The 68,433-nt window shown below is 39.3% G+C and overlaps 1 protein-coding gene across 4 annotated transcripts; it reads left to right on the top strand.

The window, feature by feature from the left end:
• The first annotated feature begins 8,651 nt into the window (after positions 1-8,651).
• LOC121520098 (NACHT, LRR and PYD domains-containing protein 12-like) lies at positions 8,652-62,101 on the top strand. 4 transcript variants are annotated; one of them, XM_041803369.1, is made up of 11 exons: positions 22,702-22,829; positions 36,823-36,933; positions 39,357-39,467; positions 53,387-53,462; positions 53,584-53,800; positions 54,028-55,807; positions 55,890-56,057; positions 56,148-56,315; positions 59,686-59,853; positions 60,278-60,324; positions 60,684-62,101. In XM_041803369.1, exons 2-11 carry the CDS (start codon positions 36,830-36,832, stop codon positions 61,208-61,210), a joined length of 3,366 nt encoding a protein of 1,121 aa, XP_041659303.1. In that variant the 5' UTR covers positions 22,702-22,829; positions 36,823-36,829; the 3' UTR covers positions 61,211-62,101. The 4 variants fall into 4 exon arrangements, with proteins under 4 accessions (XP_041659306.1, XP_041659303.1, XP_041659304.1 ...); XM_041803372.1 differs by lacking the exons at positions 22,702-22,829; positions 36,823-36,933; positions 39,357-39,467 and adding an exon at positions 8,652-8,669 and having other exon boundaries at positions 60,684-62,100; XM_041803370.1 differs by lacking the exons at positions 22,702-22,829; positions 39,357-39,467 and having other exon boundaries at positions 60,684-62,100.
• The last annotated feature ends 6,332 nt before the right edge of the window (positions 62,102-68,433 follow it).

The following is a 68,433-nucleotide window of genomic DNA, read 5'->3' as shown; positions in this document are numbered from 1 at the left end:
AGCACTTTATTTCTCCCAAAAACCCCCTCTGTTTCAGGCACTAACTTACGATGCAGCTTTCGCCATTTTGTATCCTTCCGCCTCCGCTCACTGTTTACTTCACACATCCGCCGGTCAGCTGTGTGGGTCTGCGGACTTCTTCAGGAATAATAACACCCCGTCAAGCTAAAACAAAGATAACGAGCGATTTCGGCATGAGTGATGATGATGTGCCGTTTACTGTGGATATGAGAGGATATTTGTATGAACCGGATTACACTGAAGAAGAACTTACACAGATGGATACAGACCAGACTTATACGGCGGGCTGAAAGAGAGACCAGAGAACCTTCATTTGAAATTTTACAGCAGGAGAGATCCCGAGTTACCTGGTGGTGTAGGTGTGGAAAATGTGAATCCATGCCAACCCACTCGGAGAGCTGCTGTTGTCATGAATGCGACTTAGTTGTGACACTTCTTCAGGACATAACTGAAATAGAGGATAGCGGCTCACAGACGCCTGCAGTCTGCATCACGCTCCATCTAGAATTCCCTGCCTAATCGCTGGTGTTTTGCGGACCTTCTTCAATTTTCTGAAGATAAATTGGAAAAACAGACCCCGACTTGAAGGGCTGAATGGAAATTTGTCATCCAGGTAAGCTTATGACTGTCGCCTTTTCCTCTAATGGCTGATATGTATGGTGTCCAGGAGTTGTGGTTGTCTAAACAGTCTGGATAAATGCACATACAAGGCATCTTCTGAATCTAAAGAAAACAGATTAAAAAAACCAAAAATGCGTTGTAGTAACCGATGCTTGACCCCGCTACACTGCAATCCACACAGATGACCAGCGGATGTGTGAAGTAAACAGTGAGCGGAGGCGGAAGGATACAAGATGGCGAAAGCTGCATCGTAAGTTAGTGCCTGAAACAGAGGGGGTTTTTGGGAGAAATAAAGTGCTGTGTACGTTTTCGACACAGCGCACAGGCGAGCCAACATATTTCCTTGGCCCTTTTTTTCGTAAAACTTGTTAATTTACGTGGACAACATGTTCCCATCTACAGCCGCTATGCGCCGGCTCTCTCCGAGCTCGTAATAACAACAGGATCAAATTACACGGAAATCCCTGGAGGCTAATGCTACCACTATAGCCAAGCACCTCATATAACCCAACTTCAAAAATCCTGAAATATCCCTTTAATAAGTCATCAAACTGTGTCTGACATCTAAATCCTTTCAACTGTATTTGTAATAAGATGACAGTTCAGAAATGTTTCAGTGAGCAGATCTTACCTGGATGAAGTCTCTTCACTGATGTCTGATGTTTCTCTGCATCCAAACTGTCTTTGGTGTTTATGGTGAGTGATCACATCACTCATTATATAGCACTGCTCTTCCAAGGAAGTCAGAAAAAAATAAGTCATACATGATTATGCATCAACTCGAAAGGCAGAACCTAACATCACCACAAACTGTGTTAGATAAGAGAAGCAGAGACCTGCCATAAATATACCTGATTTCATTGTGGTTTCCTGTTTTCTTCTCTGTAGACTGTTTCTGTGCGTTCAGAACACACATAAAAAAATATCCCTGCGGCCTGATAGCATGACTTTCAGCATGAATATAATTGCCTTCTCAACTTCAGTAGGGCAGCATTTTATTCTTATCTAATTTTATTCAATCATTCTAATCTCAGAGTTTTATTTAAGGTGTTAGAGTCCATCACCAACCTTCCACTTCCCATTTTACTGATGCTTATCATGATTTATGTGAGAAGTTTTTAGTTTCTTTCAACAACATCAAGGACATCAGGGAAAATATCACGCACCCCAACCCGTATTTTAATCCCAGGGAAAGAGATTTTTAATTATTTTAGTAGTATGGAGCCGATGTCCATGTCCTTTTTTGCTGAAATTTTAGCCCAGATGAAAACAGCTAAGTGCAGTCTTGATGTTATTCCCACCAAATTTCTCAGAGGTTTTTAGCACGGTTGGACCCAGTATTTTATCAATAATAGTTCTGAAACAGACGGTGTTGGTCCCTCTGTTTTTAAACACGCTGTGGTCCAGCCTCTTTTAAAGAAATCAAACCTTGACCCCTCTGGCTTTATAGTCAGGGATCCACATGCTCAAAAGCTCAATAAAAAAGGGTTGAACCTGACATGGCCTGCCATACTTTTTGTTTGTGTTTTTTCTATTTACTTGGACTCTAAGATCCAATAAATGAAGGGTCTGCTCTGCCGGAAGTTATGACATCAGTCAATATGCCATTCTTTTCACCAAACAGTATACTTAATCCACAGAAAGAATTAATAAAAATCCATCCAAAATCATTGGTTCTGTGATGATTCACTACTAGTTGAGGATCAACAGGCTCAGAAGCGCAATAGGATTTTAGGCTACTCTCAAAAATCTGAAAGACGGATATTTAGCAGAAAAGAGAGAAGCAGAAAGAGGAGTGAATTGAACAGTAGAGGATAATCAATCAATCAGTTTATTCACAAATCATTAAAATACAATCACGATACAATAAAATCCATCACGATACTTTATTAAAAAACTCATTTGTGAAAAGGGACTCCCGAGAAGCAATGTAGAGCTTTTAAATGGGGCCCAGACATAGTTATACATTTATATAACATTCAAAACACATACTATACACAATTACAGATTGAAACGCAATTCCTAGCATTAACTCAGAACTCTAAAATACCCTAAAATTTACTCTAAAGATCCTAAATATGACACTGATACAATACATATAGACAATTACGCTTTGAAAATAGCAGTATAAATCAATCAATTTGAGTATGTTTTCATATGGGAAGCTGTTAAAAAAGATCAGAAACCCTTTGAGGTTTAGGAATGATCATATTTCAGTAGCAGCTGTTTCAGGCTCTTCTTGAAGATAGACAAAGATGATGACATTTTTACAGTGGTTTCAAGCTTATTTCAGATTTGTGAACCTCTACATGTCACACTAAAACTTGTACTCTTCAGCTTTCGCTTCTTGCCCGTTAGGAGTTGTTTGTTCCTTGTATTATGTGCACAAGAGGGAGTGTAAATTGGAATAAGATCACATAATCTATCATTGAGTCTATATACTACATTAAACATTGTACAAGCATTTTGAAAAATATTACATTCAGTAAACGTAAGTGGGGAAGAAAAGAGGAGAGAGAAGAGGAGAGAACAGGAGAGAAAGTGGCCCAGTACCAACTACAGTGCATCCAGAGTATTCACATGGCTTCACTTTTTTTTTTCCACATTTTGTTATGTCACAGCCTCATTCCAAAATGGAATAAATTCATTTTTTTCCTCAAAATTCTACACACAACACCCCATAATGACAATGTGGAAAAAGTTTTTTTTAAATTTATTAAAAATGAAAAAGTAAGACATCACATGTACATAAGCATTCACAACCTTTGCTCCATACTTTGTTTATACACCTTTGGCAGCAATTACAGCCTCAGGTCTTTTTGAGTATGACACCACAAGCTTGGCACACCTATCTTTGGGCAGTTTAACCCATTCCTCTTTGCAGCACCTCTCAAGCTCCATCAGGTTGGATGGGGAGCGTCGGTGCACAGCCATTTTCAGATCTCTCCAGAAATGTTCGATTGGATTCAAGTCTGGGCTCTGGCTGGGCCACTCAAGGACATTCACAGAGTTGTCCTGAAGACACTCCTCTGTGTGCTTAGGGTCGTTGTCCTGCTGAAAGATGAACCGTCACCCCAGTCTGAGGTCAACAGCGCTCTGGAGCAGGTTTTCATCCATGATGTCTCTGTACATTGCTGTATTCATCTTTCCCACAATCCTGACTAGTCTCCCAGTTCCTGCTGCTGAAAAACATCCCCACAGCATGATGCTGCCACCACCATGCGTCACTGTAGGGATGGTATTGGCCAGGTGATGAGCGGTGCCTGGTTTCCTCTAAACATGACACCTGGCATTCACGCCAAATAGTTCAATCTTTGTCTCATCAGACCAGAGAATCTTCTTTCTCATGGTCTGAGAGTCCTTCAGGTGCCTTTTGGCAAACTCCAGGCAGGCTGCCATGTGCCTTTTACTAAGGAGTGGCTTCCATCTGGCCACTCTACCATACAGGCCTGATTGGTGGATTGCTGCAGAGATGGTTGACCTTCTGGAAAGTTCTCCTCTCTCCACAGAGGACTGCTGGAACTCTGACAGAGTGACTATTGGGTTCTTGGTCACCTCCCTGACTAAGGCCCTTCTCCCCCGATCACTCAGTTCAGATGGGAGTCCAGCTCTAGGAAGAGTCCTGGTGGTTCTGAACTTCTTCCATTTACAGATGATGGAGGCCACTGTGCTCACTGGGACCTTCAAAGCAGCAGAAACTTTTCTGTACCCTTCCCCAGATTTGTGCCTTGAGACAATCCTGTTTCAGAGGTCTACAGACAGTTCCTTTGACTTCATGCTTGGTTTGTGCTCTGACATTCACTGTCACCTGTGGGACCTTATACAGACAGGTGTGTGCCTCTCCAAATCATGCCCATTCAACTGCATTTACCACAGGTGGACTCTAAATAAGCTGTAGGAACATCTCAAGGATGATCAGTGGAAACAGGAAGAACCAGAGCTCAAGCTTGAGCTTTGTGGCAAAGGCTGTGAATGCTTATGTACATATGATGTCTTACTTTTTCATTTTTGATAAAAAATTTCAATAAAACTTTTATCACGTTGTCATTATGGGGTGTTGTGTGTAGAATTTTGAGGGAAAAAATGAATTTATTCCATTTTGGAATGAGGCTGTAACATAACAAAATGTGGAAAAAGTGAAGCGCTGGGGGTACTTTCCGGATGCACTGTAAACTGCTTGCTTAATATGTCAGAAAGCAGGTCCTAACGCTGGTCCTCTACAGAAACTGACACATCAAGGCTATCCTTCCCTCCTATATGCTGTAACTAGCAGAAAGGACAATATCTCTTTCAGACTTGAGAAAGAGCTGCAACCTCAAGGTGACTTTCACGACAAAATGTCGAGCAAAGTACACAAATGGTAAAACTGTTGACGAGAGGAAGAAAAATGTTGAAAAGCAAGAAGGCACTTGATTTGGGGTTAAGGGTGAAGGTCTGTCCCCAGAGCAGTATCTGCAGTGTGCATCCCACCTCACAGGGACCTGCACCTTGTTAATTAAGTTATGTTAAATTATTTTGTTCTGTTAAAGTTGTAATAGTTGTCATCTGATGCAATAAAATAATAAAAATCATTTTGCTGTGTTATATTTCTTGTGTTGCACAATTCCATTGGGAAAACAGGGTTGTGTTAAAATTAAAAAGATGCCTTGGCCATGATGTTTAATAATGAGAACATTAAAAATCATGTTAAATATCCAGTATGTCATTAGGAATTTTGAGAGTAACCCAAACTTCTATTGAGTTTCTGAGCCTGTTGATCCTCTACTAGCAGTGAAATCATCACAGAACCAATGATTTTGAATGGATTTTTATTAATTCTTTCTGTGGATTAAGTATACTGTTTGGTGAAAAGAATGGCATATTGACTGATGTCATAACTTCCGGCAGAGCAGACCCTTCATTTATTGGATCTTAGAGTCCAAGTAAATAGAAAAAACACAAACAAAAAGTATGGCAGACCATGTCAGGTTCAACCCTTTTTGAGCCTGTGGATCCCTGACTATTAGTAATTTTAGACCTATTTTAAAGCTTTCATTTTATTTAAAGTTTTAGAAAAGGTGGTTTCTACACAGCTTTTATCTTTAATGACTCACAACAACCTCTTTGAGAAATTCCCGTCTGGTTTTAGAGCAGGTCACAACACTGAGACGGCCCTCCTCAGGATGACTAATGATTTATTTTTAGTAGCTAATAGAGGGGAGGGAGCCATTTTAGTTCTTTTAGATCTCAGTGCAGCTTTTGATACCGTTGATCACAACATTTTAATAGATCTTCTTAGAGACTGCAGTCTTGGGCTAAGCCCCTGATGTTGGCGACTCCTAGCTCTGCCCCTGACCTAAACTACACACAGATAACAGCAATCTCTGTGTGCAGCTTGGATGAAAGGTTACAGACATTTTCCTGCATTCTTGCAGTTGGCAACATTTCATCTAAGTCACACGACATTTCACCATCTAAACTCTACAAACATGATTAGTTTGAACTGATCCTCCCCAGCTGACAGCTTTGAACTCAAAGAAAAGTTGGGACACATCAGACATTTCCGTGAGGGAATCTCTAATGTCCGACTACCAGTGAATGCAGCACCAGGTGAGTGCAGCACTCACCTCCCCCACTCTGAAGTTGGTTTTGCATTCATGCAGAAATGTCTGAAAGTGAGTGAGCAGTCATCAGGTCTACTCAGAAAAGTCAGGTCTAAAGGAAACCAGACTAATCCGGATCAACGACAACACTTCTTCATGTGTGTGGGATGGTAGCTCAGTCTGACGGAGCTCTGGGGGACAGAGGAAGACCAGGTATGGATTTCAAGTCTGACTTTAGTTTTCCTAAAGGGAGGTTAGTCCAAGCTGAGACAGAGGAGTTATTTATTTATTTTAGTGATCCAGAGAGAGAGCTAGGCTCCATTCACACTGACTCAGACACTAAAACTAACATTCTTTTATCAGACCATCAATACCAGGAAAAACTGCGTCATCTGAGTCCTAGCTCACATACCACGGGATAAAAACAGCATTTCCTCAGACACACAGCCGCCCATAAGGGGATAAAGGAGAGAGCTTTCTGCTGCCCTGACTAATAGGGGGCCATGGAGGCCAGCAGAATAATCTATGTACACAGCAGGAATCACATTTTCAATCAATGATTGTATTGTTTGGTGGAAAGGTTTATTTATTATTATGTTTACTAAATAAATAAATGATGAGAGAGAAAATGTTAAATCTGTGTACATGGATAAATACCTCAAGCAGTCCAGGCTTATTTATTCATATTCATTTATTTTCCTCCTAATATTAATATAGTCCATTAAATCACCAGTACTTTTACCACTGACATTTTTAATACTTTGTTTCCAGCACATTGTCCTGTTATTATACTGTAAAAATCAGTGAATGGATATGTAGGCTAAAATTATGACATGAGGGCTTTTATTTTGAAATGTTCACCTTTCCTATTGGGTCACATGATTTTCTTTTTCTCAAGTATTTCATTAAAGCAAGAAAACAAAATTATGGAATTGATTTATTCCATTTTCATGACTGAAACAGGACGACAGCAAGTTTTTCCATCTTTTTTTCATTTTCTGTCAAAAATGAAAAATCAGAATAACTGGAGTTTGAGGCCAATTTCTGAGGCTGGTTTCAAACAGAAATAGAACTGCTATAAAATACACTGACTGGATAGGCACATTGAACTTAATGATTAGGAAAGTAATGTAAGACTTCATGGCTAGGACATAATGTGCACAAATGTCAGAATGTATGAAGTAGAAGAAACTGAGACAGCTTGGGTAAAAATGGGGGGAAAGTGGCAAAAATGGGTTAAGACACTCAAAATGGTGGCTTAAATGGTAAAATAATGGCAAAAGAATGTTGAAGAAATGGGAAAAAAGTGGCTAAAACAGGTTAAGAGTGGCAACAATGGGGCGAGGTGGCAAAAATATGTGTATATAGAGACATAAACTGGCATAAAGTTGCATAAATGAGAAAAACAAGTGTCAAAAACTGGGAGTAAAGTGTTCTGGTCTGAGTGTTTAGTTGGACCCAGAAAGCAGGAGACTACTAGACATTTCATAAAAGGATGGTTCATTGTCCCAGACACAGACACAGGCTGGGGCTGCTGGAGGTTGGCTGACCACCGTACTGGAGACCAGAGCAGGATGAGGCAGCGAGGCACCAACCTGAAAAAAAGCACATAAGAAAATATGATCAGAATGGATGGCGTGCTAACAAACACTGGAAGAAACTTTCACCTAGAAAGCTTGACTCTGGCTCTACAGAATGAGACGTAGTTATCTGGCAGAGTAGTGGAGACTGAACCAGTCTTTCTGGAGAGGTGAGTGACATCAGGTTGTTATCTATATGTAAACATATCTTGTTGTTTTTCCGTATCAGGATGGAGAAGCAGAGCCCAGACTCTCCTGAACCCAGCTGTGTGTCCATGAGGAGTGACCAGTTTTTTTTTTTTTTTTTTTTTTTTTTTAATTTATTTATTTTGAACATGTATAAAAGTGAAAATAAAAATAATTTAAAAAGTAAAACAAACAAACAAACAAACAAACAACAAAGAACAATCTGAAATTGTGACCATAACAAATACAGTCACCCATGCTTTTGTGAAAAAAAGGGAAAAAACAAGAAGACTGTTGACAATATCTTGCATTTGACGCATGTTTACATGTTCAAAAAGGAGTAGGCAGAAGTATAAACTTATTTAATCCTACCCCTTTATTACCAGTTACTACAATCAAGATTTTATTTATTCTATTTTATTTTATTTTTTTTCCATAACTATAATATTTACAACACTTAAAATCTATTCAGAAACAAATGGTTCCTATAGTGTATTGACTATAATTTAAGCTACATACAAGCAGATATACAGATAAATTTTCACCTATCTGTAATACATAAGTTCTGTACATATGGAACTCTATACACACACACAGCAAAAAGACATTAAAGAACTGGACAATAAATCCATGTTTCATTTGATCATGGTATTAACTTCAAACGATCTGCAGATGGAAGGTAAGAAATGATGAAATAAACTGACATTCACATTGACATGTTATCAGTGTGGTGAGTCCCAGGGGCCGACGGGCAGTGAACTTAGAGGGTCTTATGAAAACCAGTGGATCCCAAATAATTCTTGTGTTCTTGAAAAATTAATGATCTTAACCTTTGTTTATGTATCAAAATAGGACTATTTTCCTCTTTTTCAACAACCTGCACAGTTCTGGTACACAGAGAAAAAAATCACTGCACACAGGGTTTGTCAGGAGCCCATACTGAAAATAGACTCCTACTAATCCTGCGTTTGACTGGTTAGGGGCTATTCTAGGGAGTGGCTTAGCAAAGGGTCACTTATGATCCACTGCTGATCAAATAGGGTATTCCTCCTCAATCGTCATCGTCATCATCATCATCATCATCATCACTGTTTCATATCAGCTTAACTACTGAACAACAGCTAACATCAACTTATCATCACTATATAAACATATTATCTATATGTAAACATATCTTGTTGTTTTTCAGTATCAGGATGGAGGAGCAGAGTCCAGACTCTCCTGAACCCAGCTGTGTGTCCATGAAGAGTGACGGGTCTGTTCAGCGCTTTATTGACTTGAAACAATCTGCAGGTGGAAGGTAAGAGATTCTAAAATAAACTGACAGTTATGTTGACATGTTATCAGTGTGGTGAGTCCCAGGGGCCCAGTGAGGTTGTCAGGCGCCCATTCTTCAAGTTTGTCAGGGGTCCATTTGCTGGGTTTAGCAGCCCATTCTCTGGGTTCATCAAGGACCCATTCTCTTGGTTTATCAGGGGCCCATTTTCTGGGTTTTTAGGGGGCCCGTTCTCAGGGTTCATCAGGGGCCCATTCTCTTGGTTTATCAGGGGCCCGTTTTCTGGGTTTATCAAGGGCCCATTCCTGGGTTTATCAGGGGCCCATTCTCTGGGTTTATCAAAGGCCCGTTCCTGGGTTTATCAGGGGCCCATTCTCTGGGTTTATCAAGGGCCCGTTCCTGGGTTTATCAGGGGTCCATTCTCAGGGTTCATCAGGGGCCCATTCTCTTGCTTTATAAGGGCTCCGTTCTCAGGGTTCATCAGGGGCCCATTCTCTTGCTTTCTCAGGGGTCTTCTTCTCTTCTTGGCCAACAAAAATCTGGCACACTCACCAGCACAAAGTCAGAGGTAGAAGAATTCCTTTTGGAAGCTCTCAGCGACCCCAATAGGAATCAGGGTCTGGGAGCCAACCGCAACATCTCTAGGCCTGGGAAACCATCAACTGAGCTGAATGTGAAGGAACCCACCTGGCAGGAAGTTCAGAACATCGTCCGCAAAGCCAAATCATCAGCTGCCCCTGGCCCAAGTGGTATACCATATAAGGTGTACAAGAAATGCCCTAAACTTCTCTGGAGGTTATGGAAGATTATGAGGGAGATCTGGGCCAAGGGTTCAATCCCACCAAGCTGGAGATTGGCAGAGGGATGTTTTGTTCCGAAAGAGGAAGGGTCCTCCACAATCTCCCAGTTCAGGACAATCTCCCTTCTGAGTGTTGAGTGTTGAGTGCACGATCTTCTCTGTGCTGGCAAGAAGGATCACCTCTTACATGATACAAAACCACTACATCAATACAATACAAGAACTTTATTCATCCCCGAAGGGAAATTCACTCGTCTGGGAGTCTCATCTGTTTACTGTAGAATTATACAGTCTAATAGTTGATGGTATGAAAGATTTTCTTAATCTTTCCGTCCTGCAGCGCAGGGATAGGAACCGTCCATCACCGTTGTTTCTTTGCTCACTGAGGGAGATATGAAGTGGATGATCCATGTTCCTCAGAATGGCCTCCACCTTGCTCAGTGCACGTCTCTCCACCTCATCCTCCAATGAGTTCAATTTGATTCCAATCACAGAGCCAGCTTTTTAAACCAGTTTGTTCAGACACCTTGCATCCTTGTGTTTCACACTGCCTCCCCAGCAGACTGCAGCATAAAACAGAACACTTGCCACCACAGACTGATAAAACATCTGCAGCATCTTACTGCAGATGTCTATTGATCGGAGTCTTCTGAGGCAAAAGAGGCGGCTCTGCCCCTTTTTGGAGATGTAGTCTATATTTTTAGACCAGTCCAACTTACTATCCAGGTGTACACCTAAATATTTGTATGATGTCACCACCTTGATGTCCATGCCACAAGTGTTCACTGGCTGAAGAGGGGGTTTGGATCTGTGGAAATCTATGATCATTTCCTTAGTCTTTGAGGTGTTGAGTAGGAGGCAGTTTTTGTGACTCCAGTCACTGAAGGCACTTATCAGATCCCTGTATTCGGCTTCTTGTCCATTTCTGATACATGCCATGATAGCAGTGTCATCCGAGTATTTCTGGATGTGGCAGGACTCAGTGCTGTATTTGAAGTCTGATGTATACAGTGTGAACAGGAATGGAGCCAGCACTGTTCCTTGTGGAGCCCCTGTACTGCTCATTAATGTCCCAGAAATACAGTTCCCCAGCCTGACAAACTGTGGCCTTCCTGTCAGGTAATCTGTGATCCAAGAAACACAGGAAGGACCCACTCCCATCTCCGTGAGCTTGTGTTTGAGTATGGTGGGTTGGATGGAGTTGAATGCATTTGAAAATCAAAGAACATGATTGTCACATAAACTCCAGGTTCCTCTAGATGAGACAGGGAACGGTGAAGCATGAAGAGGATGGCATCATCCACTCCAGTGTGTTCTTTGTATGCAAACTGCAGGGAATCCAGTTTGTCAGTTTTCCACAGAGCAGGTACCTGCCCCGGCTGTAGACTCAGGTTGAAGATCCTGTGGAGAGGTTGACACAGTTGTGCTGCATAGTCTTTAAGCAGCCTTGGACACACACCATCTGGGCCAGCTGCCTTCCCAGAGCAAAGTCTCCCAAGCTCCAACCTCACCCCTGTCTCTGTGACAAAGAAGGTTACAGGTAAAGGTAGAAATTAAAAAAAATCAGAGATTGTTAGTCTCCATTGAAAAAATGTGTTCAGATTTTAAAATCTTGATGTTTATGGTGGCTTTATCTGGGGTTGGCTCACAGTGGCAGCAGGCTGATCCATTCCTCACATTTTCAGTTCCTCCTTGGGGATCCTGAGGTGTTCTCAGACCAGATGGGATATATAATCCCTCCAGAGAGTTCTGGGCTTGCCCTGAGGTTTTTCTATCTAATGTCTGTGTTGTTGAATGTTGTCTTCTGGCTGCAGCATGGGTGAAAAGCCCCAGAGTCATATCTCACTCTGTGGGACAGTAAAGTTGATCTGATCTGATCTCCCAGTTGGATGGGCCTTGAAGACCTCCACAGGGAGGAGATCAGGAGGATCCTGATCAGCTGACCCCTTTAGATGTGAAGATCAGCAGCTCTACTCTGACCTCCTCCCTCTCTCTAAGGCTAATCCCAGACTCCCTCCTGAAGAATCTCATTTCAGACACTTCTATCTCATCCTGTTGATCATTGTCCATATACAGCACCATCATGTGTGCTACTGAGTATTGGTGGATGGAATATAACACCACACAGTGGACACAAGAGGTGAAATGACACACATGAATCTAAAGTCAAAGCCATAGAAATGTCTGAACTTTGAATTGTTTGGTGTCTGTCTGTGATTGTGGAGCTGCAGCTCACTGTGGTCTGTTCACATTCAAATAGAAACAGGAAGTAGAATTTCAGGGCAGATAAACAGGATTCAGGGCTGAATATGAAATGTTAGTTTGACTCTGTCAGTAACCTTGTTTAGGAATGATCAGATGATAACAGTCAGCTGTGTTCAGCCATATCCTGATTATCCAGACAGATTTGACTGTCATCAGCTGCTGTGTCGGACTGGTCTGACTGGTCGCTGTTACTGGGAGGTCAAGTGGAGAGGAGGAGTTGATGTATCAGTGAGTTACAGAGGAATCAGATGGAGAAGAGACATGAAAGAATGTGGATTTGGATGTAATGATCAGTCCTGGACTCTGGTCTGCTCTGCTATTGGTTACTATGCCTGTCACAATAAGAGATTAACATCTCCTCCTCCTCCTCTTCATCCTCTGGTAGAGTAGGGGTGTATCTGGACCATCCTGCTGGCTCTCTGTCCTTCTACAGAGTCTCCTCTGACAGACTGATCCACCTCCACACCTTCAACACCACATTCACTGAACCGCTCTATCCTGGGTTTAGGTTAGGTCCAGGTTCCTCAGTGTCTCTGTGTTCTCTGTAGCTCAAACTCTGCTGTCTGAATCCAAAGCTTAGTCAGACTACACACTAGATGATTTATCAGCTCTGATTAACCTGATTGATTTGATTCAAAGCTTGTCAGTAATTCTTTTCACTAGTTGAACTTGCATTGGTGTATATGTCACTGTTGAACTGCTCAGCAGTCATTTTGATATGATCAAGTCCATTTTAGTCTTGTTTCAGTTTCCATACTTTTTGTTTGGTCTAACCAAGCCCACAGACACAAACAGCTGATCAGATACTCTGAGGTGGAAGAGCACGTAGCCTGTAGCCTAAGCTCACATTGTAAAATAGTGCCACACACAGTGGCTTTCTCTGTGAACAATAACACGTTTCAAAAATGTTTCAAACAGTGTACAATTGAGCCAACATTGTTGTAGGAGCCACATTTGAGTTTTTTATTGACATGCTTTCATTTGACATTGTTGACTTTTCTTTCATTTTGTTGGCGCCCTCCGCAGGTGGTGAGGGCGCTGGCCTATTAGAATGAGCGGCTGACGCACAGCCAGGAAGATGGGTCACAGCACAAACTGTCATTGAGCGCAGGCTTAGATAGCTGTGAATGATTTGTATTCAGAAACCCTATCAAATGAACTTTTGTTTTTCATTGATCTTTTTATTTTGGTCATAAACAAAAGCAATTTTGAAGCAGCTCTCTAAGGATTGATTTTTGGAAGTCTGCATGTGTGATGATGAAGCTGTGATGATGTTCCCGTTCTACCTTTGGTAAAAACATGAATGCTGGAAAAGGTTCAAAGGTGTTGCTCAGAGAGAGAAAGAGGAGAATTTTTGTAGCTATATAAATTTTAGTTACCAGTAACAATAAAGAGCTTTCCCAGATGAATGTCAAATATATTCATGCATGGATATGAGTGGATCTGGTGTGTCAGGTTAGCTGTTTCCTGCTGACAGAGCTTTATGTTTGAAACTTTAGGATCCTTCAGTTCTCAACCCACAGACATTAGGGACAGCACAATTACACCCCAACAAATAATCACTCTGCCAGAACACACAATTCAGTCAGGCATTTCAACAGACATCCCAGATAGGAGCGGTCAGCCAGATACTAGGTTTTAACCTTGTCTTGTTGTTTTCCTCTTTTTTGTCTCATGTTTAATAGACAGGCTGAACCAACTATCACTGATAGTTCTAAATAACACTAGACTGAACAAAGTATTGATGGATTGATTCAAATGTTTATTTTGAACATCTAAGTAAAGTATAAGCTGCACTGACATTAGTAAAAGAAATAACTAGAAAAGCACTCAGAGAGCACAGACCACCATTAGCCCGATCTCCTAATAGTGAAGAATCCTTTAAAAAAAATTCCTGGATCCCTCCCAGCATTGTGAGTATTCTCGTCACAATTTGCTGTCTTTCTCTCTGTTACGCTTCGACTCGTCTCCTCGACCAGGTGTGCGTCTTTCAAACTCTATAACCTCCAAAACTTTGAATAGAAACACACCCACAAATGCTGCTGGGACTGAAGTTACTCATGTCCGTCATCTCCTTGTGTAAAGTGGTAACAGCGCGGAGCTCCGCCATTAGCCCTATCTCCTGATAGTACAGAATCCTTAAAAAATTCCTGGTGATCCGGATCACTCCCAAAATCTAATCACTTTTTCTTTATGCCATTTCTGACATTTCCTCAAAAATTTCATCAAAATCTGTCCACAATTTTATGAGTTATGTTGCTACCTAACAAATGAACAAACCCACCTGATGACATAACCTCCTTGGTGGAGGAAATTATAATGCTACGGACATCTAGAATCATGAATCTGGATCTTTCTTTTTTAATCTATGAACTTCATCTGACCTCGGTGAACTGTTACACCCCTAAATGTCAACCATGTTCTAGCATTGGAGAAATGTAGACCTACCTTTGGTGTAAGGGAGGGCAATCCTAATAGCCTCCCACTTCCTCTGCTCCTATTCTGTCCTCCTCTCCTTTTGCCCCGTGGTGCTAATAGCACAAGCTAATATAACTAGCCACGCTAGCTTTTATCAGTGAACTCACTAAGACGCTGCTAAAAGCTTTACTGTTCCTGGTGAAAGACTCCGTGGCTTTCTCTCTTCTCCAGCTGTTGTCTGACTGTTCTGTAGACTGTTTTCAATCACCTTTTTCTTCATTTACAGACTAATATCTCTGCTATGAACGGCACTCGGCTGCTCCTATTGTTTTCCTTCTCTGCACTCAGCCAACTTTTCCCGGCAAGGGCGGGACTTAATTTCAGTAGCTAATCAGGAGTCTGTATTTACTTTCTCAGCCAATGGTAGCTGAAGCTGAGTGTTGCTAACCTGATTGACAGGTGATGAGACAAATAGTCAATAAAACATGAGATAAATGACACATCAGTGCTATTTTCTACAGGGTTACATTTAACATGAAATTTTAGACAGAATTTTCATATTTAGATAAAAAATAAATATTTGTATTTATCAGTAAACATTTAAAATTACAATTAAATATTTAGATTTATTATTATATAGTTATGTAGCTGAACGGAGCTGCCCACTCCAGCTACGCTGCGTTGTGTTCAGGTGCTCAAAGGAGACAAGAACACAGGCTGGTCTCATCAAACTCCATTTTAATCTGAATGAATTCAGAGAGAGCAAAGCGCTGCCAACATGGGTTCTATCTTCACAACACGCCTAACATGACAAAAAGAAATGCTCAAAACGTGTCTCATAGAAGATGTGATGGCTGCGACAGCCCACACGCACACACAAGCACACATAGCTAACACGTGTTAAGCTAGCTCTCTCTAACTCTGATTTACAGACTAAATACACAAGAAAAAGTCACTCATTCATCTCCTGTACAGATATTTACAACAACCAAACTGTTTTTAGCAGTTCAATCAGACGGAGAACTTTTATATTTGCACTTTATGAATGAGCTACAGTGAATACATACCTCTCACAGTGGAGCTCTAAGCAGACTGACGAAAGGGCGGAAATGATGTAATATACCCCCTTGCCACTAATACAGTACCTCAGGATAAAGACTTAAAATACATGATAAAACAGAGGATTCTGGTGAAATTAACCCTCAATACACCAACAAAAATTTACTGAATACTTAAAAATAAATATAAAATAAGAAGACAATATTCTCATGCAGTATAATTTCAACAGACATCCCAGATAGAAATAAACACTAATATTATCAATAAACATTTTAATTCACATTAAACTTTTTTATCTATTATTAAATATTTAGAAAAAATATTAACATTTATATTATTGATAAAGATTTATAATTCACATTAAACATTTTTTACATTTTTAGATATTTAGGTATAATCTTAATATTTATGATTATCATGAACATATACATTTACTATTTATGTTTATGATGAAACAAAAAGATTTAGTAGATCATTTAAGATTTATATTAATCAATAATGTTGTCATTTGAGAGCTAAATTCTTTTTCACATAATTTTACATTAAAATATATCTAGCAAACGTTTCCTTTGTTGTCTTTTTTACTCATCAGTATGGAGTCACTGGCATTGGTCACAGTGTAGCTGAACTTCAAAAAGTGAAGCCAACATGAATGTCCAAGTAAAAGTGAGTCTAAGTCATTTTCAGCTGCTCAGTCAGCTCATTTCAACTAGTTTGGTTTTACAGTGTAGGTGATGAAGAGGCAGGAGGGTGAAGATGTTGCTTTTCCTGCAGGTCAGCTGCTCCATCAGAAGCGTCCTCTGTGAGAGACAAAAGGACAAATATGGATGTTAGACTCACAGCTTCATCAAATCACATGTCAATGTCAAAATAATAGAAGGGAGCAGACGCCAAATGGACATTTCCAATGAATAAATACAGTTTACACACATTTGAAAAACAATCATGTGTAGAAAACACTTTGGGGTCATTTTGAAGTTTGATGCCTGAAAGCAGCAGCAGACTCAGGATGTTTGAGGGCCAAGGACAAGAATCATAAATAGGACACCTGCAGGACTTTGTGGGGCACCGCTGCAGAAGTGTGGTCCAGTTTTGCCCGCTTGGAGGCACCAAAGGGGGCAGTTTGTCAAACTTTCCTACTAGAAAGGCTCCAAAGAAGACACTTTGTCAAATTAGTCCACATAGAGCAGGGGTGTCAGACTAAATCTCAGCAGGGGCCAGATTCTGGATTCAGGTCTAACCTGAGGGCCTAACAGGGTCACCTTTAAACCAGAAACTGTCAACCTCATTTCACCAGGAATAAAATATGAAAAAACTTATGATAAATAATGTTGACATTTAAAAAGTTAAAAAGATAATTCCACCAGTGTCTGAAAGCTATAAAAACCTTTCTAATTCAACATTTTGAGTTTCATATACAACAGAAGTCTGTGTTTAAACAAGCAGGACAACATTTCTTTTTTTTTTTTTTATTAGAAAGAGAACTTAGTAGGAATTGAGCTTCTAAATGGTGAAAAAATTCAGCTCTGGGATGCTGTGGCATCACAAAAGCATCAATCAGTAAATGCCACTATCATCTGGAGTGCAAATCAGTGCATTAAGTGTCAAAAAGAATTCATTTTTCCAGTGAAATCCATTTCAAACAGGGAGTAGAGATGCTCCCTTAACTCTAATCTGCATCAGGTTGGCTGTCACCAAGTGAACAGTGTCTGAGTGTCTGTCTCCTCACTACAGCAGAAAGGCTTCACTGCCCTCTAGTGGCTGAAAAATAGAACAGCCATGCAGCTCTATTTTCACTCAGTCTCACTCTGAAAACTGTGCATGAGGATGTCTGCTGTATGGAGCAGGTTAGAAAAGAAAGGAAGAGTGTGCAGAAGTTAAAGGCTCTGTAAACCATTTCACTCTGCCATGAGTGTCAGCTGGAGTTAAAGGAGGATAAATTGAGCTGAAATCTGTTTTTATCACTTGATTAAAAAAAAAGTCCCCTGATTACGGTTGCGCCACCCTGACATTTTCTGAGGCAAAAGTTTATTCTATGAGCTTACTAACTTTATATTGATCCATTTTATTAACATTTGATTGTTTCAAAGATTTCAGCCATAAAATAATGCCAGAATATTCTAATTTGAGTTTCTCACTATTAAAATGTCATTTTTAATGGAGTCAGTAATCTGTTCATTTACTCAGACAGTCACACCAGCTGACATTTTTAGGGTTTGAGATGCCAAAATATGAAATGAATGATATTATTGACTGAAAATGTATTTAAACAAAGTGGGTTAACTAAACTAAAGTAGGTTCATGAACACATTTCAGTCCTTCAAACAAACTTTGAAGTGTAAGGAATGGCTCCAATGAGCCAGTATGTGGTGATTCAGAAACAGACAGACCAATGAGACGTCAAGTCAGACACAACTGAATAGAAACCTTCTGACCACCATGAACACCTTTGACTGCAAACTTGGCTCCTCATCTCTGCTCTGTGTACTCACCATTCAGGATGCTGCTCCTCTGTAGCTGACGTTAGCTCCAGCTGAATGAAGAGTAAAGAGACAGAACAGTGCTAACAGACTGCACAAGGCTGGAGTCTGACTACACCAGATATAAATCCTACTTTATGTCACTCACTGTTCAAGGAATTTATGATCCATGTTTCAATCAGGACAAGCTTGGACACTTTCCCTTATTCTAGTCTAACAACAAGAAAACCCTGAGCTGACCCTCCATGACTGTGGCTTCCTTTTAGTGTATTTCAGGTTAAACGGGACATATTATGCCAAAATTACCTTTTCAAGCTTTTCTAACAAAAATTAGTGCCCCTGGTCTGTCCATAATCCCCCAAGAATCAGAAAAAAACATTAAATGAATTATTATTATAGCAACTGTTAAGATCAAGCTAATGTTTGATGCCAAAGAATTTACTCACTCTGTATGCCTGCACTCAAAGAACTAATTCACCATTTTGCCAGTTTTATGTAATTCAATTACATAACAAATTTCCATCCAATTGAATTAAGTAATTCTAATATAAACAGTTAAATACCTCTTATGTAATGAAATTGAATAAAACAAATGTAACTCATAGAATTTACCTAATTTACTTAAATTCAGTTTATGTAATTTCTTTGAATAAATTCTACATGATTTATATATGTTGATGTACCCAAAACCATGTATGAGACTGTCAGTGCATCTGTTGGCACCAACAGGCAACAATTCAGCATGACTCTTTTAAGCGGTGAAGCTAACACTTTGCCACACTGTCTCTCCACCCCCACCAAGCAGGCAGTACTTGGCTGATCTGGAGCACCGTCTATAATGTTTTTGAAGGACTCTTCACCTTTGGGAGGTAACGTTAATGGTGGAAATCTGTTTTCTGAGTACTTTCTTTGGTTTTATATTGAGTCTAACAGTGATGAGGAATCATCACTCAGACAAGTTGAATGACTTTGACAAGCTCTGGCTAAGAAAGCATGAATTGTTATTATTTATTCTCAAACACTGGTACAGTCACATACAGACGTGGTGGTCTGCAACATTAACCCCCTCACTCATGGTGTCATCGTTCTAAAAACACTTCTCACTAAAAACATCACCTAATAGACTAAACATGCATAACAATTTTGCAATGAACATGAACATTCTAAAAAATTATGCATGTTTAGTTTATTAGTTGATGTTTTTAGTGAAAAGTGTTTTTTGAAGTTTGACACCATGAGTGAGGGGGTCAATGTTGCAGACCAGGATGTCTGTATGTGACTGCATTTGTAATTGAGAACATAACAAATGTTCTCACTTACTGAGAAATCTCTTATAAAAGTTTTACGAGTTGGCTGGGTGTTATTAATCATAGCAGTTTTACAATGTTAAACTAAAGAAACACCGGATCCCACCATTAGCCCTATCTCCCATTAGTGAAGAGCTGTCTAGTAACATTCCAAAAACCAGCCCATGATCCAGAGCAGCTGACTACTCTCTGCCTGGAAGGGTGGAGACATGGTGAGGCAGAGGATTGACTTCGCCACATATCAAACCATTGAGGATGCATTGCCTGCCAGCGCCAACAGATGCACTGACGGTCTCGTACATGGTTTTTGGAAAAATTTAAAATAGCCCTTCCCCTTAAAGAACCAAAAGGATGGAGGTACACATTGGGAAAAAAAAACTCCCTGAAAAATCACTGGATTATCAAAGGTTGAAGAGGAGTCACCTGACTAGAAGCTGTAGTACACAGGTGTCTGAAGGTTCATCACCAGGTGAGAAGATCTTGATTGCCAAGGATTATCTACAGCTGGGACACCTAACGAGCTGCAGCTGTGACCGTACATGAGTGATGGCAGCTGAGTTGATACTTAAGTGGGTGTGGTTAAAAGTTTTACTCCAGCAGAATTTACTCTGTGTTTTTACTCCAACTCTCCTGGTGGGTGGTGATAAATATACTCAATAAAGAGTAAATTTTACTATTTTTGAGTTAAACACTTTTTACTCTGTAAAAAATTACTCCCAAGATTTTCCTGTGTGTTCATCCCTGGTCCAACATCTAGACTTTCTGCCTTTCAACCCACAAGGAACAACAGACACATAATACCTGCCTACTGTGTCTGCCTACAACGGAGGAAACCTCAACTCCAAAAACAGAACGTCAAATCTAAGAAAGCTGTTATGGTGAGTAAGATAAACAAGCTAACGACTGCACGGCTGGTTAGCTAAACAAGCTAACGACTGCACTGCTGGTTAGCTAAACAAGCTAACGACTGCACTGCTGGTTAGCTAAACAAGCTAACGACTGCACTGCTGGTTAGCTAAACGTATAAGCTCACATCTCTGTTTTAACCTGCAGACTGCAGAGACACAGCTGTGTCAGTGATAACTGACGTCACATGTCCAACCACCTCTGCAGCTCTGCCACAGAAACGTTACGTCGTAGGTGATACTATTGTCATGTGTGTGTTTATATCTCTGATATCAGTGATTATAACTAACATGGTTATAACGGGGGGCTAGTGGGACAAATCTGTTCAGTGAAAATCAGGATAACAATTCATAAATTGGAGCTAAAAAAGTAAAAATTAAATTAAAAAAGGCATAAAGTCAAAAATGAGGCCAGTTGATAAGATTAATTTCATAAATATAAGCCAAAAATCATTAACACATGATAAAATGAATATAATGTGATTAAAAAGTAAGAACTGTGAGGTACAAATTCATGTATGTCAGATTAAAATCATCATGTAGAAATAAGAAAACTATCATGAAAGAAAGAGTAGGTTTTTTTTTCTTTATATTAAAATTTTCACCCCATAATTATGATAAACAAACATAATTTGACTGCTGAATTATTTATTACGTTATTTTCTTTCATTTCTTTTACTTTTGGTAAGTTATGCTACTTGCTATTCATGACAATGTTCAGTTTACATTTTAATAAATTGTACAAAATGAAGTTACTCATGAAGTTACTACTTGAGTAGTCTTTTAATAAGGTACTTATTCTTAAGAGTACTTTTACTTCTACTTGAGTAATTATTATTGTTAAGTAACAGTACTTTTACTTGAGTACTGTAACTGTGTACTCTACCCACCACTGGTTAGCCCTCTTCTCTTGGTAGAAAGTTTCTGCCCTCCTCTCCTTGTCCTCCTAACTAACTTGTGGCCTCTTTTTATATCAATGGCTGTTAGTGACCCTCTGAACCAGTAATTGATATTTCATTAATGTCAGTGTGCCAGCCAACATTCATACACATTATTAACATTAACATCACCTCCTATGTAACTGAGACAGCAACTCATGGTGCTTTTTATTTATTTATTTCATTTAACCAGGAGAAAACCTCTTTGAGATTAAAAATCTCTTTTTCAAGAGTGTCCTGGCCAAGACAGCAGCAGCTTTTTCTTTCACTGTTACACTGTAAAAACCAATATCACTTTTACTCAGAAACATTGAGTTGAATTAACTCAGTTTTTTGTAACCTGGTCTAAATACTTATTATAAACAAGTTACTTATACTTCTTGGCCATAACAGCTAAAGGGCTCAGTTTACTTTAGTTTACTTGGTTTGAACAAATTAAGTAAAAAGGGGGTAAAATGGAGTCGTGTTTACTTAAAAATCCAAAACTGTGATTTCAACTCTATTTTTATGAGCTGATAGAACTGATTTTAGTTTTAAGTGAACAGTACTCAAACAATTTAAGTATTTATGTTATACTCAAATATCTGGGTTATGACAATTTTGCAGTTTTCCCAGAATGCCTTTGGGCACTAAACCTTAATGCACTCTGTTTGCTGCTGCTGTCTTGGCCAGGACACTTTTGAAAAAGAGATTTTTAATCTCAAAGAGGTTTTCTCCTGGTTAAATAAAATAAATAAACAAAATGTACCATAAGTGAAGTTGCTGCCTCAGTTACATAGGAGGTGATGTTAATGTTATATTAATGTCTATGGATGTTGGATGGGACACTGACATTAACCCTCACTCACTTGTTATTTTTAGCTCTATCTGTCCATGTTTGTCCTGAAAATGTACACGCTGAAAGGTGTTAATAAAACAATCATTTTTCAACATTTTTTTTAACTTTCACTGCTTCAAACCTGTTCAACAACCTCAACCCTGACCAAAAATAAAATTAAAAATTAAAAATTAAAAATTCAATGTTGCACCCTTTTTAGGCCAGTTATTGTACACCATGTCACTGGTATTTTTTCTGGTAAAAAACACAAAAAGACCATAATTCCCATATGAAATGATCTAGAATTTTTTTTTTTCAATAAATAGAGTCTGGGCCATGCCAATGATGAGTATCAAAATTGATTTTGATGCATTGAAATTTTTCTGTAGTGCCAAATTCCCTATTTTAGCTACATCCATCCTTGTTTGTCCAGTAAAGACAAAAACAGAAGTTACTTCTGTTTTTTCAGGTCTAAAGGAAACCAGACTAATGCAGATCAACAACGACAACACTTCTTCATGTGTGTGGGACGGTAGCTCGGTCTGACAGAGCTCTGGGGGACAGAGGAAGACCAGGTATGGATTTAAAGTCTGACTTTAGTTTTCCTCAGGGGCAGAGCTAGACTTTGCCAGCATTAGGGGCTTAGCCCAAGAGGGTCATGGGGCATTCTCCCCAGAGGTTTTTCCTGCTTTACAGACACTATTCAATTGATTTGAAGCCATTTGTTTTCATTGAATGCACATGTTTAATTAGAAAGTACCTATTAGAAACAGTGTTTATGATTTTAAAGTGTTGAGTATGTACCTGTTACCTAAGAATGTGTGTTTATTTTAGCATAACAGAATCTAAAAACTGTCCTCATCTATAGGTACTATGTGATCTGTTCCTTTCTGACTCTCTCTGTTTTCTGCTCTCTCTTCCTCCTCTAATCTTCTTTCATTCTCTCCCTTTCTCTCTCTGCTCCACTCTTTTACTCCTGGATGGAAGTTTGCTCCACTGAAAGAGGAAAATAGAAAAACAATGAGCTTTCAGATTTATGACCATGATATTACCATTAAAGATAAAGTTTTACATGTATCTTAGTCTCATCAACTCTCTGTTATCTTTTCTGTAACTCCCTCTCTTTCACTTCCTCTTCTCTACTTCCCAATTCCCTTTTTTTTTTTTTTTTTACATTTTCTTTCACGTCATATTTCATGATTCCTCAAATCTGAACGCAGTCTCAGTCTTTTCTTAATAATTCTCCTCATCACACATGTCCTTCCCTTTTTTCCTGACGTCTGTTGTTTCTCTCCCTCCTCTTCATCAGCTCTCCTCTTCTGTAGAATCTTCTTCTTCAGCTGTGAGGGGTTTTACTGTCCTTTCCTCATCTTTTCTTTACAACTGTCCTTCACTCAGCACCTTTATTTATTTTTATCCTTCCATGAATGAAAAACTACTAAAAAGTAAACCACACCCACAGGTACCAGCCAGGCATGTGGGATTTTATTCAGACTTGTGTGGGGCGTCCTCCCCCAGAAATCTTTGAGCTTTAAAAGATTTATTTCCTATATTGTGGTGTGTTTTGCACCTTTATTTACTAAAATTGAAGTGGCTAAATTAACATTCTCAAGTGAACTGTTTCCACATTATTGGAGTCAATGAGGTCAGACTAAAGTCTAAAAGCCACATCATATTTTCTATGTATAAGATCCAAGATAAAGTAGAAACCAAATCCTGAGAGAGGTTCATGATTGCCAATATTTCAAAGCGTGGATAAGGTCGTGTTTTCTATCTAAAAAGAGTTGAAGAGCTCATAAAATACTCCAGCCTATACTTCAGCAAAAACATGGTTTCTGTTAGATCATTTTATTCTATATGATTTGTGTCTGAATCATGTAAAAGTGTGCACAAGTGTTTGTTGAAAATGAAAAAAAGGGTTATCTCTTTTTCCAAAACGAGTGACTCTGTTCATATTTAACATCTCTGCTGTGCTCAGTGTGAGTGTGTGTGTGTGTGTGTGTGACAGACTGACCCAGGATCAGCAGCTTCACTGAGCAGACTCACAGGATCAGATCACTGTTTATCAAACATGGTCAGAACTCAGAGGAAACTTAAAGGAGTGTTTTCTGTAACGTGGAGGATGCACATTTATTTTCTCAGCTTAAGCTCAGTCATCCTGATTAATCAGACATACGTGTCTGTGTTTTTAGCTTTAATCAGAGCAGAGAGTCCCTGACTTAAAACGACACAGACACAAGCAGACACACGACACTAACGAGCTGTGAGCTCAGGCTGAACTTTAGAAACTTTACCTGTATTGTACTAAACATCCACTCTCCTCTTTGCTCTTTCCTTCAACTCCACGGCCTTGACATCTACCAAAGATTGCATATTTATTTTATTTATTTATTTTATTTTATTTATTTTGAACATGTATAAAAGTGAAAATAAAAATAATTTAAAAAGTAAAAAACAAACAAACAAACAAACAAACAACAAAGAACAATCTGAGATTGTCACCATAACAAATACAGTCACCCATGCTTTTGTGAAAAAAACAAAAAGGCTGTTGACAATATCTTGCATTTGACGCATGTTTACATGTTCAAAAAGGAGTAGGCAGAAGTATAAGCTTATTTAATCCTACCCCTTTATTACCAGTTACTACAATCAAGATTTTATTTTATTTATTTTTTTTTTTCCATAACTATAATATTTACAACACTGAAAATCTATTCAGGAACCGATGGTTCCTATAGTATATTGATTATAATTTAAGCTACATACAAGCAGATATACAGATAAATTTTCACCTATCTGTAGTACATAGGTTCTGTACATGTGGAACTCTATACGCACACACAGCAAAAAGACATTACAGAACTGGACAATAAATCCATGTTTCTCCTAAATCCTGCCATTACCGTCCTGGGTAAACCGCTGCTCTTCATCCTTGTATTTATTTAAGATTTGTATTTGGAATGTTCTTTTAAACTTACCTATGGGTTTACATTTCTTTAATTCACCTGCTAAACTGTTCCATAATTTAACCCCTGAGATTGACACACACATGCTTTTTCATGTTGTTCTGACACGATGCATTTTTAGGTTCAGCTCCCCTCTTAGATTATAACCTCCTTCTCTTTCTGAAAACAGTTTATTTATATTGTTTGGGAGTAAGTTATTTTTTGCTTTGAATAATATTTGTGCTGTTTTAAACTGAATCAGATTGTGAAGTTTAATAGCTTGTAGTTTTAAGAAAAGTCTGTTTGTGTGGTCTCTAAAGCCTGCATTGTTGATGAATCTGATCGCCCTTTTCTGCATTATATTTATTGTTTGAAGATTACTTTTATATGTGTTTCCCCACACCTCTATGCAGTAGGTCAGATAAGGTAAGATTAATGCACAATATAAAATATACAGAGCTTTTTGATTGAAGCTCTGCCTTGTTTTCCTCAGGATGGCAATACTCCATGCCAACTTTCCCCTAACATAATTAATATGTGGTTTCCAGCAGATTTTGTGGTCTAGAATCACAACAAGGAATTTAATTTCATTTACTCTTTCTATGTTGACATTACCAATGTTTAATTTTACATCATATTTCTCTTATAATGTCCAAACAACATAAAATTAGTTTTGTTCAAGTTTAAAGACGATTTATTTGCATCAAACCACCTTTTTAAGGTGTTTAATTCTTTTGTCATCACCTCCAAAAGCTGCTGTAATTCTACACCAGAACAGAAAATATTTGTGTCATCTGCAAATAACACAAATCTTAATACTTCAGATACTCTGCAAATGTCATTAATATACATAATAAATAGTTTTGGTCCTAACACTGATCCTTGAGACACCCCACATAAAATATTCATAAGACTTGATGTCTTCTGATTTATTTGTACGTACTGTTGTCTGTTTAGTATATAATTCTTCAACCAATCCAGAACATGACCTCGGCAACCATATTTCCCTAATTTTCTTATCAATACATCATGATTGACTGTGTCAAAAGCTTTCTTGAGGTCTAAAAACACTCATATTGCGAACCTCTTTGTATCAATACAGTCTATTATTTCTTCCACCAATTCTATCAGTGCCATAGATGTCGATCTATTATTTCTAAACCCATACTGACTGTCTGTTAGCAATTTGTGTTTCTCAACAAAACCATCAAATCGTTTTTTTTTCTTCCACAGCTGTTAAAAACATTGAGCTATTGTTACCCTCAACATTATCAGTAGGATTGATTTCTGTCCTATCGACCTTTATTGCTTCTGCCAATTTTGGTCCTATATTTACAAAAAAATGAATTAAATTCATCTGCTACTTCCTTCAGTTTTTTTTAATGCTGCTTTCTTCATCTTTGAAATACTGAGGATATTGATTTTGTTTTGTTCCATTTTTAATTACACTGTTTAATGTATTCCATAATCCTTTTGTATTATTTTTAGAATATTCTAATTTTTTACTAAAGTATTCTTTTTTACAAGTTCTCATGATATTGGTTAGCTTATTTTTATATTTTTAATATTTATTTTCTGCTTCAATGGTTCTTTGCTTAATGAATTCTCGATATAGGGTATTCTTTTTTTTTTTTGCAGGCATTTTGTAGCCCTTTAGTCATCCATGGTCTTCCTGTGTATTTTTGTTTCTTTTTACATGGTATTACTGGACAGTGTTTATCATGCAGTATTTTAAATATCTGTAAAAATGTTTCATATGCTTTGTTAACATCGTTCTCTTCATATATGATATTCCAATTTTGCTTTAGTAGCTCATTTTTGAAGATGTTTAGTGCTTCTCTGTTTGGATTCTTTTATACGTAGCATTGCTTTTGTTTCTGTTGCCCTTATAATTATAGCCATAAACAGCAAAAACTGGTAGATGATCACTAATGTCATTGATTAATAACCCACTTTTAATATTATCCTCCATTATATTTGTATATATATATTATCTATTAATGTGGCACAATGTGTTGTTATTCTACTTGGGCTTGTTATCAGGGGAAATAGCCCCATGCTGTACATGGTATCAATAAATTATTAACAACAAGAGCAATCACTTCACCCCCAATTCGAGCACAATCAATTACTTAACGGAGGAGCAAGTCGCTCTGAGACTAAATAGGTTCAGGGCTTTTATGAAAACATCAGGTGTCCCTCCTCACCCGTCCCTCCTCACCTGTCCCATCAGGGTAAATGTGACTAAAACATGAACTAGAGTCATGTAAAGATGTGAAGGTTGTTCTTGAAGGTTGTGTTTCAGTAAATCATGTGTTTGCAGACCTACAGTGATCATAACTCACTCTGAGAGGAGGATATACAAATAACAACGGTCATGTTTGTATCTGCAGCCCCTCCTTTAACGTCACAGGTCCATGTTACTCAGTTAAACTTTAGTCATGGTTAAACTCTAAAGTCATCATTTCTCTGACCATCCAAGGATGTTCAAACACACCCAGATGACTGCTCAGTGTTAGCCATGACTAACAGCAACTCTTTAACCCACTGACGGGCTGATGAAGTCAAACACACTCTTTATTTCTTGATCATTGTGAGAAATAAGTGAAGCTTTAGTGCTGCAGACCAACAGTGACACCTGGTGGTGACATGGTGAAAGTACAGCAGCTGTTTGTGCCTGCTGTTGAAGTGTTGACTCCTGATATTTAAAGTCAGTCAGATTTAGTGGTAGCCTAAATAGTCAGATATATGCTGATTAATTTAAAGTCAGCTTCTTTTTTTTCACTTAAATCTTTATTAGCATATTTTTAAACAAAGCATATCTGTTACACCTCAGAAAAGGAAAATACAATCATAAATAAACATAAACAGAAATGTCATGAAATCAAAAGAGAACTGCTTGGAGGGAGCCTTCATGTTTTAACAGTCTGTAAGGTTTCCACATCTGTCAGTCTTTGTTCTTGTCTAATGCTGTCGTTCTGAGTCTTGTACAGAGTCCACTTTTCCCATTTTCTTTCTAGTTGTGATTCCTGTAGTCTCAATACATGGGTCAACTTTTCCATTAAACAAATTTCATCCACGATTTCTATCCATTGGTCCTTCATTGGTGGTGTTTCCTTACCCCAATTTCTTGTAATAGCTTTCTTACATTCAACCAACAGTATTTTGATCAAATATGAATCTTTAGCACTAAAGATTTTGTCACAGAATTTACACAGGTAAAGTACCAAGCAATTCTTGGGGACCTCATATCCTCATATCCATAGTATTTGTTTCAACTCTGCACAAACTGTCTCCCAAAATACAGTAATTTTTTGGTATTTCCAGAAAACATGGGTATGGTCAACATCAAAAGACCCACACTCTTGCCAGCACTTCTGAGGACATAGTAATTGTTTACTTTTCAATTTCAGTGTTATAAATAATCTAATCTCTCCATGTATGAGAGTTAGTAGATGAATGGTGAATCTTCCACATATCATGCCAATCTTCTTCTAAAATTACTATATTAAGTTCTTTCTCCCATTTCACCTTTATATATTTGGTTGAATGTTTGTCATTAGTGATCAATCCTTGATTATAATGCTGAAATTATTCTTATGTTACTTTCCTGATACGCTTTCATCATTATTTGGATAACTCCATTTACTTCCTTGGAAGAATCTGCTTCGATTTCTTTTTTGTAATAGTCCCTTAATTGAAGATATCTGAAGAAATCATGTGTTCCTAAGTCATACTTTTTTCTAAGATTTTCAAAATTCTCCAGATCCCCATTTTTTTCCAACATGCACCAGGCTGTTATTCCTTTCGTTACCCATTGCTTAAATCTTTGATCATATTCTGCAGGTTTAAAATTTCTATCATAAGCTACCCATTTTAGCCTGTTTTTATCTTTCTGAATTTTATTCTTGTTCAATATTTTAAACCATAGATCCAATGTGTGTATTGTTATAGGATCCATACTACTTTTAAGTTACTTGCATAATTTATCATCTCCAACCATATTTTGAATAGGGGTATGGTTTACTTCTTTTTCTATGTCTTTCCATTTTGCTCCATATTCCGTTTTGCACCAGCAGTATACAGGTCTCAGTTGGGCAGCATAAAAGTAGTACACTAATTTAGGAAGACCCATACCTCCTCTTTCTTTGGGCAACTGGAGAGTCCTGTACCTAACCCTGGGTCTTCTTCCCCCCAGACAAATCTAGATATCATTCTGTCCCAGTTCTCAAATTGCCCTTGGGGGACCACTACAGGTAAAGATTGAAATAGACAGAGGAATTTGGGTAGTGTATTTAGTTTAACTGCAGTCATGAACGAAAACATTAGCACCCCTGGAATTTTTCCAGAAAATACGCCATTTCTCCCAAAAAATGTTGCAATTACAAATGTTTTCGGTATACATCTGTTTATTTCCTTTATGTGCATTGGAACAACACGAAAAAAGCAGAAGTATACCATGTATACCAAAACATTTGTTGATTGCAACAATTTCTGGGAGAAATGATGTATTTTCCAGAAAAATTCCAGGGGTGCCAATCTTTTTGTCCATGACTGTATCTCAATTCTTGAGTTCAAGTTTAACGGTAAAGTGGACCATCTTAAATCTTTTTGTAAATCTTGGTTTATATTGCCATAATTTGCTCTATACAAGTCAGAAATGTTTTTAGTAATTGTCACACCCAGATATTTGATTGATTTTAGATCCTATTTCAGGTCATATAATTCCTTGATTGATTTTGGTGGGATATAATTGAGTGCTAAAATTTGAGTTTTAGAAATATTAATTTTGTACCCTGAAAGGTATTAGGTTAGGGAGCGCTGTATTTGGCTGCTCAAGGTAGGCTATTATGTCGTCAGCAAAAAGCCCGATTTTATGCTCGACTTCTTTTATTGTGACCCCTTGAATTTCTTTACTTCGTCTAACTGCTTGAGCTAAAGGCTCAATAAATATTGCTAACAGACTTGGCGACAAACAACATCCCTGTCTAGCTGACCTTTGTAACCATATTTTACCTGTCAAATTTACGTTCATTTTATTCTAGCAGAAGTTTTTTGTTACAGTGTTTTAATCAACTGTATTGATTTATTATTGAATCCAAATCTTTGCATTGCCTGATAGAGAAATTCCCACTTAACACAATCAAATTCTTTCTCAGCATCAATACTTGCCAAAACAGTACTTCGTTTTTCTCTTCTTGCATGTTCAATGATGTGTAAAGTTCTTCTGATGTTGTCTTGTGTTTGACGACCTGAGATGAATCCTGTTTGGTCTTCATCTCGTGGTTCTACTATGAAAGTATTTATTCTTTTAGAGATAATTGAAGTATATAATTTATAATCTATATTTAATATGGATATTGGTCTATAATTTTCACATCTTTCTTTGTCCTTCCCTGGTTTGGGAAGGATCAAAATGATTGCTTCAGCCCATGTTGGAGGTATTTTGTTTTCTTTGAGAGTCCAATTATAAGAGGTCTCCAGTATTGGTACTAACTCCTCCTTAAAAGTCTTGTACCATTCTATGGTATAGCCGTCACTCCCTGGAGATTTGTTATTTTTTAGAGAATTTATTGCTTTGTTCAATCTCTTCCTTTGTGATGTCTGCCGTTAGTCTATCATTTTGAGAGATGCCAATTGATGGTAGATCCAGCTGATTCAATAATAATAATAATAATAATAATAATAATAGTAATAATAATAATAATACATTTTATTTATAAAGCGCCTTTCATAAAACTCAAAGACACTGTACAAAGCAGAAAAGATAAAATCACATTAAACATACCATAAAAACAGACAAAGTCAACACAAGCAAAACAGCAACAAGGAAGGGGGGGGGGGGGGGGGGGGCGGGTGAAAGGGACATTTGATTGTGAAAAGGGAGAGTCCAGGACCTGAGTGACATGAGATGAAGATAGTCAGTGAGGGGGTGTGAACTGCACAGTGAGCTTAATATTAGCAGTGAGTAGTTGAGAACCAGCTTTGTTTGGATGAAGTCCATCAGTTTTGAAAAGTGATTTCCTATTCCACAGCAAGTTTAGGTTGTCAATGAGGATGACGTCATGAGTCCTGCAGGCGGCCTGAAGCCAGTAGTGAAGGGAAAGGACTCTGCTGAAGCGAGCAGCGTTGTACTATGGTGATATGGGACCAGAGATGAAAACAGATTTACCAGTTTGCTTTAAGAATATGAGGAGATCGGTGAAGTGGGACTTTGTTATTTCAGAGTGTTGACGGGAGGTGTCGTTGGTGCCCATGTGAGGTGGGTGATGGTGGATAGCAGAGAGGGGAGAATATTCTGGAGTTTTTCGGGTATGACTTGGACCGTAGCACCAGGAAAACAGAGAGTAGTGACATTAAAAAAACGGACATTCCTGATTATGGAGTCGCCGATTAGCAGAGTGGTGGGAGCAAACACTGGATGGGGGATGAAGGGTGAGTGTTGACAGTAGACGGGCGTGCGTGTTCGGTCATGTCAGAGCGGAGAGGTCTTGCCAGCATTTTGTTTTAAAAATGTATCCCTTTTTCCATATTCATCCAAGAACATATCATTTATCTCAGATTTGGTATATTTTTAGGTCATTTGTCTTTTGGTATTGCTGTTCTTATTCTCTCACGGAGGCGCCCCACCCACTGCCATCCTGAAGCACCACTTAGCCTCTCCTCCGCTCGTCTGGCGTCCACGGTCAAGCCCTTTGCTCTCATGTCCTGTGTTGCTTCCCAGGCCGTATCATAGCTTTTCATGCCATTGTCCCAATGGATTCGTGTTTTTGTATATGGAGTTTAGAATCAAATGCCCTTCTCTTTAAGCGCTTTCTCAACATTCAGGTACATTTTGCGTTTTTGAACAACCTCAGTTGGATAGTCATGGTCAAACTGAATCTTCTTGTCTCCTACCAGGGTGCCCTTCTTCTGCCAGACTTTCCTTAAAACCATCTCCTTAGTTTCAAACTTAAGGAAATTTACCACTATCGATCTCGGAGTTTCACCTGGATTTGGCTTCCGCATGAGAGCTCTGTGTGCGCGTTGAATTTTGTAGGTGAGTCCCTTCGGGTAACCCCAAGCTCTGTTTTAAGGAGTTGGTCCAAATAGTCCGTGATCGAGCCTCCTTCTGCATCCTCAGGCAAACCAAAGATTCAGTCATTATTTATTCGAGACCTCGCTTCGAGGTCAGTTATTTTGTCTTGCATCTGGCATGTCTGCTTCGTTACCTTGGTTAGCAGGTTACTTCCTTCCAACGTTGTATTCTTCCAATTCTGATAAGCCTGGGCTTCCTTTATGCTCGTCTTTTGCGTAACTCTTTATTACTCTCCATGAGTTTGAGTTCAATGTCTTGCTTTAGAGTTGCGATTTCTTGTTTCATCTCCGTTTTAAGTTTGTTAAGTTTTTGAATGTTTTCAGCCCGCTATGGAGTTCTTTCTTGAGGTCTTTAATGTCGCTGCTAATGTTAGCTAGCCCAGCTCTCAGTGTCTCGGTCTGGTCCATTTCCTCAGCTGCGTTGCTCTTGTGTTCAGGGGTTTCACCCACTGTAGGCTGTACTTCAATTTTCATTGAGTTTTTGTGTTTCTCCGGCTTCGGCGTCCACCCATAACCAAGTCTGCCTTATTTTTATATCGAGTTGTTTTCTTTGAGTAGCTTTAAATCTCCTGACTCAGGCAAGCTAACAACTAAGCATCTGACCTGTCCACCATCTTCCCAGGAAGTCTCTAAAGTCAGCTTCTTAAATCCTCCCATTCAGGGTTCTGGGAACACTAGAACTCTCATTTTACATCAGTGCTCCACTCATGGCCTGATTTAGAATCAAAATCAACATAGCTCCTGGACTTTAGTCCAGATCCTTCTGGATTAAACATGTAAGAAAGTCAATGACTAGACTGGATCTCTGGAGTTATTACTGAGTAGTACTAGTGGACTTGTTTACTGGTCCAGAGTCTCACATTCACTGGGATTAAAATCAAAGGTGTGAGCCAGACTCTCTGTTATCAATCATTATTTAACAGAGGAAATAAAGTATGTTTAATGATCCTAAGAGAGAGTTTTTAAGTTTTTAAAATTCATATAATTACATAAAATTATTTACAATACAAAAAAAATTGTGACACAGGATCACAGTCCATAGAGAAAACTTTGTAGAAACTGTAGCCTAAAAGCTGCCTTCCTACTCTCTAAATGAACCAGAGAGAGAGAGATGCTCCAAACAGGTCCAGACTCATGACTGGATCCTGGTCCTGAGTCCATTGAGGACTGTAGACGCTGTACTGTCCAGATGCTCATGGATAGATCTACAGAGGAGGAAACAAAAAACTCTTACCTCCCCAGCTGACAGCTTTGAAGTCAAAGAAGAGGCTGGGACACATCGGACATTTCCGGGAGTGAATCTCTAATTTCGGACTACCCGTGAATGCAGCATCAGATGAGTGCAGTCCTCCCCTCCCACACTCAGAAGTTAACTTTCGTTTTCATGCAGAAACATCTCAAAGTGAATGAGCAGTCATCAGGTCTACTCAGAAAAGTTCAGGTCTAACGGAAACCAGACTAATGCTGATCAACAACGACAACACTTCTTCATATGTGTGGGACGGTTGGCTCGGTCTGACGGAGCTCTGGGGGACAGAGGAAGACCAGGTATGGAATTAAAGTCTGACTTTAGTTTTCCTAAAGGGAGGTTAGTCCAAGCTGAGACAGAGGATTTGGGGCGCAGTCACTCTCACTAGGTCATCCGGACGGTGCCTGGGCACGTTTGACTCCCTAAAGCCCTTTTCACACTGCTGTGCGGCAACTCACCACCTCCAATCATTTTAATGAGGGACGGGCGGCAGACTGGAAGCAGTTTTAACCACGGCGGTAGGACCCAGAAGCGGTTGCCGCCCACGTGAATGCGCACAGATTTTACCCTGCCGCTCGGAGTTCGGCGTGTTGAACTTTCTGGCAGCAGCTGTCTGGCAGCAGCCAATCACATCAAAGAAGGGAGATAACCAGAAAAAGCAGGCTTCGTGGGTCTTAGCAAACAATGGAGGAGCTCATAATGCTGGTGTATCATGAATATCCTGAGGTCTACAACACGGCTACCATCGTACAAAGACAACTAGAGGAAAAATTGTGGAACCAACCATTGAAACGTATTTTCTAGGGGGAATTATTTTGATGACAGAACCATATTTTTCCCTTCGTTTTATACTACATTATACATGTTAATATACAGAGATTGTGAGGTACTCTACGTGTTTTTGGGGAGGGGGTGTGTGATGGAATTGTGGGTGGGCTCTGCTGTGACGTTCACCGAAGCACCTCTATGTCATTGCTGCCTCGTACTGCAGCGGCAGTAGCCGCTTTAAAAAAACGCTAGGCATTTCAGGGGACTCCTCCGGCAGGGAGGCGGATTTCAGGGTAGTTACTGCGTGGCGGTGTGAAAAGGGCTTAAGAGATCCAGAGAGAGAGCTAGACTCCATTCACACTGACCCAGACACTAAAACTAACATTCTTTTATCAGACCATCAATACCAGGAAAAACTGCGGCATCTGAGTCCTAGCTCACATACCACGGGATAAAAACAGCATTTCCTCAGACACAAGGCCACCCATAAGGGGGATAAAGGAGAGAGCTTTCTGCTGCCCTGACTAATAGGGGGCCATGGAGGCCAGCAGAATAATCTATGTACACAGCAGGAATCACATTTTCAATCAGTGATTGTATTGTTTGGTGGAAAGGTTTATTTATTATTGTGTTTAATAAATAAATAAATGAGTAATGATAATAATAATAATAATAATAATAATGAGAGAGAAAATGTTAAATCTGTGTACATGGATAAATACCTCAAGCAGTCCAGGCATATTTATTCATATTCATTTATTTTCTTCCTAATATTAATATAGTGTGGTGGTTATGTTGTTTCGAGCATTTTATTTTTGTGGAACTTCCGGTTTCCGGAGCTGGCTGCTGGCTATTAACTTTACTTTGTTTCTCCTGAGGCGTTCACCCTTCCCCCCTGGTGCTGTGGAGAGGCTCACCTGCAGCGAATCTTCTAATCACTCCTGCTATTTAGGACCGGCTGCAGCTCTCTACAGCGCCTGAGTCTTGTCTACATTACCTCACGGTAAACGTCGTCTCCGGGCTCCTTCTCGTGATCCTTCAGAGAAGTTTTTCGTGCTTTTTGATTATTCCAGTGATCTCTAGTGTTTGCATTTTGTCTATATTGTCGCTAATGTGCCTCTCCTCCTTTTTTCCAGTGCCTCCTGCTCAATTCACCACAGCCAGCTCCAGCACTCCCTCACTCCCTCCTGGACTCTTGGAATCCCCTTCCCTGGTGCACTTATCCTCACAATAAAACTGTTAAAACTGCTTCCGTCTCCGCACCTGAGTTCAACCCACACACAAACATCACATATAGTCCATTAAATCACCAGTACTTTTACCACTGACATTTTCAATTCTTTGTTTCCAGCACATTGTCCTGTTATTATACTGTAAAAATCAGTGAATGTCTATGCAGGCTAAAATTATGACATGAGGGCTTTTATTTTGAAATGTTCACCTTTTCCATTGGGTCACATGATTTCCTTTTCTCATGTACTTCATTAAAGCAAAAAAACAAAATAATGAAATTGAAAAAGTAATAATCAAAACAACACATTTTTTGACATATTTTCCTGTTTATTCAGGGGTCCATTCTCTGGTTTATCAGGCTCCATACTCAGAAAACATGCTTACTTAGCCTGTCCTCAACAAGCAGGCACAATGTTAGAGGGACAAAAAAGTTTGACATAACTAAAAATGTATCAAAAGTTCTATAAAATGAAGGAAAGCACTAGTAACACCACAACAAAAGTACAGAAAGTGGACTTAAAACTTATTTTTCCATAAAATTCTGCCTATCAAAGTCACTCTAATATTTAGCACTAACTCTTTAATAAAATAACTAATATTTTCAGTAGATTTGAGTTATAGAATTTTTTCCATATTTAGCATCTAAAACCCAAAAATGTCAGGTGGAGCAACCGTCTGAATAAATAAACAGATTACTGACACTGTTAAAAATGACATTTTAATTGTGAGAAATTCAAGTTAGAATGATTTTTTGGTTGAAATCTTTGAAATAAATACATTTGATTGAAATGTTTCTTTTTAAATCTAGTAAGGTCATCAAAAACTTTGTCCTAGAATTTACAAGTTCTTAAATGTCAGCGTGGATCAACTGTAATCATGGGACTATATTTTAAAATGAAGTGATAAAACAGATTATACTATAATTTATCATTGATTTAACTCCAGCTGACACTCATGGCAGAGGGAAATGGTTTGTAGATCCTTTTTAAGTAAAGATAAAAATATTTTTCAGTCACAGGTGGGCAGGTACACTTTCACTGTCAGGTGGTACAACCAAGGTAAAACAGCAACATTTTATTTTACCATAAAAATTCTTCATGTTATTTTAAAATCATTTGTATAACATAATGATAACATTCAGAATGTCTGATTACTAAACTATTTAATTTAAAATTAGTTGCATATGTCAGACGGTGTAACCTCAATGAACGAAGAGTTTTATGTCACTGACCCATAAACATATCATCTCTAAATACACACATTAATAACTGAACATATCTTGTTGTTTTTCAGTATCAGGATGGAGGATCAGAGCCCAGACTCTCCTGAACCCAGCTGTGTGTCCATGAAGAGTGACTGGTCTACTGATCGCTCTATTAACTTCAAACGATCTGCAGATGGAAGGTAAGAAATGATAAAATAAAAACTATAGACATGATATCACTGTTGTCTCTCATTCATCATCATCTCTCCATCATCATAGAAATAATCCAGGAGGGTTTGACTTTATAGTTTTAAATGAACAGTGGTTACAGTTGAGTTCATCAGTTTATGAGGACTAACATCATCACTGAGAAGTGTTGGAGCCACAGTGTGTTGAAATAATTTGAGTGTATTTTTGACTCTGACCAGTAGATGGAGCTCCAGCTCATAGTGAGAATAAAGACAGGAACCTGCATTCAGGTCCATGAACGTAAACATCGAGTTTCTGAACCATGTGAACCTGAGTAACCTCACTGAAATTGACATTTGATGTGTATTATTTTGAGCTTGGATAAGGTGGAACATTGTTATTACCTCAGCCAAGGAGGTTATGTGATCGGGTCCGTTTGTTTTCTTTTGTTTGTTAATTTGTTTGTTTGTTAGCAACATAACTCAAAAATTGTGAACGGATTTTGATGAAATTTTCAGGAAATGTCAGAAATGGCATAAGGAATAACTGATTAGATTTTGGGAGTAATCCGGATCACCGTCTGGATCCAGGAATTTTTTTAAGGATTCTGTACCATTGGGAGATAGGAGCTCTGCGCTGTTACCACTTTACACCAGGAGATGGCAAACATGAGTAACTTTAATCCTAGCATCATTTTGGCTGTGTCATTTTGGCAATGCCTCTGCCATGACAGTCCACCTGTAGTGAAGCCAATGCTTTGCCTCACAGTGTTTCCACCCCACCGGGAAGGGAGTAATCCACGAATGCCATGGTGGGGGGCACATAGGGACAGATCCAGAAATTTTTTAAAGGATTCTCCACTATTGGGAGATAGGGCTAATGGCGGAGGTCTGCACTCTCTGAGTGCTTTTCTATTCATTGACTGTGTTCAGACTGAAGTTACCTTAATAAAAAGATTGACATACCTTAATTTGAAGAACAGTGGACATGGATATTTCATTAGAGCTGAGCACGTGTCTGAAAATAGACCCCTACTAATCCTGCATTGGATTGGATAGTGGCTATTCTAGGGAGGGGTTTAGCAAAGGGTCACTTATGATCCACTGCTGATCAGTCGGGGTATTCCTCCTCAATCATCGTCATCATCATCTTCATCACTTTTAAATAGCAGCATAACTAAACTTAAAACAAAAAGTAAGGCAATTTGTGTTTGGTACATTATTTCTTTGTTGTAACAATGCTTCTTGGCAATAAATCTTATACAGCTGGAAAGCCTGTTTATTACCCTTTTAAATGATGCCACATTTGTAAGGATCATGCATTTGTGGAATGATCAGCAGAGCTGAGTATGTGGGATGCGCCCATGAAAAATGTGCCAAATCTTCTCTGCCAATGCCAAACAGCTGATGCTGTTGCTGCTTCTGACTCTTGTTTTGAGCTTCTGGTACCCCCAGGTGCTGCCAATCAGGTGCCTGATTGGCAGCACCTGTGAGCATGGGCCCTGCTACAGTGGTCAGTAGATGTCTGCTTCAAGAATCAACACGCCACATTTGACTGATGTGGATAGGGCCCGTCAGTTGGGCAACTTCAAGCTGGTGTTCCGCAAAACTGAGTTGCGGCATTGTTTAGAGTGAACCCTAATACCATCTCCAAACTGAAGGCCAAGTTCCATATAACGGGGAATGTCAGAGACAGGCAGCGAAGTGGCAACAAGAATACTGAGAATACTGTTTTCTCACCCTGTCAGCAAGAACTCTATCCTCCAAGATGACAACACTTGCCCCCACAGAGCGGGGTTTATCAGAGACTGCCTCCAGAATTTGGGAGTGGAGAGGATGGAATGGCCTGCCAGCAGTCCTGACCTTGACCCCACTGAACACTTGTGGGATCAGCTTGGGTGTGCTGTGACCAACACAACCATGCTGGCTGACTTGCGACAAATGCTGGTTGAAGAATGGGATGCCATCCCACAGCAGTGTGTCACCAGGCTGGTGACCAGCATGAGGAGGAGGAGCCAGGCTGTTGTGGCTGTATATGGTTCTTCCACACGCTACTGAGGCTCCTGTTAGTTAAATGAATAAATTGTTAAATCATTAATATGTCTTGTTTCTTCAAATGTCAATCATCCAATCCACCAAACAACAAACAAGAGTCAATGACAGAATCAGCTGTTTGGCATTGGCAGAGCTGATTTGGCACATTTTTCATGGGGGCAACCCACACACTCAGCTCTGCTGCTCATCCCACAAATGCATGTTCCTTACAAATGTGGCATCATTTAAAAGGGTAATAAGCAGGCTCTCCAGTGGTATAAGATTTATTGCCAAGAAGCATTGTTACAACAAAGAAATAATGTGCCAAACACAAATTGCCTTACTTTTTGTTTTAAGTTTACTATACTACTATGTGTAAACATATCTTGCTGTTTTTTTAGTCTCAGGATTAAGAAGCAGAGCTCAGACTCTCCTGAACCCAGCTGTGTGTCCATGAAGAGTGATCAGTCTAAATATGACTTTATGAACTTCAAACAATCTGCAGATAGAAGGTAAGAAATGATAAAATAAATTAAAAGTTATGTTGACATCAGTGTGGTGAGTCCCAGGGGCCTACCCAGAGGAAAAGAAAATCCAAAAAGAGATCTCAAAAATGTTTCATTTACTTCTCCTAGACAACTATGAGATCTATGTGACACCAAATTGAGACTAAGGTGTATTTCTCCTGTCTCTCATTTTTTTTCTCCTGAGCAATAAGATGCACTGAATCTCAGTTTAGTCTCCATTGAAGTTTTAGAAGAGATCTCATCAGCCTCTAATTTAATTCTCAAAGTTTCTCAACTTTTGTGTCTCTTTGTGATCTCAGGCAGAGACATCAAAGAGCTCTCTTTATGAACTCAATCTACTCTCATCCCAGCTTCAGTTCATGCATCTCACACTGCGCTCACACAGAGCTAATGAAGAGCTCTCCACAAGCACTCATTGAATTCTCAGACTTAGATACATATTTTGGTGGTTTTTATTCACCTGATATCTTGTTGATTTTATTGTAATCTACACAATATTTTTTATTTATTATTGTGCAAAATGAATTGTTGAAAATGTATGATTGTAGGCTGCAAAGATCTTCTGCTTTTATATTAATTATATGTTCTATAAATCCTTTTAAGTATTGCACTGCACGTAATTCAGTTTTGTCATGGACTACATAAAAGACATAACACATGTTGTAAAATAAAAAACTAAATTCATTAGTAACTTGAAGGCTATAAAGTGTCTATTTCAACAAAGTATTTACATAAAGTCCTGTATATTATTTCCCAAGATGTCATTTAAAAATACCACTATCATTGCCTCCAATAACGGACACATTTGTGAATGAAATTATTCATCAGAACAAAAAACAGAATGCTACACTATGACCCTTGCAGTGAGAAAATTTGGTTTATATAATGCTGAAAAAAGCATTACGTTTTATGTGGATGATCTCCAGAGTTTGTAGAGCTTTTGGGTTCTGTTCCCTCTTCTTGGTTTTTAGCTGAACTGTCCTCAAATGACAGGTCATCATCAAACAACAGGACCTCATTAAATATCATCCAAAGTACATTCCCTAACAAATTCTGATAGGTGATCAACAAATGTATCAATGTGAAATGGCTGTTCAGGTTCCGATTCAACATGAAGTCCAGAGTGATGCATCTCACTTGTTTGTCCACAGCACTGGGATGTTTGGTTGGCGTTATGTAGGTCACACAAATTTGTGATCAAACAGTATTCCAGATCAGTACAGTCATCAGCCTTCAGATACGCTTCCAGAACTGGTCACTTGCAGTCATCTGGCCTCAAGTCTGATGATTCTAGAGAAAAACAAAAGAGGTGGAATATATTGTACCAATTTCTTATCGCTTGGCAATGATTCATGCTGGAGTAAATTGAGATGGTTGCTTTACATTTTTGCACATTCATTGTGTTACCTCCGTTCTCCTCTCTTTGTGTGTCCCAATGAAAACAGGGTATAACAGTAAAAAGTTACCAGATTTGACACTAACTTGCCAATTTATAAGTCATACCAGGTCAAATCCTGTTATAAATCCCCCTTTCATGAGGTTATACTGTGAATGTTTTATTGGATCTGTTCAAGAGAGGTGCTGATTTACTTAAACAGAAACTTTGGATGCTGTAATTTGTGCTGTTATTAAACTGTACTAGGTTATACTCAGACATGTTCTTAATATTTTGTGAATCCTACGTATAAATGTGATCTTAGCAGACTGTCTTTTCAAATTTAATTGATTTTTTATATGTATAAAATCATTAAAGAATGTTGTCAAAAGCAATGGAGCTGATGAAATGTAGCTGAGAGAAGAAAAAAACAGATGGCCAGTTTTAAATAAAATACCAAAAGTCCAATTTAAGTAAAAGTAAAGGTGTTAAAATAAGAATTTGGTAACAGTTAAAGTTACCCATATGAACAGTACTTGAGCAGAAGTCTTAAAGTATGTGTAGTGTATTGTAGTGTAGTGTAGTTTAGTATATTGTACTGTAGTGGACTGATCAATAAAATGTGTCTCCAAAATGTAGTGGAGTGGAAATATCAGTAAGTATTAGTAAAGTGACAATATATAAAAATTATGAAATGCAAATTCCCTCACCTTTCTTCTGTATCTTCTGCAAGTACTTTGTTGGCTCTTCACTTTTCTTCTCCAGTGTGAGTCTTACTTATGTGCCATTTTCAAACATATTTAAAATATGCCTGTAAAAAAGCAAAAGTGGAAATAAGCATTTCATAAACTAAACATAAATTCATAATACCGTATGTCTATTTTTAAAACACAAATGATCACAAACATGCATGCATACACAGTTTACAGGTTATTTACACAAATATGAGAGAAGCAATGCTGACTAGCTGGAACAAGACTAAAATCTGTTTAATAAGATATTTTTTTCTGTATATACAATTTGATTCTGCATAAAAAATAGAATGCAATTAAAACTTTACTTACACAAATTCTTTCTTTCTTATCTTTGAAATTACGAAAAAAGGTATGTTATGGTGGCAATTTTATTTTCAATTCTATCAAAATAAAGCAACACATTTAATTAAGGAAGACTTAAAGACCTGAGGGCAATCAACCAGCTACACAGCTGTTTAAAATTTACCAGGTATATAAATAAAACTGGGCTACATGTATGAATCAGCTGTAATGATTTAAAAAGCCAGACTTTTGAAATGACATGGCCATTAAAATAAAGAATTTTAAATATTTCCTTCCTCATTTAATTAATATTTTTATTTTATTTACAATTTTTTCACGTTTTGAGTGCCTGAATTTGCCTTTTAAACTGGATACTGTCTGCAGTGTTTGTCAACTTCTATAGCTGAATCTTTTGCATTTTGTCGTTTTCAGATAAAGATATTTCCCTCAGCATTATGATATGAAACTATCACGTAGTAGTTAATGATTTGGTTCCTTACTCAGCTCTGATCAAAGTTTATCATAGTAAACAGGGGACGTTGTTTAGCAAGTTACCATTAACTTTAGCTAGCGAGGCAGAGGGCAACCTAATTTAAATTAGGGATGAGTAGCATCTTTTTCATGTATATAATTAAGTTACATTACATGTTTATACGTTTTTTAAAGAGTTGATGCCCTGAAGTCGCTTCAGTTGCTCCCTACCTCCTGTCATCTGCGCCTGTCTGTCTGTGAGTGTCGACAACTTCTGGATGAATTCAACCGCAGGGAGAGGAGAGGGAGGTTGGACCGAACCACTTTCGAGCACTGGAGGGGGGACAGGGACGGTCTTTAAAATCTTTAACCAGATTAATTTGAGTATGCAACCCAAAGAAGGACAGTCAAGGCATATCATGTATTACATAATTACATGTTTTCAATGAAATGAGGATTTTTTGGGGGGTGGGGGCAATTCAGTGATTGTCTCGGATTGAGGGGGTCCAAAACACCCCCTCCACTTGATTTTCACCTATGCATACCTAATATCATTCAACTGATTAAAACGTCCCAGTGGCAGATACTTTTTCTTAAAATGCAACATAAATAACTTCAGATTGGGCTATTAACAAAGAAATAGTAGAAAAAGTGTTGCTTTATCCACTTACCACTCACAGAAGTTGCATTTGGCCCAAATCTTGAACTGTGAACCCAGCCGCAACGTCGTCAATTCATTGGAAGAGAGCGCCATCAGTCACTTACACTGCATCGTGATTGGTTAATCCAAAACGGGGCTGATTTAACGTTCGTAGTGTAGTGGAGTAACGGAATGGAGCGCGAAACCGTCTCAGGACGAAAAAGAAGGTAAGCCACATCTTTGTCAAATGAAATGTTGATAAAAGTAAGTACATTTTAGAGTATCTTGTTCGAGTGTGTTGTCCTGATACTTCCTGAAGAAACTGGTCGGCATATGTGGTAAAAAGTAAAGCTAGCTTGCGAGGCTGTTAGCCAGAACCTCATGTTGTTTGGAACTTGTGTAGGTTAGCCAACTGTTAACTTACTGCAGTAACATTTAATCATGGGAGAATCACCTATATGCCCAATTTATGTAAATAACATACAGTTTGAGGGGAAAAATCATTTTCTTTTTCATTTAGTAAGACTATGTTTTTTTATATGTGTGTGTACACATATATACAGTATATATATTTAAATACTCAGTCACAGTCTGGATTTTTATCTGATGTTCCTTCAGGATCCCTCTGTGTTGCTGTTGTTTGTCTGGTGGATTTTAGATTATGTTTTTCAGTTCCTGAGTGGTCTGATATGGTAAAATTAACATGATCTACTTATCCAAATATATCAACATGTGTTGTACTCTGTTCCCAAATACAAGACATAATGACAGGATGAATTAAGTAAGAAGTTTAAGCACTTTTTTAAGTTGGCTAATTAAAATGTGATGCACTTGTATGTATTTAACAGAATGGATGGCCCAGCAGCAAATACTAAAAAGGAGCTGCCCAAAAGAGCAAGAAAACCCAACGAAGAAGATACATTTCTATGAACCAGACCCTGACTCACCTAGAGATGACCGAGATGGTAACTGAGCTATTGTTTTATTACATGGCTTAGCTGTCTTTAAAGTGACTGTTATTTTGAATTAACGTCTGTTTGACAATGTCTAGTATCTATAATTAGTATGATTATCAATTAATCTGCAGCTTCAGGCACAGACACTGGTTTACAGGATTTCTGTAAAGAAATGACAGAGAAGTAAGAGTAATCCTCCAATCCAATTGAAACTGTGTATTTTAGTGGAAGAATTTTGCAGCACGGTTGGTCAAATTATCACTACATTTGGGGCTGGGAGATTGATTTGGAAATGTTATTATTTTTACTTTTTTAAATCTCTCATTTGAAAAAATAGATACTGTTTTGCCTGGAAGGGCATGAAATTGCAAATAGGTATGAAGTTGATACTGCAGAAGTTGTTTTGCCACTTGTTTGCTGATTTTAGGATTTAATAGTTTAAAATGTATTGACAATTTACTGAACATATTCAGCAGCTTGACCTTAACTAAAGGCAATTTTAAAGAGAGGACAGGCCAGGTGACAAAAACAGAAGAATATTAAGAACAAAAGTTTGCTAAATACAATCTTTTCATTCAACAGCATTGTAAAAAGCTAAAAATTGATATAAAATGAATTATCTCACATAAAAAAAAACTCCCACCAGCACACCTGGACACAGATCATGACCCTTTTCTATCCTACTCTATTCTCAACAGTCTATTGGTTTATACATTAATAATAGTGAACTTTATTTGCATAACACCTCTGATACAATTATTGCAAGTCAAAGTGCTTTACAACAAAGAATTACAGCATCAGGTGTGTCATAGAAAATGTGTAAAAAATTAAAATGCATAATCATAAAATAATAAAATGAAAAACAAAGTGAAAAGATAGAATATGGAGTGCATAAATCAAATAATGAACACCATTTAAAAGAGTCACGTGAGTGCAGAAGTGTCAGGAAAATGGACAATTAGGCTACTAAATTTAATGCTATTTAAAGGCATAAGTAAAGAGAGAGTTTGTGCTAAGGTCTAAGAGGATTAGAATTGAGACCAATAGGATATAGTAGCATGTTTCTTGCATCACTTATTCCATCTTCTTTTCGATGATTTTTTTAATGCAGAGGAGCGCCAAAATGCTGTAGTATTTGGGAAACACGGAAAGGTGCCAGATGGAAAGACAGTCCTGGATCAGTCCAAAGTCAATGGAATCCTAAGTAAGTACACTGATCATTTAGTAGTTAAAAAAAGAAATTTTATGGAAAATTGTTGGAAATTAATTGGTAAAAACATTTGGGAGCCCAATATAGAGAGCCAAAGGTGTATCCCTTGGGACCTTATTTTGGAAAAATATATGTGGCAGTGAACAGCGAGAGATAACTAATCATTTGATCATGTTTGAATTGTGTCATGATTTACACATATGATGCTGATCAATTTAAAATACAACATTACAACTCATAAAGTCACAGATGTTGATAAACTGTATGAGACTGTGAAAATGTGTAATTGGAAAGACAACACACCCAAGAGTTGCACAGGTGACGTCATGCCAACTAGAGCTGTTGAATCCAGTGTTAACATGATGCCTGTGTGTTTTGTGCTGGGACGCAGGTACACATATATTGGCTACATTGGCTCTTGCTTGTTCTTTGGCTATCTGGCTGAAAAGGAACATGAGTCACTGGATAAAGCACATAAGGCAAGATACATTTGTGCGTCTAACAGCTAAGCTCATGCTACTGATGTATAGTATATTGTGCAAGATGAGAGTATTAGTTTACTGTCCGGGTTGATACAAAACTACTAAATTCTTAACTATTTTCATGCTTATTTTTTTAATAACAGCAAGGTAACATTTTGTAGTGATATACATTAACAAATGTTTAAGTCATTCACAGTTCATGGGATTAGAAATTAAGTTGTCTTTTGTTATTTACTGTCATACATATTAGGGGTGCCGTGACTTTCCAAATCCTTGATTTGATTGGATTTTCAATTTTAGGGTCACAATTAATTAGATTTTTGATCTTCTGTTCTCTTTAGCACAGATGTCAATATCACTTTTAGACTGTCTAATCTAGATTAATTGCTTTTATGCAATGATAACTCATTTGATTTTGGATTCGTCGTTTAAAAGATGGTTTACATGGTGTCATGAGTGATATAATCTCCATTATTTGTTAACAATGTGCCACACTATAGCCTTATTGTCAAATTGAGATAATTTATTAACAACATAATTTCAAAATAAACTATTTTCTTGTAGGTAACGTTAATTTTATTGGCACAACTCATTTGGAAGGCAATAAATCAGGGTTTATTTTGACAGTTTTTTTAATTAAGTCTCAGTCTTAGTCTTTAGATTAAATGCTGTTCAGTTTAAGTCACTTTTTAAACATTTATAACCTCTTATAGTTTCAGTCTAGTTTTAGTCCATAAAGATTTTAGTCTTGACCTTTAATCCAAGCAATTCATTTTCTTGCCTGAATCTGGAACCAAACCATGGTAGTGTGTTCTCTGCACTCTGCCAAACCTGCTTTCTACAGCTGAGAGGCAGAAGGAATATAGATGCATTGTTTTTGACAGATTTACCCACAGTGGAGAAATATCACAGATTTTGATTGATGGAAAAAAACTTAATTACATTTTAGTCTCGTTTTAGTCATCTTAATGAAAACTAAACTTACTTTGAGTCTATTTTCTATTCTATTTTATCTATTTTTGTTAGTCTTCGTCTAGTCTTTCTCGTGTAAAAAAGGCTGTCCACGTTCATTTTTAGTCCTAGTTTTAGTCGACAAAATTAACATGTTGATTTCAGAAAAGCAGGAGGAAGTTTGGTTCATGTGTTTCCTATATCACCAGTTGCCATGGTGTCTTAATTGGCACTTTCAGGTTAGAGTAGGTAATGTTCACTTGCAGTACAGTGGCCACAATCACAATATGCTCATTGTCCCTCTTGGCCTGCCTGCTTTACATGACACTGGGGGCAAGGCTAAATCCTCGATTTTTCTTTTAATTTTGAAGGTCGAGATCATGATGTCATTCCTATTAATATCTGATTTGAATCGAGATAGAAAAATACATATTTTTTTCCAGAAATAAGGTCCCATAGGGTCCACTAGAAGGGGTTGACTTTGGCTTTCTATATGGAACTCTGAGAATGGTTGACTGCAACTTTCTCATTACCAGGTTGTCCAACACAAGCGTTTGGGGTTGTGACACAAGACTGTGCTAGAGTTCTATACTGGGCTTTTAAGAAGCTTGTATCAGAAATTTATTCCCCTCAAATGCCCTTAATCAGTTGTAAATCATAACCAATAAACTAATAGTTGCAAATCTAAAAAAAATCAGTTTTAACATCAACCTGTGTCAACCAAGTGTTTTTGTTTTTCAATAAAGCTTCATCTACCTCATGCACTGATTAACATGGATTTAACCATCAACTTTTTCAATCTAAAGAAATGCAGCATTATTTTCAAAAATTAAGTTGTTATAATTCTAGTTTTTATTTCTAGTTTGTTTTTCCCTTTGTCTTCTGCCCTTTCTCCTCACATTCATCACCACATATAGCTAAATTGGTCCATACTTTCTATTGGGACCCCATATATTATGTAGCTACATTTAATGTTGTGGTTGTTTCAAGGTTTTCAGTGTCCCCCAGTTTTACTGCGTTCTCTTGTGTGAACCATAGAGATATTACAATAAGAATTTTCAATATCAGGATAATAAAAAATGTCAATACTGTTGTGATAACTGCTGTTAGATTATCCAAGTTTTAATTAGTGCTGTTTTTCTTTCTTTTATTCTTGCAGCTTATATAATACGCTGTAGTGCACTGGATGGATGGACACCGGTTGAGAAAAGTAAGGTCAAAAAAGCTGTCATAAACCAATGTCGCATGAGAGCTACAAACACATAGACAATTGATGAGATGACCATGTTTAAAAAAGCCCTTATATACAATGCTGCATAATGAGCTTTAAAGAAGTTGTTGAATGTTATGTGTTGTAAAGCTGTGCTGATACTTCTTGAAACATTGTTAGAGACACTGTTTGTCCATGTCTGTTTTGAAAAATTTAGTTTTACTGATAAGAGGCACATTTATGGTTCCGATTTTATAAGGATGACAATGGTGGAGTAGCCTTAGCTGTTGTTGAAGTGCTAACATGTTATTACAGCTATCATAAATACTCAGTTGGGATTGAACTGTTGGTCAAAATCAATTTACTACTGTTGTTAGTGCACTTTAATAAAGACTTACTAGTACCAACATCGCTGTGTGTGAGTGTTCATATATCTATTCTTCTATATATGGGTGTGTGTGGGGGCGGGGGTGTCTCAAGTATGACTCCCTCTAACCTGTAATTATTCTGTCTCACCTATTTCTCCTAGTGAATTTTAGGAGAAATAGGTGAGAATCACTTATTGCTCCATAGTAGTTCCAGTAATGCTCATTTCTTTTCCAATGGAGAAACAACAGAGCCAGTAAAAACACTGAACTGAGATTAGCAAGGTATCTCTCATAAGTCTCAAGAATGACTCCCTCTAATTATTCTGTCTCACCTATTTCTCCTAGTGAATTTTAGGAGAAATAGCTGAGAAACATTTCAGACACAATAGAAACCAAAATGAGGCTGAGATGAGAATCACAACTTTGTCTCACAAGCAATAGAAGAGAAAGCTTTGAGCAGTAGATTTTTCCTCTGGGTACAGGCAGTGAACTTAGAGGGTCTCATAAAAAACAGTGGATTCCAAACAATTCTTTTGTTCCTTGAAAAAATTAATGATTTCAACTTGGTCTTAAATAAGACAGTTTCATGAGCCAATGAGGGCTAGTTTCTATAAATAGAACAGATCTTTGTCTTGACAGGTGTTCCACCTGAAGGTAACCAGTTTTTGACCCAGTTTTTGCATGGGGATGCTGAGAGCTAGACTGTGGACGAACTGCTGAAAGTAGCTGAAAAAGCAAAAAAAAAAAAAAAAAGCATAAAAATAGCATAAAATGCCGTTAAAGTAGCTGGAAATGGCATTCAGTAGCAAAGAAATGAAAAAAAAAACCTGAAAGTAGCCTAAAATTAGCTGAAAATAGCCTTAAAATACTTTAAAATAGCATAAAAATAGCTGAAATTGGTATTCAATGGCTGAAAAAGCATAGAAATAGCTTGAACATAGCTGAAAAAAGTGGAAAATTGCTGAAAATAGCATAAAGCTGAAGAGTGCAATACCTGATTCATGAAGAATGTGAAATCTTTGTTTAAAATATAGAATTTAGGTAACACAAAAACTGAACTGTGCCTTATTGACAGAGTAGCCTCTTGAGTCTAAAGGCTGAAGTTGTGTGAGATTGTGCTAAAGATTGTGGAGATATTGTTCACAGCAGTGTTACTCAACCCTGCTCAACCAAAGAGCCAAATTGTAGAAAAATACCTTTGCAAGAGCCACAATCTAAACGGTGTAACAAAAACAGCTCGAAGTAGCAAAAACAACAAGTTAAAGGTGGCAAAAATAGTCAAAAAGCAACAAAAATGGGTAAAAAGGGTGAGAATCAATGTTCCCTCTAATATTCAAAACTCCTGAGCAGACATTCGACTCCCCTGAGTGCCTACTTCATCAACTGTGGGCGACATCTGATGCATACGCTACATCCACATGACAGCGCCATGGCAGCACCTCTCCAACCCCAAATATCATTTCAAGTGGCTATAACCATAATGATTAATAATCACTGTTCAAGTCATGAATTTCACCATTCATTGATTCATGAGCCACTCTCAGTTTTAGCTAACCACAATTTTGATTTCTGGAAATCCCATTTATATAATCAATGTTACAAGCATTTCTCCTCAGGTGAAAACAAACATTAACAAAGTTTGTAGTTTCATATAAAAAGGCAGGGAGCTTAATGATAGATGAGACAAAACACATGCTCTGTTCTCATGCTTCATCAACCTAATCACAGTCAGCTCTCCTAAAGGACTTCTATCTGCACAAGATAAACAGTACATTACAGAGAAATCACACTGTTAGAAACATCAGGGCTTAAATCCTTTTGTTATCGATCCATTATAGGAGATCCACCTTTCCTGGTCTCATTGTAGATCATTTTAGCCAGATTAGTTCTTAAAAGCATCATATTTACATAAAAATGGACATCCATTTAATGTTTAACAGTGAAAAGTCGTTGGGGGATATATGAGAGTGCCTTTTTTTTCTTTTGTGCAGAGAGGTGGAGAGCGGTGTGCAATTGTGCAGAAAACCCCATAACACAACAACAGTGGAAAAGTGCTGCAAGGGATGCTGGGAGCTGCAGTTCTGAAAGGGAACTGCAGTCACGCTTTTTAAGCTCACTGTGCAAAAACCGTTGATCCTTTTGACCTGAAATCTGTTTTGTGAGCAAGAGAGATGTGTAGCTAGGTTTTGTTGTTTACACACGTGGACAAAATTGTTGGTACCCCTCTGTTAATGAAAGAAAAACCCACAATGGTCACAGAAATAACTTGAATCTGACAAAAGTGATAATAAATAAAAATTCAATGAAAATTAACCAATGAAAATCAGACATTTTTGAACTGTGGTTCAACAGAATTATTTTAAAAAACAAACTCATGAAACAGGCCTGGACAAAAATGATGGTACCCTTAACTTAATATTTTGTTGCACAACCTTTTGAGGCAATCAGTGCAATCAAATGATTTCTGTAACTTTCAATGAGACTTCTGCACCTCTCAGCAGGTATTTTGGCCCACTCCTCATGAGCAAACTGCTCCAGTTGTCTCAGGTTTGAAGGGTGCCTTCTCCAGACAGCACGTTTCAGCTCCCTCCACAGATGTTCAATAGGATTTAGATCAGGGCTCATAGAAGGCCACTTCAGAATAGTCCAATGTTTTGCTCTTAGCCATTCTTGGGTGTTTTTAGCTGTGTGTTTTGGGTCATAATCCTGTTGCAAGACCCATGACCTGCAACTGAGACCAAGCTTTCTGACACTGGGCAGCACATTTCTCTCTAGAATACCTTGATAGTCTTGAGATTTCATTGTACCCTGCACAGATTCAAGACACTCTGTGCCAGATGCAGCAAAGCAGCCCCAGAACATAACAGAGTCTCCTCCATGTTTCACAGTAGGGACAATGTTCTTTTCTTGGTATGCTTCATTTGTGCGTCTGTGAACATAGAGCTGATGTGCCTTGCCAAAAAGTTCCAGTTTTGTCTTGTCTGTCCATAGGACATTCTCCCAGAAGCTTTGTGGCTTGTCAACATGCAGTTTGGCAAATTCCAGTCTGGCTTTTTTATGATTTGTTTTCAACAGTGGTGTCCTCCTTGGTCATCTCCCATGAAGTCCACTTTGGCTCAAACATCGACGGATGGTGCGATCTGACACTGATGTACCTTGACCTTGGAGGTCACCTCTAATTTCTTTGGAGGTTGTTCTGGGCTCTTTTGTTACCATTCGTATTATCTGTCTCTTTGATTTGTCATCAATTTTCCTCCTGCGGCCATGTCCAGGGAGGTTGGCTACAGTCCCGTGGATCTTAAATTTCTGAATAATATGTGCAACTGTAGTCACAGGAACATCAAGCTGCTTTGAGATGGTCTTATAGCCTTTACCTTTAACATGCTTGTCTATAATTTTCTTTCTAATCTCCTGAGACAACTCTCTCCTTCACTTCCTCTGGTCCATGTTTAGTGTGGTACACACCATGTCACCAAACAGCACAGTGACTACTTGTCACCCTTTAAATAGGCCAACTGACTGATTACAAGTTTGTAGACACCTGTGATGCTAATTAGAGGACACACCTTGGTTGAACATGTCCCTATGGTCACATTATTTTCAGTCTTTTCTAGGGGTACCATCATTTTTGTCCAGGCCTGTTTCATGAGTTTGTTTTTTAAAATAATTCTGTTGAACCACAGTTCAAAAGCAATGTCTGAATCTCACTGGTTAATTTTCACTGAATTTTTATTTATTATCACTTTTGTCAGATTCAAGTAGTTTCTGTGACCATTGTGGGTTTTTCTTTCATTAACAGAGGGGTATCAACAATTTTGTCCACGTGTGTATATCATAAATGTGGACCAAATACTTTTCAGGAGAGCAGTAGTTCGGGAAGTTCAGCCTCTATTTCAAAAATTATAAAAGTTAGAAACGAGAAAAGTCATAGCAGTCGAATGACAAAGCAACTGAATTTTTTAAAGTTGAAACAGTGTTGATACGACAAAGTATGAAGGAGGAGATAGTGGATGAAGAAGAAAAATGAAAAACAAAATGGTCAACACGAATATCAATAGCGTGGATGCTCAGCATCCCCACTAATTACAGTTTAATGACATAATGTAGTGGAGCAGCAATGAATGAGCAGTGTTAAAATGTACATTTAGTCTCAGACTCTTTCATCAGACACAGTAAAGTTTGTCAGTACGTCAGCCCATGTGAAGAGCCTCAGGGGGTTAAAGGGTTGCTTAAGCCTCTACAACAGCATAACTCTCACATTAAGACCATGTTATTGAAATAATAGATGTGCCCTGTTTAGAATTACTGTTATAACAACATAAAAGCGAATGGGTTTATTTACACTGTAGACAAAAGACTGTTTACAGGGTCTGGGGGATTTAGGGATGCTCCCCTCAGGAAATAGATTGATCTCATTATTTTTAAAATGTACAACGTTGTCTCCCTGGAGAGCACACCCCTGGACCCTCCTAGAAAGGTCAGCATGAACATGATCAGACTGGTACCACCTCTAACTCAGACTGAGCCAGGAAAAACCCTGTATGTTAATTCCATAAGGTATTTTGTGCCTTTTATTTGGACTGTCAGGAACTGGTGCCATGTTGGTACCAGATTTCAGTACTCATCCCTACAGATCAGGTTGATAGATCCCTTTTCTTAAAGCAAACTCAAGACACATTCTGGTTCTAGGTTGACAACTAGAGGAGGGTCTCCATCTTTGAGTAGAGGGGCCACCAAAGCAGACTGCCAAGACGAACCAGATTTTGGTTCTCATCCCTACAGATCAGGATGATGGATCCCTTTTTCTCAAGTCAGACACATTCTGGTTTGAGGGACTCAGAATCTACTTTTTGCAGATGATGTGGTTTTGTTGGTGTCCTCAGCCAGGGTCCTCTGTTAGACCGATAGTTGTAGTTCTGTAAAGTAGCCTGAGGTTGACAACTAGAGGAGGGTCTCCATCTTTGAGTAGAGGGGCCACCACAGCAGACTGCCAAGACGTTGGAGACCTCCTTTGAGTCAGTGGGGTTTAAGTAAGAGGTGTTGGGGGTTAGTTATTGAGGATCTGATCTCTTTCAATAAGCCTACGTCCATACCAGAGTAAATGTGTGATTATCATTTAAAGCTCCTACATTTACCCTGCGCCATTTTGTTTAGCTCTCAAACTCTGTCATTAAATGTCCTTAAAGCTGATATTTTTTCTCCAGAGGTCAGCTGGAAACATCAGAGTTCTTCAATGATCAGTCCAAGCAGCATCAAACAGAGCTGGACTCCATATTTATGGTGTGTATATCATCATTTACAGTGGAGCACATATATCTAGATATCATGGTAAAGTGTTTTTCAGTCTGTCTGATCAAACACAGGCTGTCCTCTAAACATTCAGATTGTCTTTGTGTTCCAGCTGCTGGAGGAGAACATTATCACCTTTGTGAAGAAGGAACTGAAGAGATTTCAGAAGGCTCTGAGTCAGGAGAACCCAGAACGTCACAGTGAGGATGAGGAGGTGTTGGTTGGTGAAGATGAAGAGCAGAGGAGCAGCAGAGAGGCTTTTGTGAAGATCACAGAGAACTTCCTGAGGAGAATGAAGCAGTATGAGCTGGCTGACTGTCTGAGGAACAGTACGTTTTTCAAAGTAAAAAGGAAACGTAGATTTAAGATGATGGAGGGATGAAGAGGAGGTTTACATTTCCACACTCTGCTTTAATATTCTGCACATACCCACTGAACATCTGATGAGATTTTTGGATGAAACTGATGGAGGAAGAAGAACTGCACAGCCTCTCTTTTAGATGACAGCTTTTTGCAGGATCAGCTCATTCACATCATTTGTTGCTTGTTCTTTCAGGAACTCCTGCTTCAGTTTGCCAACATAAACTCAAGTCTAAGCTGAAGGAGAAGTTCCAGTGTGTGTTTGAGGGGATCGCTAAAGCAGGAAACCCAACCCTTCTGAATCAGATCTACACAGAGCTCTACATCACCGAGGGAGGGACTGGAGAGGTCAACCATGAACACGAGGTCAGACAGATGGAAACAACATCCAGGAAAGCACACAGAGCAGAAACAATCATCAGACAAGAAGACATCTTTAAAGCTCCACCTGGAAGAGATCGACCAATCAGAAGAGTGATGACGAAGGGCATGGCTGGCATTGGGAAAACAGTCTTAACCCAGAAGTTCACTCTGGACTGGGCTGAAGGCAAAGCCAACCAGGACATCCAGTTCACATTTCCATTCACTTTCAGAGAGCTGAATGTGCTGAAAGAGAAAAAGTTCAGTTTGGTGGAGCTCCTTCATCACTTCTTTACTGAAACCAAAGAAGCAGGACTCTGCAGGTTTGAAGACTTCAAGGTGGTGTTCATCTTTGACGGTCTGGACCAGTGTCGACTTCCTCTGGACTTCAACAAAACTAAAATCCTAAGTGATGTCACAAAGTCCACCTCAGTGGATGTGCTGCTGACAAACCTCATCAGGGGGGACCTGCTTCCATCTGCTCGCCTCTGGATAACCACACGACCTGCAGCAGCCAATCAGATCCCTCCTGAGTGTGTTGACATGGTGACAGAGATCAGAGGGTTCACTGACCCTCAGAAAGAGGAGTACTTCAGGAAGAGACTCAGAGATGAGGAGCAGGCCAGCAGGATCATCTCCCACATTAAGACATCCCGAAGCCTCCACATCATGTGCCACATTCCGGTCTTCTGCTGGATCACTGCTACAGTTCTGGAGGATCTGCTGAAGACCAGAGAGGGAGGAGAGTTGCCCAAGACCCTGACTGAGATGTTCATCTACTTCCTGGTGGTTCAGTCCAAACTGAAGAGCATCAAGTATGATGGAAGAGCTGAGACAGATCCACATTGGAGTCCAGACAGCAGGAAGATGATGGAGTCTCTGGGAAAACTGGCTTTTGAGCAGCTGCAGAAAGGGAACCTGATTTTCTATGAACCAGACCTGACAGAGTGTGGCATCGATATGAGAGCAGCCTCGGTGTACTCAGGAGTGTTCACACAGGTCTTCAGAGAGGCGAGAGGACTGTACCAGGACAAGGTGTTCTGCTTCATCCATCTGAGTGTTCAGGAGTTTCTGGCTGCTCTTCATGTCCATCAGACCTTCATCAACTCTGGAGTCAATCTGATGGAAGAAGAACAAACACCATCCAGATCTACAATGACACAGCTCTACCAGAGTGCTGTGGACCAGGCCTTACTGAGCCCAAATGGACACCTGGACCTGTTCCTTCGTTTCCTCCTGGGTCTGTCACTGACCACCAATCAGAATCTCCTACAAGGTCTGCTGACACAAACAGGAAGTGACTCAGAGACCAGAAAGAAAACAGTCGAGTACATCCAGACAAAGATCAATGAGGATCTGTCTGCAGAGAAGAGCATCAATCTGTTCCACTGTCTGAATGAACTGAATGATCGTTCTCTAGAGGAGCAGATCCAACAGTTCCTGAGATCAGGACATCTCTCCAGAATGTCTTTGTCTCCTGCTCAGTGGTCAGCTCTGGTCTTCATCTTACTGTCATCAGAAAAAGATCTGGACGTGTTTGACCTGAAGAAATACTCTGCTTCAGAGGAGGCTCTTCTGAGGCTGCTGCCAGTGGTCAAAGCCTCCAACAAAGCTCTGTAGGTGAACTCACAACTGCACTGATAAAAGTAGTCTGTATTTAGAAACATCAACTTATTTCTATCTCTGTTTCTGTTCTAGACTGAGTTTCTGTAACCTCTCAGAGAGAAGCTGTGGAGCTCTGTCCTCAGTCCTCAACTCCTCCAGTCTCAAAGATCTGGACCTGAGTAACAACGACCTGCAGGATTCAGGAATTGAGCAACTTTGTTGTGGACTTGTGGATCCAGGGTCTAAGTTGGAGTCGCTCAGGTCAGGATGTCACAACTTTTGTTAAGTTGGCCGACTAATATGTTGAGTCTTTTGTGAGTTTTTGTTTGACTAACCTAAAGTCTTTTACAGGCTGAGTGTCTGTAACCTCTCAGAGAGAAGCTGTGGAGCTCTGTCCTCAGTCCTCGGCTCCTCCAGCCTCAGAGATCTGGACCTGAGTAACAACCGACTGCAGGATTCAGGAGTGATGCTGCTGTCTTCTGGACTGGAGAGTCCACACTGCAGACTGGACTCTCTCAGGTTAGTGCAATAACAATGACAACTGAGTCAAAGTCTCCCAACTAAGATAAGATAAACTTTATTGTTCCCAGGGGGAAATTTGTCATGGACATAAGGTTATTTTGATGACTGCTTCTGCAGTTGTTAATATAAAGTGTAATTAAGAGAGGAGAGCTCACAGCTCCTTGGGGTACCCTTATGCTACATTTTCTGGCTGTAGAAAGAGTACCGTTCACAATAACTTCTTCTGACCTCTCGGTCAAGAGGGAATAAACCATCTAATAACTACAGGGTTAACCTGTAGGCTGAGGAGCTTCTCAGCAAGCAGATGAGGTCTTACAGTGTCAAAGCAGAACTAAAGTCTGCAAATAAAACTCTGGCATAAGTCCTTGAATTTTCAAGATGTTTACTTATAAGATGAGACACACTGAAAAAACGCATCCTCAGTGCTACGACCCTTCCAATATGCAATCTGTAGAGGGCGAAGAAATTATATCAACAATGACTTTCTCCAAACACTTCATAACAATACAAGTTAATGCAACAGGGCTAAAATCCTTTAGGAATGGGAATGATAGTAGACTTCTTCCACAGTGCAGGAACGGTGTGGCTGTCAAGGGACAGTTGAAAGATAGGGCACCAAGCCTCAGTTAATTCAGATGAACAATATTCTAGCAAGCAAGCAGGCAAGCCATCTGGCCCATAGACTTCTTTTGCACACTTTTTTTGAAAACAGACTGAACTTGTAAAGGATCAGTTTTCACGTAGTGTGATGGCTTGCAGAGGAGGTCTTACTCTTTCCCTGATATTGATGAAGAGTTCTGTGTATCAAAGCGTAAAAAGAAGTCCTTAAGTTCATTTGCACTTTCATTCTTAGTGACCAGCTGTTTTTTCGCAGGGTTCATATTAGTTGTCTTTCTCATGGAGTTCCAAAGTTTTTTATTGTCCATAGAGCTGCAGCTTTGTTTAATGGCAGCCCGATGCTTCTGTCTGGACTTGTGTAGCATCATATTTATTTCTTTTTGAGCAGCAGCTGCCCCCACCTGGTCATAGTTTTTGAAAGCATGTTTTTTCTTGTTAATGCAAGCTTTAACCTCCTTGGTAATATAAGGCTTATTGTTAGGGGAGTGTATAACCTCTTTTGAGGGGACAACGCTGTTGACACAGAATTTAATGTACTCTGTAACAGTGTCAGTAGCCTCATTCAGCTCCAGGTTATGGAAAATTCTCCAGTCAGTGAACGATATCTTCTTAGGACCTCCAAACTGTTCTCAGTCCACTGCAACAAAGACTTGCACTGGGGCTTGCTAGATTTAAAGGAGCTCTATGCAAGATTTAGAAAAATATCAGTGTAGCGACACCGCCGGCCACTGGGCGAACTACAACAACATTGTGTTGCTCATCCACGACGGCACGCTCCTTGCTCATGAACGAGCTTCCGGTTTATCAGCTGATACACACGCAGACCAAGGTGATTTACCGGCATCGTGTATACAGAGGAGGTAAGTGAGGTAACACTTTAGAGTTCCATGGACTAAAAATGAAAATGAATAAAGCATATTTGAACCTCTAGTGCGGACACGGCTCAAAGGCTATTAAAAAAGGACGATATTTTTGCGACCATTTCTATGAATGAACAACTTAGCGACTTAGTGCAGCATTGACCAATTTAATTGTCTTTTTATGTGTGTAATGTGTAAAGTGTATTGAATGGGACGCGTTTTAGAGCAGAAGCAACAGGGCAAACATTGCTTAGCTCTGATAATGGTGCCTCGACCACGGATATCAGATAGCTGACGTTATGTGTTTAAGATATTTTATGAACTATCAAAACATAAACTCAGTAAGTTAAGTCCAGTGCCAGGAAGCAAGAAAAAGATGAAATATTATCCGGAAAACACTAAATGAGTAACATGACATTCTCGTTGTTTGGATAGCATCTTTGTAAGCAAGCTAATGTGATGTAGCATATGGTTTATACTGTATAAAACACTACATTGTATTTCATGGTCCAGAGTGATGCTTTATCTTTTCCACAGAAAGACGGCCATCTCTGGATCGGTATTTATCCTGAGCGCTGAGCAAAGCTACCTCTATTTCTCAAATGCTCCATCAATATTTATCCTCCATTTCCCCCTGCGTCGGTTACACTCTCTTTTAGCTTGACGGGCTTCAGCAGATAAAACTGTCTTAGTTTTTTTATGTTTTCGCAGAGTTTGTGTGGGTGTTTGGGCTGAGCTAGCCGGTCGTTTACTTGCGGAAGCAGCCTTCTCCATTCAACACACCATTGTCAGGTATAAACAGAGCAACGGGGTGCACGCATTATGTAGTACCCGACGTCACTTCCGTTGAGATTTCGTGGAAAATTCGGCCTGATTTCTTCACAGAGAAACGACTCCACAGGCTTATACAGGCAAACAAGGAAGACATAAAGAGCCTCATTCTTCACATCGGGATAAAGTGCACACCATTATATACTCAAAAGTGGGAAGTTTTAAAGCAAAAATCTTACATAGAGCCCCTTTAAGCAATGATTTGTAACTAGAACTAGAAAGGTGTAGGAACTTCAGAAACCTGTGGGACTCAATGAAAAAGATGAGGACCATGTCCCCTGCTAAGAGCAGTATTAATGTGTTCAATGAGGGAGAAAGGGCAAATGGGTGAAATGATTTTTACTGCAGGTTTGAAACTTGAGTTTTCTCACAGGAAAAAAAGAAGACTTGGACATTTTAGCTGCACTGAACTCTAGTGACTGTTGACCAGCATGTTGTGGAGAGACTTTCTTTAGTCATCTGTCCTGATAAGGCACCAGGACCAGATTTCATCTCTGGCCGTTTATGTAAATCCTGCAGTAAAGAATCTGCAGAGGCCTGGTGCCCCATCTAGCAGAAATCTCTGGACACACATTCTGTTCCGTCTATGTGGAAGCGCTCTGTTATTATTCCTGTTCCTAAAAACCAAGCTGTAAAGAGAGTCATGACTTTGGCCCAGCAGCTCTTACTTCAGTTGTAATGAAGTGTTTTGAGTAAATTGTGATGAATGTGGTAAAAGAGGAGGTCAGCTGGTTTTTAGATCCTTTTCAGTTTGCATACAGGAACAACAGAGGAACAGATAATGCCATCATAGCTGTGACACATTTCATTCATCAGCATTTAGAAGATCCTGCCTCTTATACACCTCTTTTATTTGTTGATTTTAGGGTGGGGTTATTTATTGATACTCAGTGTCTTATGTTGAAGTGTTTTTCATTCTGGCTGCACTGTGGGTGAAGAGCCAAAGACAAATGTCTCACTCTGTACCACTCAAAGTACCATGAGCAGGCCTGGACTCTGGGACTGTAACGCCTCAGTTCCAGCCTTTTTTTTATGAGTCTCTGTCTCTGTGTCTGTAGTCTGTCTGGCTGTTTGGTCACAGAGGAAGGCTGTTCTTCTCTGGCCTCAGCTCTGAGCTCCTCCTGTCTGACAAAGCTAGACCTGAGCTACAATCATCCAGGAGAAGGAGGAGAGAAACTACTGTCTGCTCTACAGAAGGATCCACACTGCAGACTGGAGACACTGAGGTACAGACAGAAAGACACAGAGAGGCGGACTGTTACTAGCTACTGAAGTTGGCTCTCAGCACTTCAGCTATACAAGGGCTTTATGCCTTTATTTTGATAGGATAGTGGATGGATACAGTGGGAAACTGGAGAGAGAGTGGGGGGAATACGATTATTGATTTTTTAGTACAGGCCTATTGTATAAGAGAGGGATATGAATTTGGAGGAAAATCACTAACTGAAAATGAAGTGACCCTCTTCTTCTTTGGTGATTTTTATGATGGTGATCAAACAGTTCTCAGATGTGCTACTGCCACCATCTAGTGATAGTCCTGCATAACAAGCAGAAAAACTAAAGGAAAATGAAGTAACATGAAGAATGAAGATGTTTGAATCTATCCTGACCCATCCCTGATGTCTAAACTGGCTCTGTTTCTTCCTCCAGGCTGGACCATGGTGGACGGCACAGACTGAAACCAGGTCTAAAGAAGTGTGAGTGTCTGAGTTTTTGATTTGTGAGAACACAAAATGAATTTGATTCACGAATCAGGTAAGGATCTGAAGCAACAATGATTGATTGAGGCTGTGTCTGAATCCATCTCAGTCTTTGGGTCTGAGAGTATGAACATCTGCGTTCACAATCCCTGACATTCATCAAACAGAAACAGTTTTAGAGCTGCAGCTCACTGTGGTCTGTTCACATTCAAATAGAAACAGGAAGTAGATTTTCAGGGCTGATAAACAGGATTCAGGGCTGAATATGAAATGTTAGTTTGACTCTGTCAGTAACCTTGTTTAGGAATGATCACATGATAACCGTCAGCTGTGTTGTGTCTCCTTCTCTCCATCAGACGCCTGTGAGCTGGAAGTGGACACAAACACAGTGCACAGAAGACTCAAACTGTCTGACAACAACAGGACGGTGACAGGTGTGGAGGAGGATCAGCCATATCCTGATCATCCAGACAGATTTGACTGGGATCAGCTGCTGTGTCGGACTGGTCTGACTGGTCGCTGTTACTGGGAGGTCGAGTGGAGAGGATGGGTTCATGTATCAGTGAGTTACAGAGGAATCAGACGGAGAGGAGACGTGAAAGAATGTGTGTTTGGATATAATGATCAGTCCTGGAGTCTAATCTGCTCTGATCATGGTTACTATGTCTATCACAATGACAGAGGAACAACCATCTCCTCCTCCTCTTCATCCTCTGGTAGAGTAGGGGTGTATCTGGACCATCCTGCTGGCTCTCTGTCCTTCTACAGAGTCTCCTCTGACAGACTGATCCACCTCCACACCTTCAACACCACATTCACTGAACCGCTCTATCCTGGGTTTAGGTTAGGTTCAGGTTCCTCAGCATCTCTGTGTTCTCTGTAGCTCAAACTCTGCTGTCTGAATCCAAATCATACAACATACAATTGAGCCAACATTGTTGTAGGAGCCACATTTGAGTTTTTATGACATGCTCTCATTTGACATTGTTCACTTTTCTTTCATTTTGTTGGTGCCCTCCGCAGATGGTGAGGGCGCTGGCCTATTAGAATGAGTGGCTGACGCACAGCCAGGAAGATGGGTCACAGCGCAAACTGTCATTGAGCACAGGCTTAGATAGCTGTGAATGATTTGTATTCAGAAACCCTATCAAATGAACTTTTGTTTTTCATTGTCTCTTTTAATTTTGGTCATAAACAAAAGCAACTATGAAGCAGCTCTCTCAGGATTGATTTTTGGCAGTCTGTGTGTGTGATGATGAAGCTGTGATGATGTTCCCATTCTACCTGTGGTAAAAACACACTGGCCTGCTGGAAGAAGTTTGTCATTAAAATTACAAATAAGCATGAGATTTATGAGATGTAAATACTTATTATTTGTCCTATCTTCCTTATAGGTGATACAGACCCATAGGGAGAGATGAAATAGGTTCCCTAACCTTCAGTAATTTCTCCACCCTAAGCAGGGAGAGGGACAGCTGCTTCATTTTAATTTTAATAACAAACTTCCTCCAGCAGGCCAGGTTGAGAAGGTTATTGATCCTGAGCATTAATATGAACTAATATATATTTTTGTAACCTGGGTCTATCAAGTCTTGCACTTCTTGTTATGGATTTTCACCTTTGATCTTTGTACAGCACATATGTTGTTTCTTTATTCTTGTTACTCTATTGTACTATATATTCCATGTTTGTTGTTAAACTGAGTGTTTTGGTTGATAATTGGTCATGTGACCATGTGTATTAAACACACCTGTGTATACCCGTTTGTTTATGCTGGACGAACCTGAAGATGCTACTGGCAAAACGCGTTGTTTGCTCTCAATAAACAGTAAAGTCTATCTCAGTGTGCGGCGGATTATTTCTCTTTGTTTACTTTGGACCTGCTACCGACCAGCACCTGGGTACCTGGGCTGTGCATGGGGATCTCCGTTTAAGATTAAGCCTTGGATGCTGTGATGGAGTCTGAAGTGGCTTTCACACTAGTGAAACAGTGTCATATCAAGCTATATAGCATCATCGAAAACTAATTTTTTTTTCCATGGTGCAGTTTTTTCACACTTTTTCTCAATAAAAGAAGGAAATCATCAGAATCAAGTCAACAAATGGATGAACACCAGTTTGAGTCAGTGAGATGAGATGCAAGAGATGGAAGGGGATCCCTCATGTCAAAGTCAAAGTGACAGGTGCCCCGCCCCCTCCTTTTTTTTCCACAGATAGCCCCCTTCTTTTCCCACTGACAGCCCCCTCCTTTTTTTTTTTCCCCACGGATAGCCCCCCTTCTTTGTCACCCTCCACATACACAGAGTTAAAGTTTTGAGTAGCAGACGTGTCAGCTTGCTGTAAGGAAGGTAAGATCTAGCGACTCATGGCGGATCTAGCGACTGAATGCAGAGCAAGGGTCATTGCAGAGACTGCTGTAACTATTATAGAAGATCCAGAGTCTAACAGTGGTGGTTCAAGAAAATCTGTAGTGTATCTCCGCCGAAGTCAGGCCCCTCTGGCGGTGCCTCTATGAGAGGAATGGTCATTGGAACCCTATGGACTTCGAGGTAGCTGGGGATATGTCTTCAGATTTGAGACGGGGGACATGTGTTTTTACCAGCTGGATGAAGGTTAAGTCCTCAAGCCTAGGGTTAGGGTTAGGGGCTAACCCTAACCCCCTAACCCTAACCCAAAAACCTCAGGCACAGGTGGTTGGTTCTTTTGTGCTAGTCACCAAACTTCTGCTGCAGGCATGAGCAGAAAGCCTATGGAGTATTTTGTCTTGGAACATTTCAACTCTGAATGCGGTGTATTCTGCACTTTGTTGGCTCTTCCTTTGGTTGCTTGGAGCGAAAAAAATGGTTCAAATTTCAGAGAAAATGGACTCCCTCTTCTGCAGCTGCCAAAACTGGACTGATGCTCTAGTGGTGAAAAAAACTCTATCCTTCTAGACCACATCCCCTGTCCCTCCCACAAAGGCAGGGCGGTCTTTTATATATATATATATATATATATATATATATACACACATACACACATATATAAAAGAGACGTCGGCATCAGGCATCACTCCAGTTAAGGAAATAAGTTGAACGAACCATGGCTTCTTTCAAGAGGACTCCTCGACGAATGATGACCACTCTCTTGGAACCAACTTTTGGGCGTGTTGGGTTTTCCAAACCTGGGACTTTTCATCCACCCTTGTACATACCATTCCCCACTATTGCCTGAGTCTATGGAGGAAGAATGCCCGCTGTTCATCACCCCTGCATCTAAACCCCAGACCGACTCTTCTGGTTTAACCCAGTCCTCACGGTCCTTGGACAGGTCTGCTGATTCAAATGTTCCTCCTTCCAGTCTGACTCCACCCACTTCCCCTACACCTGGAGATGGGATGGGGGAGGACGAGGATGATTGTGTGGTACCTGATATACCTGATTCAATGTTCAGATTGATGAAAAACCAGGCCTCGCAGTCCTCAGACGGGTCCGCTGATTCAACTGTTCCTCCTCCCAGTCTGACTCCACCCACGTCCCCTACACCTGGAGATGGGATGGAGGAGGTTGATGGTTATCTGATTCAGCTCTGAAAGCGATCAAAACTGTTGTGTACCATCTGCTCGACATCACTCTTCTGAAGTTCCGACGGGAGATGTGTTTTGGGTGCCAAGTCAACCATCCCAGTCAAAGACAGCATGGGTGTTTGGAAGAGGTAGGAGATGACTTTTACCCTGTCCACTTTAGGCGGTTGATGAAGAGGCTCTGCACTCCAAACTTTATTCCTGCCATCCAGCATTTCCTGACCCAGAGTCACATCCAGGTGGGGGATCACAATGTTACAACTACAGCCAGGACTCTTTTGCACGAGCTGAAAATGGAAAAATCCGCCTTCGATTCCATCAGCCGCACCTACGATGAACTGGTAGCAAACAACAGGCGGAAAATTGAGCTACTGGACACTGTGGCCACATTGTGGGAGAGTTCTTAACCTTTTTTTTGAATATATATTTACCTGAAAACAAATAGAAAACCCTTAAAAAAAGTAACAGGAAATGGGAAACTACTTGAAGAAACTTGTATCCTATTTGGAGAGTCACATCATTATCCATGAGTACATCGAGCTTCTGAGAAAAGCTATTGCGAACAAAGTTTCAACCTCAAAAAACATCAGAAATGTGGTGGATGAAAGACTGGAAAACTTGCTGGAAAAACCCTGGACTCTCTCCAACCATGTGTGGAAGGATATGATACGAGTCACTGTGTGCATGTGTGAATCTGGTTTGTCAGACACCTTTGAAGCTGTTTTAAGAGAAATAGCAAAAGATCCTGTTTCACCCAGTCATCCGCCAAGTTTTTATGCTCTTTTTGTCGATGTCACTGCTAAACTTTTGCAAAACAACCAAACTGTAAATATCTTGGATGAGCTCGGGAAATTACACAAGGCTATCTACACAATAGTAGACTCTGATGTATTATTTCAAACTCGGTTGATGATAAAACATTAGTTTTTTAATAAGTGATGTTTTTAGTGATGTTAGTTTCTGATCTACTTCTTAGTGATGTTAGTTTTTGATGTTTAACAATTATCTAGATACAATTTGTTATCAATGTTAGTTTTTTGATGTTTAATAATTTTTTTTGATACAACTTCTTGGTGATGTAAGTTTTTGATGTTTAATATTTTTTTTGATACAACCTCTTGGTGATGTTTAATTAAAAAAATGAATAAAGAACCTCTGTTTTGTCTTTTTTCTTCATTTGACTTTCAACATGTCTGTGAAACACTTCATGAAAAAAGTGTACTACAATCCAGCCCATCCAGGCAGTTATGGAGGCGTAGAACAATTTCGTCGGGGGGTGCAAGATGAAACAGGAAAGACGGTCAACCTCGAGAGCGCTAAAGATTTTTTTTATTCGAGCAAGATGCATACACTCTACACAAACCTGCCAGAATACATTTTGTTAGAAACAGAGTTTTTGTCCCAAGACCTTTAAACCAATTCCAAGCTGATCTGTGTGATATGCAAGCTTTAGCCAAACATAATGACGGTTATAATTATTTATTAACTGTCATAGATGTATTTTCCAAGAGGGCATATGTGCGAGCTTTAAAGAGAAAAACTGCGGCCAAGGTGGTAGAGGCCTTTGAATCTGTGTTAGAGGAAAGTCAGATGCCTGCAAAGCTACAGATGGACGCCAGTAAAGAATTTTTCAACAAGAGTTTTGAGGCTTTGATGAAAAAACACGGTATCGTAAAAAGGTAAAAAGTTATAATCACAGCTACCTCAGAAGCATTAAAATGACCCCTATGCAAGTGACTAAAGAAAATGCTCCACAAGTATTTCAAAACCTGTATGGTAAATCTTAGAAGGGAAATCAAAAGATGACCTTTAAAAAAGGGGATCTAGTCAGGATATCAAAGTTGAGAGGGGTGTTTGATAAAAAAGTATGAACAGAGTTTTACAGACGAAGTGTTTACTGTGTCTGATTGCATCCCCCACATCCCTCCTGTAGAGGCCGTTTCAAATTTATTTAAATATTTTATATTTAAATAAACTAATTAAAACTTTAGTTCACATGATTAATTGTAAGGATTTAATTTATGTCAATATATTTGTTAAAAATATGGTCATTTATGTTAATTGGTATACTCATCTATCTCTGTGAGAAAAATTTTTGGTTATGGGTGGAGTTTTCATTATTAGGTCAGTCAGCACAGGTGTGGAGGTCAGTCTATTTGTTGTTCAGGTTGAGATGAGCAGCACTTGAAAAAATTTTTTGGCCGTAGAGCCGTCATTGGACCTTTGGATATTCTGTTTGTTTTGTTTTGAGCTATGAGTTGGTGGAAATGAGAACATGGAATAATGGGATCTGGATCTGTCAAATAAACGGAACACCAACAGAGACCTGTGAGTAATGGAATTATTCTTTTATTGATGAAAGTGGACATGTGTCAGGACATCAGTTAAAGCTCGTCTCACTCAGGTGGCTTTAAAACTGTTTGTGAGGAATCTGCCACTACATATAAGTCAAAAAACAACGTGGGAAACTGTTGAGAAGTCATTGGAATCATGCGTAATGAATGACAGCTGTGTTCGTCATCAGCTGATCACAACAATGGGTGAATGAATGAAAAGGAGCATTGTGCAACGTGGAATAAAGGATGATGACTGTGTTTCATGTTTGATGATTGAATTCACGCAGTGACTCACACATTACCATCTGATGTTTCAATGTTTGACCCTCTGAAACGTATCTAAACATGACAGAGGGAAGCAGAAGAGATGCACTCACAGCAATGAGCGAAGATGAAAGGCTGCAGCGGGATATCAGCGCAAGGAGAGTAAAGTTACGGCAGCTCACCTTGACAGCAAATCAAATGGAGGATCTGTTGGGAAAAGACTCAAATAATCAAGAAATCAGACTGAGAATGAAAGAATTCAATGCGGAAACTTTTGGAAACTTTTAAGGAACTCAATCAGTCCATCCTGCAACAATTAAATACGGAGGAGCAAAGCGCAGATCAAGAACAGTGGTTTCAACCCAAGTTAAAAAGATTTCAAGAATTCATGCAAAAGGTTAATGTGTGGTGTAAAGATGTTGATAAAAGAATGGAAAAGACTTCAGCAGAGCTGGATGAAATAACCCATCTCGACAGTGCATCAAACGTGTCAAAAAGAACTTCTCGCAGCACTCGCTCCAGCACGTCATCAACAGCGTCTGCACGCCTGAAAGAGGAAGCGAGAAGAGCAGCGTTGGAAGCACAGGCCGCTGCTCTGAGACAAAAACAGGCCTTGGCACTCAAGGAGGCACAGCTAATGGTTGAAAAGGAGGAATTACAAATTCAAACAGCTCTTGCAGTGTAAAATGCAAAAATAAAAGTTTATGAGGATCATGACATTGCAGAATGTGATGGAATGAATGAATATTATGATGCTGCAGCCACAACACACAAAGAGTGTTAATATCCAGAAGGAATCAAGTCTTGTTGATGTGATTTACTCTAAACCTTCTGTTCCATCACTAGGAGCCAGACCTAAGGTGCAAAGACATCATCAGTCCATCGCCACTGATCATACAGTTCCCCAACAGCCTACAAATCACACAAATGAGCTCTATGATGTCATGAAATGTCAAACTAGTATCACAGAAATGCTTGTTAAACATCAGCAGTCAGCCCATCTACCACAACATGATGTTCCTGTGTTTTGTGGTGACCCTCTAGAATTTAGATCCTTTATAAAGGCCTTTGAACATGTTGTGGACTCCAAGACTGACAATAATGTAGACAAGCTTTTCTTTTTAGAGCAATTCACAAGAGAAGAGCCACACGACCTGGTGAAAAGTTGCCAACACATGCACTCTGGCCGTGGCTATCAGGAAGCAGTGTGCCTACTGGAGGACCACTATGGAAACCCTCTTAAAATTGCAACAGCTTTAATGGACAAACTATTTGAGTGGTGACAAATTAAATCTGAGGATGCCAAAAGCCTTCAGAGTTTCTCACTTTTCCTTGTAAACTGCAGCAATGCTTTGGAGGATGTAGATTATATGGGTGAGTTGGACAATCCAGCCAACATGAGGGTTGTTGTTTCAAAACTACCATATAAAATGAAAGAAAAATGGAGAGCTTGGGCCTTTGACATTAAAGAGAAAAGGCAGACTCGAGTCAGATTTGTGGTGAAAGAGCAAAAGAGGTGAAAGATCTGGATCTTGCAAAGGATGCACTTCCCATAGAGAGAGCACTAGGTGTGCTCTGGTGTGAAAATTCAGACTCCTTCAAATTCAGAGTTAACATGAAGGAGAAACCAATGACAAGAAGAGGAGTTCTTTCTGTGGTGAGTTCTATATATGATCCACTCAGATTTATTGCTCCTGTTGTGCTACCAGCTAAAATGATTCTTCAAAAGCTGTGCAAAGAAAAGATTTCCTGGGATCAAGAAATTCCTCAACATCTTCTAAATGAATGGTCTACCTCACTGAACCAACTGACTTAAATATCCAGTTTCCAGATAGCTAGGTGCATCAAGCCGAGTGACTTTGAGATGATTGTAGCAGCCCAGCTCAATCACTTTTCGGATGCTAGTGAAAGCGGCTATGGAGTAGTCTCATTCCTAAAGTTGAT

Source organism: Cheilinus undulatus, linkage group 13 (assembly GCF_018320785.1).
Source record: "Cheilinus undulatus linkage group 13, ASM1832078v1, whole genome shotgun sequence".
Classification (NCBI taxonomy): domain Eukaryota; kingdom Metazoa; phylum Chordata; class Actinopteri; order Labriformes; family Labridae; genus Cheilinus; species Cheilinus undulatus.
This window is presented reverse-complemented; position numbering and strand designations above follow the sequence as displayed.

What these genes read in the sequence shown, in the direction of transcription:
- LOC121520098 (XM_041803369.1), top strand. Translation starts at nt 36,830, where the DNA reads ATGGAGGATCAGAGCCCAGACTCTCCTGAACCCAGCTGTGTGTCCATG. An exon ending in AGCTGGACTCCATATTTATG is followed by an intron (nt 53,463 to 53,583) that starts GTGTGTATATCA and finishes TTTGTGTTCCAG; the next exon opens with CTGCTGGAGGAGAACATTAT. An exon ending in AAAGCCTCCAACAAAGCTCT is followed by an intron (nt 55,808 to 55,889) that starts GTAGGTGAACTC and finishes TTTCTGTTCTAG; the next exon opens with ACTGAGTTTCTGTAACCTCT.